Here is a 71248-nt window from a genome sequence, read left to right on the forward strand (position 1 = left end):
AAAAATCCTTTTAGGGAAGGTGTCAGCCCCATGCTCTTAATAATCTTTTGGGGTTGGGGGTCAGGTTTTTTTTTGTTTGGTTTTTTTTTTTAGAAAGGAAGGGGAAGAATAGCTTCAGGGCACAAGCTGCTTTTCCTTCACCCTGACAGTCTCCGTTTACATCCTAAAGATGGGGCAGCTGCATCCCACTCCTGCAGATCCGCTGCATCCTCCGCACGGCGCTGCGGCCGCCCCGGGCAGGGCGGGCGGCCAACAGCAATACCAGCAATGCAGCCACCTCCCTTTCGCAGGACCCCGCTGTGTCCGATGTCACTTTTGGCCTGAGCTTTGCCGTTCACCTGACCCTGTCCGCATGGCACTGCGGCTCCTCCGCAAGATCCCGTAGGAGATCCACGGAGGCCGGGAGTGATGCAGTGGCGAGGACCGCGGATGCAGCGTGCCTGCACCTCTCGCTGGGACTCTGAGCATCACCTTCTCGTGCTTGGTAATGCCAGAGGAGGAAAAGCTTTGGTCTTTGCTGCCACCTTAGCGCTTCAAGATTTGACTGCAAATACCCTGGTGTAGAAAGAGAATGGAGGACCTGAAACGTGGTGAACAGACCTTTCCTATGCGCGTAGGCAGCTGTAGCGGAGTGCGGAGGTTTCTTTCTCTCCCGTCTGTAAGCCGTGTGCGTGGAAACCAGTGAGTGCCCACCCGCTCCACACCTTCCTCCAGCACCCTTCACGGCGAGAGCCTTCCTCTGGAGATACCAGGCCACAGGAACCACCGATATTTGTCCATTTTATCTAACGAGATTTATCTGCCACTTTTTCATGGTTGAGCCGTAAGTTGAGCCTTAGTTCTAAATCAGCCATAAACACGGTGTAAATTTTCCATGTCTGTTACTGTGAATTGGGAATAACTAAAGGAATTAAGATGCATTAGTCCTTAGAAACAACGCTGGTAACTTCCACGCGACCTGCACAGGTTTGTACCGCACGAGGAGGCCGACGTTGCCTTTAGATGGTTTTAAAATTCTCTGCGTGTTGTAATTGGTTTATAAAATTATGGCAAGCACTGTGAAAGGGACTTCAGTAAATCACCTACTCTGTTCCACGGGCCCAAAGCTAATTTGATTCTCTAGCCAAAATAATGGATTTGGCTTCTATTGAAAGCTAGAGATAGTTTTCTTACATTTGCAGAAACAGCTCTAGATTTGAGGGTTAAACTGAACGCATCTTAGAAGGAGTCAAACACATGTGGCTTGGGGGGGATTTCCCCCCTCCCGCCGTGTCCCAGGGACCCTCGTGCTTTGTGCGAGTTTTTAATTTCCCATGAATGAGCACCAGCTGAAATTTTCTGGTCCTTGCTGTGGATAATAGCGTCTCTTAAGAGGAAATGCTGCAGAACTGTTCCTATGTTTTTCAGTAGCTCTTGACCTTAAGCCAGGCCTTGTTTTTGTAGCTGGCTCCTGCCTCCAAAAGCAGCTGAATACAAGGGCTAACTCAACCAGACCGGGTGAACGTACAGATCGCGGTCTGAATTCTGCCTCTTGAGTCTCTCTGTCATTTGGTTCATCGATGCTAGCTGGAAATAAGCTTGCAACGAGCTCTTCTCTGCTCACATGAAAGCGCTCCGATTTCCTGATATGTGTTGTGCATGTTAAACTTCTCGAGCAGATTCTGCTTTGGGCAGCATCTGCTTTTCCCAGTTTCAGCCCTGGTGCAGCCCTGGTATTGTTTTACACGGATCTGAAGGCCATGTGTGTTTGTCCCTTCCATGGATAATGCAGTTTCTGTTAAGAACCATCACGTGCTTTTTGTTTTGATCCTTTTCCCATGTGCTTGGGGTCATCTTTGCTGCAAGCTGCAGATCACGTACAGGGCAGTGAATATTTATTTGCTGGATTTACAAGAAAGGTGTTGACTGCAGTTGCGATCAGTAGGTATTACTCTGTGTCAGTGGATTTGACAATAAACTTGTTTTCTTTGCTAACTCTTAACTTCGCTGTGGACAAAGCAAATCCACAGCAATAGGATGTTCAGAAACAAATATAGAGCTTCTGTTTCATTTAGGCAATTCTGAAAATTGTATTTCAACAGGTTCATGGACTGGCCTTTTATTTTGGTTTTGGTTTTTTTTTCTTTCCCTTGAGTTTCAATGTCTGAAGGTTTCTCTTCGCTCATGTTTCAATACCAGCATGGATTTGAGACCCTGCATGGGATCACCAATCATGCTCCTTTCCCATACAAATTTTCTCAAAGAAAAGGTTTTAGTATATGTTCTTTGTCATTGTGCGTAGATGGGGAGGCACAGACTAAATCTACCGAGAACATTGAAGTGGGCTGGTTACAGGGAGCCGCTTTTGGGGAAATGATGCTTCTCCCTTCCCACCCACGCACGCGATCTCCGTCTCTGTCAGTGAGACTGCGTGAAAAAATCCCCAGTGGCAGGTCACAGAGGACCAGAGATTTAACTGGTGTCAGCTGATCTCTTTCAACAGAAGCCAGAAATGCTATCGGTCCATCAGAAATACCGAGATACTCGACTAAAATCTTCTTTGTCAGAGCCTGATAGGAATCGCTACAGTGACTTTCTCTGAACAAATTGCTGCGTGGGGCGGGTGGGAGGCAACCCCAGGGGCGACACGTTCAATAAGTGTTTCTGAAAACCTCCTCGGGCCCCATCCATCTTTATCAATTCCTTGGAACTCTTAAAAATCAAATTCTAGAAAACCAGCTCTCGTTGTCTGAACTCTTCTGTGCTTTTGAAAACCTTCCTGTGTATCTTGGAGCCAAATGTGTGAGTCTGTTCAGGATTTAGTTCAAAGGGGCTGGAAGGAATTCCTGGTATTGCAAAACAGGCAGTGCTGGAGGCCAATCGCTGCTCCACCGGCTCCTACGCATGCTGCACGGGACTGGCCGGAGCCCGGGGATGGCAAGTTGGTGACTCAAAGCATTGGGTTAGTCACTACTTGACAGGGAATCCAGTAAGACGTCTTGGAGGACGGCACTGGATAGGATGTTCTCCAAACATGGCAAGGAAAGAGTAGCTAAAACAACTGAGACTTCAATGCATGCCTTAATTTAAGCATGCCTTAATCTTCCTAGCAATGTATTACCATGACAACTCCATCCATATTTCGAGAACAATCACTTCCAGCCATTAAACTATCAACTATGTACTCAGTGTAACAAAATAATTCATAAACCAATGGACTAAGTGCCAGGAAAAGATGTGATCAAGCAGTCTTATGATACTCAAGAGAAATACTGTACTGCTCCAATGTGCGTTTGAGTTTATTTTTTGTTAAAAATAGATGGAGATGAACATAAACTGAACACAGTGAATGTTTGAGATAACTTACAATAAATGCTGGGGGTGTTGAAACTGCAGCACCAAAGGAAAAACATTTTAAGATCTTACAGGGTTTGATAATAAGATCTCCTTTTCTTGTGGGCTGCTGAGCTCTTGAAGGTTAAACTCAAGCACTATTCTAGGTTTTAGGAAAATGCAGATCCCCTTACTCTACATATTTCAATGACTTGTGGCCAAGTGAGAGCTGACCGTATGAGCTCTCCATCCCACTGCTCTCACGGGAGGACACTGCATGGTTTGGATACTCGCAGTTTCAGCACACTTGCAATGTTTTTGCCTTAGTAGAGCGGAATAAAGCAGCAATGTCTGTGGCCCCTTATTGAAGGATCTACAAGCAGCAAGGCGGCTTGCAGCTGGCTTCTCGAAACACACACTTTTGAACGAATATCTGACAGTCTGTGCCCAGAAAGTTTGGGACCACTGAGTCAGGGTATGCAGGTCTCTGCGATCCCTGTTTGTTGGGTTTTTTCATGATCAAAGAGGATGAATACGACATGATTTCTGAGGGATTTCCTAAATATTTCCTTGGTAGCCTTTACCCCAGCTTAATCTCCAAAGTTTTTTCAGGGCGTGCTTTTCTCCTCCTTGTTGTTCGTTCCCTGGGAGTTTGGCTGTGCAGAATGAGCCCGCTCTGTGCTCCGCACCCCTGAACAAAAGAGGTCTCGTGCAAACAGGGGGCACGCCAGGCACCCCAAAGTCCCGTCGGCCACGAGCGCCTTCGCCACGGCAGCCGGCCGAGCCCCACCTCCGCGGCCACGCATTCCTGCCTGTAATCCAGGGCGAGACTAAGCACCAGATGTCTGACCTTCTCACCCTCCTGGCAACACTAAATGTCCTTTCCTGTAAAGTTCCGCGGGGTTTTATTTTCCTTTCTTTTCCCAGTCTCCAACTGCTGGTTATTATCATTATTAAGCATAAATGGCCTCTTTCACACTCCGCAAGGCAAGTGCTCCTATGAATAAAGCCTAACTACCGTGAAAGGGTTTGCATGATGATACTGCGAGTGATTCAGAGAGCGTCTTGCAACTAAATTAGTAAGAGAAAGGAACATTATGAACCCATCTCACTTTGTAGGCGAGGGGATATTTCCATATGCTTGGATCAAGAATGTATCCTGTATTTTACTTTTGCAAAGGAAAAAAAGGAGGATCTCTCCAAGGAGGAGATCTTTCCTTAGGGTAAGGAAGCTATCAGAAACACAGCTAGGAAGGAAACTTCAAAAATTGAGCAGAAAGTATTAAGATCGTAGTTCGACTCACAGTCCAAATGAGCATTTGTTTTTCAGTGGTGAGTGCAATTGCCTAAAAAGAAATCTGGCAAAGGGCATCCATCTACAGTACCTGGCGAGGAAAAAAATAATATATATTTGACATGGAACAGACGGGTATTGCCCTCACACCGTACTTTTAATTTATCATCCAGCACATCTATGCACTAAGGGCAATCTGAATGCAAATGTTACTTCTATTTGCATGAAGGGCTGAAAATAGCTGAATGCAGGTTACAGTTACGGGCACGTAGATATCAAAAAGCCTCTAACCGCATCTTGTTTAATTAATGGTCTGCGTTCATACCACTTCATGCTGCGATGCCCTCAAATATCACAAATTAAGCAGAGTCGAGTGGGATCGTTGCGAGGAAAGGAGAGCTCTGAAGAATCCCCCTGTGTTGGCAGCACGGGTCGCTCCGAGCTGGCATTGCGCTGACTCCCAGCACAGCCGTGGGACGGGCTGCTGTACGGGGCCAAACTAGAAAATACACAACCTGAGACTGAAATACAGCAGTCTGAGCTTTTTTTTTTTTTTTTCCTTGAAGGAGGGGAGGGATTTTTGTCTGTTCCCTTAATCATGATTTGGATTTGGTGCACAGCTCCTGCATCCTGGTATTTCCCCCGAAAAGCCAGGCTGATACATTGCTACACCAAAATCGTGCGGAGTTCCTCCCTGCTGCGGAAGAGCTGCTTTGCTCCTCTCTAGAGGGAGCTCCTTCTAGGCTTAAATACATCATCTCTTCGACAGAGGTGGGAGCTGTGACACCGGCAGGCGAAGGGCAAGGAGCAGCGATGCGGTAGGAGGAAGAGAGCAATGATGTGCAACCATTTTTCCAAGAGTGAATGTAAGTCCTGTTCTGGAAAATGCATCCCATAGAAATGTCAAATACAGTATTCAATAATCAGGAGGAGGTTCAATCCAGCCTCACAGATCTTTAACACCCACAAAATCCCGATCCAGAAAGGCAAGGGGTGACCATGCCCCCAGCCTGAGCGGCTGCACGTTGCCAAGTGCAGCGATTTCCTTATGTTGCCAAAAGTCCCAGTTTCTGAGCGTGTTTTATCCATTTTAACCATTTTGCAGAGCTATCAGGACATGTCTAATACTTGAAAAAAAATGTGAACGTCGTGGTCACTTAGGAAGATTCCCCCCCTTCCCCTAACTTTTGTTAGAGCAGAATGAGGCGGGATGGACTCTTGTTTACAGTCTCTTCAGTGGGCTCTTTTACTGCCAATGCCACAAATGATGTCATTTGTTTAGCGGGAGACTGACTATTAGAAATGCCAAATGTAATTAGGATCTTTACTTTCAATCGCGTTTCACAAACACTGATGGTGAGCAATGGCTCCTACCTTTTGAACTTTCAGACTCGCGGTGGGAGCCTTCCCCTGAAAGGGCTGTTGGCAAAGGCTTCAAGCCGGGGCGAGAAGAGATTTCACACGGTATTTGCAATTCTCCTCTGAATTTGGAAAGTTCACCAGCTTTCAGCCAGGAGGGCAGTGACGTCACTGAAAACAACTCCTGGGTGAAAAAAACCATCATTAACCCCTGGAGACTGCAGAGCGGAGGCTCTGCCTGCTTCAGGTCCTCCAAGCCTGGGAGAAACGGGGCTGAGCCTGGCCAGATGCTGCCAGCTGGTGTGGAGCCAGCGTACTGGGATCCTACTCCACCCATGACACTTAGAGAGAAACAAAGGGTGTAAAGGGTGTGTTAGGGACAGGAAGAGGCGTGATGCTTGTGACTGTACTCCAGCTATTCTCCACTGTCAGAAGCCCCCTGAGGGAGGAGGTGGGAGGAGGCGAGGGGAGGAAGGCCAGTAGCAGATGGCATTAATTTAGCACAGCCCAAGGCTGCCGCGCAATATGCTGAAGCTTGGTCCTTGTTTAGAACCAGCCTTAAAACCTGCAGCCCCGTGCTTGCAGGCTGCCCTGTTCCCCATCGTGCGAGGAGAGGAAACCTGGGCATCCGAGCCAGGCCTGAAATTCACCCAGCGAAGCTCCAGCTGACAAGTCAAGATGCTGTTAGCATGCAGCGAAGCTCTGGGGGCCCACCCCAGCGCTTGCTGACGTCAATGGAAACCTTTCTGTTGACTTCAATAGAGTCTGGATCAGGCCCCCAGTTCATAATTGCAAGCATACATGGTTTCTCTCCTTCCTTCTTCTGACCAGAGATGGTAAAAAAGTGTACGAGACATCTGCTCTTCAACAGCTCTGGCTATGCAAGCACCTTTCTTACCCTGACGAAGGGAGCGTGCAACCAGAGTAACACGTATGCGACACTACTTACGGCATCTGTTTTATTGTGATTTAGTTTCAACATATTTGGCATTAAGAACGCCACTCTTCACGGCAGCTGGCACTGCTGCGCACTGTGGTGTCCAGCCCTGCCTCTCCTCTCCCCTCCTTCAGCAAGGGTCCGCTTCTCAACCTGATGTTGAATTATTAGCTGTAGAATTCACGGCCAAGAAAACCCAAAGGGTGTATTTTCTTTATTCCCTATTCACAAACCACCATGAAACTCACAAGCCCTATCTGTTCCTTCTGAGAAAATAAACGCAGGTCGCCCACCAGAGATCTCAGCCCGTGACCTGGCAGCTTTGTATTGATGTGAAGAGGTTTAACCAGAACCTTCCCACTGCCTCTGATCCTCCGGCACCAGCCCCATGTCCTCCTCAGACTGTTCCCTTCATCCTCCGGAGTCCTCCCACCACCACCTCTTCCAGGGATTTTTGTGCAGGTTATTTGAGGTTACGGATACTCAAGTGAAAATATGATGCTGAAGCACCTGTGTTTTGTCTATACACTATATTTTGCTGCTGGTTTTAATGTTCTGTACATTCCCGTGTGATTACTTTTTCTGTGTTGCCTCTCTTTCATCGAGCTTGTGAATGCAAATCAGTGCTGGGATGTTATTAATTTTCTTCCAGCTGATAAAATGTCTGTGAGGCAGGAGGGAGCACAAAGTCTGGTCCATGTCCTTTGAGCAAAACTGCATGGACCCAGCAATTTTACCCTGCGGTTCACAGTTATTCCCATAATAAATGGATCAGTAAAAGAGTTGCTGATTTTATTTTCAAAAAGTGGAAAAAAGGTTTTCTCAAAATTCTCAGAAAATTGAAACAAAGGAAAGGGGTTTGTTATCAAAACCATGGAACTGATGAAAAACCAAGTGACTGTTACCTTCGTGCTGCTAAATTTACTGAATCACTTTTGCAAACCCCAGCCACTACATGGTACTCCTTAAAAGGGCAGTCTAGATTCACGCTGCAGAGCTTCCCAAAATTTTCTCCCTATTTTGTATAAATTTGCCATCATGTTGTAGAAACCTTGTTATTGTTCCCTATGGGTTTTGAGGCTACAGCTTCCTTTCAACTCTTCCCATTATAGGACATCAACGAAAAATCAGCTCAAAGATAGATCCAAAATATTCTTCTGCTTATTTAAAGCTTCTTGGCATAATTTTATTGCAAGCACTTTAGTTTACACACTTATGCCACTGAATCCATATAGCTACCTATTTTAATCAGTCCTGAATCTTTTTTTCTGCTGGGTCAATAGGAAAATATTGTGTTCCCATTCTGAGGATATATTCTTAGCCAATAGAGGGGAAAAAAATTCCTACCCAAGTCAAGTTGTAAGGGGAATATTGTTAATGAACTTTGTCTTTAGGGCTTGTAAATCAGCACAGAACTACAGAGATTTAGAGGGGGGTTCTCACGTTTCCCATCACTGTGAAGGCTGCGTAAGTCCAGTTCACTGCCATCTTTCTAGAAGAGTAATGGACTTATTTAAATATTTCCCCCCCCCGCTTTTCACTGTAGGGGCAGAAGACAGGATGTGAAGCTTGTCATTGCTAACTAACTTGGCATCCTTCCTGCAGGCCGGACTGCCGCTGATACGGCGCGTGGGCTGGGAAGCAGAGCTTTGGTTCCAGCGTGGGGGCAGGAGACCGCAGACTTCTGGAGGTGCATCACGCGAGGGGCACAGCCCGTGACTTCTGGCAAGGCACAAGCCAGCACACGGCCACGGTCGCCGTCCTTCATGACCCCGCTTTTTACAGCTGCTGGGTACCGGCATCCTGGTACTGTGGATGCTGAATGAAATGAAGGATCTCGCACAGAGTGCTCGAACCTGGCCAGGTCTAGATTTGCTAACCCTGGACAGGCTGTTCATGGCCTGATTCTCCTGATACTCCTACCAGGAGCAGCATCAAAGTGAGCGGTCTCAGCAGGGCAGCTCTGTCCCTTCCCTGGATGTCAGCAGGAACCGATGGGACTGCGTGTGCAGTCAACTCCTTTCCTTTGCAAGAGGTTAGCCCGCGGTGGGGCCAGCCTTTGTTCCAGGCAGAAAGCTGGTGTAGGACCCGCGTCCTGGAGGAAGGGAGGAAGGAAACTCTAAGGAAGGAAGATTAGCAACACTGAGTCATGACCGAAGTCTCAGCCTGCCTCCGGGCAGCACTTGTCGTGCTCACCGTGAGTGGGGTTTAGGGCAAAGTGACAACAGACGATTGGGTCTTTTTAAGTATCGTGACGAAATTGCACTTAGGTTTTCAACTTAACATTCTAGAGTTTAGTGTCTAGGCTGTTTTTAAAAGTGGACATGTGGGGGAACATATAATGTCGTGGCCTATTTAAGAATTTTTAGTGATACAGGTCAGCGTATAAGGTAAGCTAACGAAGGCTGTACTGATGCTGATGCATTGTCCCGGTTTGATGCACCATCAGAGTTGGTGGCTTTGGCCAACCCCTGAGAGATTTCAAAAGTAAACCCAAAATGGCGTTGGGGTAAATCAGAAGGACACTATCAGACTGAGAAGACATTGCAGAGTTTCTGTGACTCGACTTCAGCTTGTGAGTATACAAAATCCTTCCGTGGCTGACATACTTCTTTTAAATAGCTGAGGAAGAGTCAGGAATACTCAGTAACTTCTGGCTTGAACTGCACTGTGAGGAGTTTTGAGAGGAGGAAAATGCCCTTTCCTCTTCTCCCTTGCTGATGTTCCACCCTCGACCTGTGTCACAGTCCCTTCCAGGCAGGGCCGACTGCCTCGGCTAAACGACCTTCACATATTTGATATTGTAAAAGGAGGTTTGGGTGTTTCACGAAAATGAACTCATCGGAGATGTCCATTAACCAAAGGCTCGGTGCAGTTATTTAAGTGAATGTGGTAATGAGATGAGTTCTATTAACACAGTAAAAATGGCAAACCTGACATTTTCTGTGTAGGAAACGTAGGAGATGTTGACAAGAATTTGAAGATTATCAGTAAAAGGGTGCCAATGGGGAACACAGACGTCGTGCGGTTTGACACTGGTTTGCCCTTTGCTCTGCTCCTGTTAATTCTGACACATCCAGTCTTCAAAGAAATCGCAGAAGAGACAGTTTGCGATGAAATCAATACCCAGGTGAATGGGTATTGCACATTTCTCAAAACAAAGGCAGCAAAACACTGAATGAAGGCAAAAACTCGTTGCTAACATTTGGCTCTCCAGCCTCAGATCCCTGGAAGAAGTTTGATAACTTAATACAGAGATGTTCTTGTTTGTTGCTTCTCTCCAATCTTTCATGGTCATTTGAAAGTTAAAACAGATCCTCCTCTTCCAGACAGTCCAGTACAGTGAAAGCAGCTTGTTACAAAACACGGTTAAGAATGTTTAAATAAAAATATGTAGAATAAAGAAGGAACTATTCATGATGCATCACTCCTCTGACAGGCTGTGAAGTTATTTCACCCTTCAACGCAAGTGCTAAAACATAATGGAATCCCTACTGAGTGTTTTCATGCCTACCAGAACATAAAAAAAAGCATAACAAAATGCCCAGTGTGCCCCTAACTATTAGCTTGGATGAGTAAGGAGGCCAAGAGAAAACAGTGGCACTGTGGGAAATATTTGTGGCGAGGGAAGGAAACAATAACTGAAAGTGATAAAAATGGATGATTCTCGCGCAACCATGCATCGGCCGGGGAAGCGCATTGTGCCCCTTGCTACGGAGGACAATCTGCAAGCAAAGCATCACTATAGTCTATGGTTTTTTCCCTCTCTGCTACCATAAAGAATTTTAAAAGCCAGATTTAAAAAAGACCTCCAGTTGGGACAGGAGGCCGTTTCTGGTCTTTTTGGTGACAAAAAGGGCCATTCAGCTTACGAGCAAAACTACGTGAGGGATACTTGGAATGCGCCATTCCAATCTATTCTTTTTTGCTTCTAATTTAACTGAGAACATGAAATGGGCACAGATGTAGCATTGCAGCCTGCAAAAGTGGGGCACTAAATGGTGCATTAACGTGGAGCTGAATTCTGCTGTCGTTAATCAGGCCCTATTCACACAGAAAGCAGCAAGGCTTCTGCCTGCATAAAAAACCCATATGACTTGGCCTTTAATATACAACAATCTCATTTAAATTTTACTGAATTCACTGAACTTTATGAACTCGGAGTGGTTGCTCAGGTACACATTAATGGTGAACCGGCTGTAAATGATAATTTGCTCCAAAGAAGCTATTAACTCTTACTGCTGTTTTTTTTCTGATTTCCAGGGCAGATAGAAAGCACTTCTGAAGCCTTGCATCGTATTTGATGTTTAAATGCAAAGAACCTAGGAAGAATTGTCCTGAATTATTGTCATTTACAACAAGGAAGTGAACGTTTATGGAGGTCCAAAATGTTTTCTGTACTCAGAAGTTGGATGGTTTAACTTTGTTCTCCTTTCACATTGATGTAGCTTCATAACCACCCAAAGGGAAGTGATGGTTATAGTGTTGTAAAACTGGTGGAAATAACAGGATTATCCTTGACTAACCACAGGGTTTTCCGTGTCAGGAATTTGAACAGCCTGAAATCATTCTGCCCCCGGACATTTTTTTTCCTTTTAGAAGAAAGGACTAAATAATATATTTAGGGCTTATACATGGCATTACGCCCTTCTCAGTGCAAAGCCTGCAAAAGTAAGTGGAAAGGACAAAAGGCAGGCAGGGGAAGCGATCGGCCAGAGACAGACCTCTGCAAACCAAACCCGGTATTTCTTCAAGTTAGAAAAAGGCATTTGTCAGTCAGGTGAAGGGTAGGACCTGGGAAAGCCGTCCTCCTCGGCATTTTTGTTGTCCGTAAATTTTGGAGCCATCAGCAGCATTACCAATATTTGGTAATTAGAGAGAAAACCCTGAGTGCTCATCGAAGCTTCTCACAGTCTCAATTCACTACCATTCACCTTGGTTTCCTGCGGCACTGCTGGCCTGCAGGAGGGAAGGTCCACTCTCCTTCCGCCTCTCCGGGCTGGACCAGCAACCTGGGGTGCGTGACGGTGCGAGCGATGGCCCTGCCTTCTGCTGGGGACGTCCTCAAAGGCGCGTGCGGCGGTGCAGCGTTGAACCCCAGCGCCCTGCTTGCACCCGCTGCCCCCGCCCGTTCTTGCAGAGATGAGCAGCCGGTGGCAGTTTCTCAGCTCTCTAAACTGGTCGTGAATCACTCAGAACTTTTCAAAACTCTTGGTTTTGAAGGTACCAGGTTTCCTGTCTGAAGTTCTCCCAATATCCGTTCAGCATTGTTGTTCTTCCGCTAGGGATATTTTTTCCTGTATATGAAAATAATTGCAGTAATGTTCACAAGATAAAAATGGAAGTTTGCTACATGCATTCAATGTATTTTTTTAGACCAAGCCTTCGTTAATATCATAGAAGTGCTATACATGGAAGTGATTGTATGGAAAAACAGAAATTCCAATTTTGCTGGGTTTGCTTTCGGTCTGGTTCCATAAACACTAACAGTGTTAGAAAATTCTGCAAATCTTTTATTTCACGTTAATTGAAGTAACTATGACAACATAACAGAATTTACTTCCTTTAAAATTGAATGGTGGTAAAATTGGCATTATGTCAGTTCTCAATTTGCATCAGAAATATTCTAGCCAGTGGTATAAGCTGGTTTATGTTCAAGTTTTTTAATTATTCTTTTACTTCTTTTCAAAACAGTCACTTCTCTGGTGAACGGATCAAATGTTAATGACGTCTGAAAGGGTTTTTTTGAGCCAGGTAAGATTTAATAAAACAATAATTTTGCATTTTACTGCTTCGGTGGGGAAAAGCTGTTAATTAGGAGTACCATGGTAAAGAAAACTGCTTTTTGGCTCTGCCTACCAACTGGTTTATTCTTCTTTTAAACAATTGGTCCCACTTAATGACCAGACCATACTGTATTTACTAGCTACCGTCAAGCATTCCCAGACCTCATAGTTTTATGTCTGTGAAACACTTGCACATTATGATCTCACCTCATGATACAGAATCTCTCTATTCAAGTTTATACATGACGTGGAAAGTCTCCGAGATGTACTCTGAGGTGTAAAATTAGTGTAATTCCCCTGGAATGAAAGAGACGTGCCAATTTATATCAAGTGAAGCTATGGCCCACAATGTCTCAAAGACATTTGCTTTTGTCTAGCAAACAAGCAAACAAACGTTCTTCATTTCAATGGAAAATAACGCTTATGTCTCTCCTTGCTCATGCACAGAAGGAGATCAAAGATGGCACAATCTCTTCTTGCAAGGCAGCGTTTCACTACCAGACAATTAATATGATAGTATCAGGGAAATGAAAATCTATTCCTTGCCTAGGTGCTTCCCCTCATGGACTGGAAAACTACTTGGTTTATCATTTTCTGTCTTTAGGCAAAAAGGTAACTCTTATTTGCATGTTTGTCAGTTTGTGCTTGAGAGTACGAGATTTACTTAAAAACAAGCTCAGCCAGCTAAATGAAATGCCACTGGTCTTATTATCCTGAGAGAGCAAAGCACTTAAGCCCGTGATTAAAATGAAGTTAATTGAATTTAAGCATGTGCTTAAAGTAAAGCATAGCCATAAATACTTCACTGAATAGACGGGAGGTTGTTCTCATGCTTAAATGTAAGCACTAATCAGTATTTTCCTAAAACTGGGTTTTATAGCCTTCTATCAGCAGTTCCAACTATCCCGCTCATAAAAACTGGCACCAAAATCAGAGTTTTTCTAAGAAATTTGTTCGACACAATGAAGATCAAGGTGGTGCCTATATAATAAATTGGCAGAGTAGGTTTGAAAGAAGAACACAAATATTAAAATCTGGGTGTGATGAGTTATGTATAAGAAAGGCAGGAAAGAGCTTATTTCAAGTTGAACTGTGTGGCTTTCTCAGAAACACATCCTTGGTAATCTGGAATGGAAACAACTCCTTATCCTACAAAACCCCCAAACGTCAGTATTTAGGGGGTAGTGGGAACTGCAGTGCAACTACAATTGCTCTGTGTTTTTACATCTGAGATCCTCTGTATCAGGCTAGTCTTTGGAACTCAAAAGTGGGGGTTGAATTAAAATTTCTGCTCTGAAGTTGCCACTGATATAGCTGACTGATTTTGGACACATGGCATTTTCTAGCAGAACTTATTTTTCTTTGTATTTCTAATAGGAATGAAAATGTCTCTCTCTTAGAAAGTGTAAGAATTAAATATTCAAGTATTTTGCCGTCCTTTTGAGCTGGACCAAAGAAACTCTGGCCTAAACCTGTCCCATTGGCATATATAAATTTGTTAAAATACCTTGTGAAATAGGTTGCATTTTACTGCTAGTTTAGGGAAGGAAGAGAATGGACAAATGGAAAAGTTCAGCTGCAATCCCATCTCATCACTGCCAAAACACAAGTTTTGGAAATGATTTTTCCATTAGATGTTCCTCATTTGCATTGCTGTTTTAAAAGGAAATTTTTTCTCTATCAAAACACAACTTTTCAAATGCCAAATGATCGTTCTCCCTGCTACCATTTTCCCTTCACAGAAGAAGTAAAAAAGCCTTTTTTTTCCCCTGTTTGGCATGAAAGGAAGTTTCCTATTATTGCATAGCTCTGGTATCACTGGAAGAGACCAGAAGCACGTTTCAAAACATAATGTTTGTTGTTGTACGTAATGATATAAAAATGGGGATGAAAAGGTGTTACGGTTAGTTCAGTCAGTATCTGTGTCGGGCTGTAAGTTCTGCATAGTTGTGCTCTACCATACTGAAGCTTCACTAAACTGAAGCTTCTATTTAAATTACCTTTAATATGGAGTTCTTAATAATAGTTTCTTAATGTAGATTAGAATAATTAATGCATTTTTGAGTTACATAGTGTAAACTCATTACTGACTTTTTGGAAGCTTTGCTCCTGAACATATTAAGAAAGCCAGAGCGGTACACCAAACAAAAATGATTTCACCGTTTTTGACCAGAAGAGTTTTATTCCTATTAACAGATGCATTTATATGTGTAATTGGTAAATCTGTAACGATATTTGTAGAATGGGTGAGAGGTAGAACGGGGGTATCACAAAATTTGGCAAAAATGCAGACCAGAATTTGTGATGGTTCAGACAACAAAATATGACTGCAGCGCGATATGAGCTTCAGGATGAAAAGGGGTTCACCTAACAGCACGTGAAGAACACGGGTATGACCCCACCGGGTGGGATCAAAGCTCTGTCTAGCTCAGAGTCCCGTCCACCCGCCAGCAGCAGAGGATGCCCCGAGGAAGAAGGTAAGTACAGGGCAGACAGTGATGGCACAGAACAGTCGCCCAGCAATCTGCAACCGAGGGAATTCCGGAGCCAGAGGTCGGTGTCTTTACATGTAGTGACCTTTAATGGGTTTTTCTTTTGTAAATTTGCTCCGTCACTCGTTTTGGTTTTTGAACTCATGTAAACTTTTGGTACCCACAATGTTCGGTGGCAGAGATTTGAACCCCTTATTACACTTTGTGTGAAGAACTACCTTTTTCTTCTCAAAAGCCTGCAGCTAAGCTTCCTTTCACCTCCTCCAGAACTGGAAGCCAAAGTCGTCTTTCACCTTCCCTGTTCCACTTGGGCTTTTTGCAATGTCTGTAACTCCCTTCTCAGCTGTTTCTTTTCCAGATGGAAGAGGCTATTTAGACGTTCCCTGCATGGGGCCCATCTGATGCTTCAATCACTCTTTTCGGCCTTGTCTGTACCTCTGCCAGATGTAGCATTTTTTTTTGAGATGGAGAACCGGCCCTCTGCATGGAACCTGAGATGCAGGTGCACCAGGAATTCACAGCCTCCAAGTGATCTCCTTTGCTTTGCCATTCCTTTTGCAGCAATTCCTGACATTCAGTGCACTTGTTGGTGATCAAAATGCATTCAACGCCTGCATCAAACTACTATAAAATACCGTTCCTGAGAAATAATATGTTAGAGCACGTCACCTTGGATGTGACTTCACTCCCACGCGTGCAACTTTACATTTATATTTACACCATATTTCATCTGCCTTTTGTTTCCCACTCAGTATGGCGAACTCCTTTCTTTAGTTCTTCACACCCATCTTCACTTTCCTAGACAACTTTGTTACCCACAGATCATCCTACTGCCTTCTCCAGCTCACTCAGCAATACGTTGAGCAGCACCAATGTGCACACGATTGCCTGCGAAATTCCGCTTCCCTTTGCTGTGAAAAGTAACCAGATATTGCCACTCTTTGCTGCCTTTCTTTTGAGTAGTTACACCTTCTTAGGAGACCATCACCTCCTTTCCCCTGGGGGATTATCTTCCCTGAGAAAGGTGGGAGACATTGCCAAGAGTCTTTTAGAAATCCAGGTAGAATACATCAAGAAGAATGTTATCTTCCTCGCAGTCTGGCTGAATCCTTCAAAAAAATCCAGTAGTGATCTGCAAAGTCTGACTTTCCTCACCCGTCCCCACTGTATGTCGTATGGGGGGTGTCTGAACCTTCCTTTCCACCGTTGGCTCCAATCTTGCCAGATAACTGGAGCTCTGGCAAGGGAACTCAAGCCTGCAGTGTGAGGGAGACGCAAGGTTTCTCACGAACCAGGGTCTGAGAGGGTTGAGCTGATCACTTAGACAGAACCCTAGTCATCTTCATGAAGACTGACGGCTAATCATTAGACATCATAATCACAATAATCTCATTATTTCCGTAAGAAATGCTTTGATTCTGCAAGCATCTAATCACACGAATTTTATTTTCTGTTTTAAGTGGTCCTTCTAGGGTGTGCAGCTGTTCCTATTAACTGGACTTTGAAACCTCTAAGAGCTCTGTTGTCAACAAGACTAATTAGCTTTTATTGTAGTAGCTCAGTAGATTCACAGAGAACGATCTGTCTTTTGCAGACTTACACTCTCATTTACAAATGTTACTCTCTGCTTTTGCCATCTTTGTATATACACACAGAGTGGTAAAGTGCAAACAAAGAAGGCCTGGTATGAAGATCATTCACACTTTATAATTGTATTTTTTACATGAAAAGCACCATTATCCTAATTAAACTGGCCCATTTTGAGGGGTGTGTGTGCATGTGTGCATAGACATACCATCTGAATGCCTTAAATGCGTGTACATATATTTATATGTGTATATATATCTATTTATATGTATTATACATGTATATACACATTTATATCCATTAAATGCAATCAGATTGCGAGTATTCTTTTTGTGCAGAGAGACTTAATGCAAAGAATCAATACACTGCGACTGTAGTTGTTCCCATTTTGCAAACTAGATAAATTATTCACTGAAAGAGATCAGCCAGCTCTGGCAAAGCCAGGATTTACACCGGCAAAGCGCTTTTGATCTACAGATTGTACGAAAGACACAGGACAAAAGATGGCTGCGTTGCATCGGACCGAAGAGCATTATTACAGGATGAAGGAAGGAAGCAAAAATAGACCTGACACACAAGTATTGCAGAAAGTTTCTAAAGTGGGAATTTGAATTCTCTGCAGCCAGCCCGGGGTGTGCTGCTGGGCGTGTTACCCGACCCGGCCCCCGCTCCCCGGCAGGCTGGGGACCCTCGGCGCGGGCTCCTCCCCAGCCGCCCTGCCGCCAGCATGAGAGAGAGAGAAATAGAAATCGCTTGGAAGGGAGCTAGCGAAAAAATAGAGGGTCAGAAAATGGAGCTGCAGTAATTTTCTGGAAGGTAAAGCTGTGTTCGTTTGTTATTGTGGTTTTTTTTTTTTTACAAGAGCCTGCCTGCCGCTTAATTTGTTAAGCTTTGAAGTACGTTTTGCAGCAGGGGGAAGGAGATTCACGGAGATGGCGTCACTTTATAAAAGTTTCCAGATTTTACTGCGCTTCTTGTTTGTTTTCTTTTTTTTAAGGGGGGGTGTTTGTACTATTCGCAATGCAAGTGGGCGATGTGGCCGAGATCTAAATATACGCCTGTGAAAACAGAACCCCTGAGATAGCAACACCGATAGCAGAGGCTATTGTTAACTTTCGGGATTCCAATTAAATCCTGCAATGTTAAATATTTATTTAATTACTGGAGAGAGAGCAGGAATTCTCTCTGACTACACTAATGGAGTCAGAATGCTGCAGTAAGGGAGAGGTTTTTTCTCCTAGCCACCCTTCCAAATCTAAATGGCTATAGGCAAGCACAGGCTGGAATATGAATGCTAAAGGCCAAAAAGTTTCAGCTTTGTTTTAGGAGTTATATTTCAGTCGGGTAAGCAAACTATATTGCATGTATTTTTCCGTATCTTCAGCTCAATCCAAACATAACATTCCAAAGGATAAAATCTGTTACAAAATAAAACCTAGTTCGTGACAGCTGAGCTTCTACGCAGAGTCTAAAAATTATCTAAAAGCGCCTCGAGAATCCTAAATGTCATTCCCAAGATGTGGTGAATTGTAATTAGGGTTGTGAACTATTTTAGTGACAGTGCCTTACATGGGGCCCATCTAAGCAGCTGGAGCAGAAAAGTTTATGAACTTTTTGTATTTCCTTTACTGTGTGAAATATGAAGGTGTTTAGACAATAACAATAATCCTAATTTATTTCAGATTTGCAAAAATGTAACCGAAATTGAAAATGTGTTGTTTGCCTTTTGATTTTCCTCCCTGTATTTCCTTTTAAAACACGTCATAGGGCAGTGCTTAGAGAGTGGAAGAAATCTCATCAACGATAAAATAGTGAATGAAAAATAACATTTATTGTTGTTGTTGTTATTATGAGAAAAGCCTATTTTGTGATTCTGTCATCTCACTGGCTTCTCCAAAAAGTTTTAATATTTGTTTTAGAAAATGATCCAGTTCCCTGTTTTCCTAACAAAAAGAAAAGAAAGGAAAATAAAATTTCTGTGGAAATTTTGCGAAGAGAAGCAAATAGCTTGCAACGTGCTGTCCAAAACCTGCATGACACTATGCCCAAAAGCACTTTAATTTTATAATAGCCATTATTACGCTTGTATATGCAGATCTTGATACTGCAGAGGAAATTATTAAACCCAGCTATTTGGTCATGAGGGTGGAAAAAAAAGTTGTGTCCCTAAGTGTGCCACAAAATTTAAATACAAGTTGTAAAGGCCCAGCGTCCTGCAACTTGGATCTCCGGCAGAAATACAGCCAGAAGGAGAAAGTCAGGTCCCGTCGGTTCCTACCTAAGAAAGCTGGAGTACTCTGCCTTGCCATCACTAATTGTTTTGTGTTGTGAAATCCTGAGGTGATAAACTGCTGTTAGGAAGTTGGCTTGTGAGTAATTAAGTGTAGGTCTAGCTATTAAAACCTGATTTGTTACTCATAGGCTACACTCATCTGCTGCGTCTTCTCTCAAGATAAACTCGGCGTCCTTTTCACTGGTCTAAGCCAGAAGTATCTGCATAATGAATGGAGCGAGGTTTTAGCTATAAGTATTGTTCAGGCATATATAGTGGGATGAATTACCTTTATCGTAATAGCTACAATTATTGTAATAGATCACTTCCATTTCAAACTGTTTCTTTTTCCTTTCCTTTTATTTATTTCCAGAGGGAAATGCTGGAGGATGTGTACCTTTCTTCATTTACAGTTTAAAATATTGATTTTACTCATAAGCAAAAGTTTCCCTTTTTTTTTTTTTTAATTTCTGTTTATTATATTCAAGCTTCTCCATAGAGTGGGTGTAACCAGGAGAAGAATTTGGCCCATGATGTGAGCTAAATTTTCAGTGCTTCCACTATTTAGAGCTCCCTTGCGCCAAAAATAGTTTTCCTGTGGTTTTGGCCATGGAGCCACAAATACAAGTTTTCAGTGCACAGTTATTGTGGATGTTGGTCCCAACTATTGCTACAAGAAATGGAATTCCAGCTCATGACTGTGTCAACAGATGATTATGTTGAGTGTGAGGCTCTGTGTTAGATCTCCTCGCCGTCCCAAAGCGAGAACGCGTCCCACCCAAACGCCAGTCACTTCCAAAAGGGAGCATCAGAAGGCAGCGCTTGGGCTGGGGAGTGAAGAGCCCTAGGAAAAACTGCGTCTATGCAGGTGATAACGTTGAAGAATACACCCAGGACGCTCCGAGTTTGGCTAATGGTGTAGCATGTAAAACAAGTGGTAGGAAGGGAGTAAATCTTTAAGAAAATAAGACACAATTTTGTTCATGGCTAATTCTGAGCAGAGTTTTCATAAAAGAAAAAAGCTCACAGTGATCACGTGTCATGGTAAGAGAAGGAAGTTAATCGTGATGTTGGATTCATTCCCTTTCTGTACTACCTCTTCCATCCCATTCTATGGTCCAGCTTCTCTGCTGTCCACAGGTATTTGGTCTGGTTGTTGCAGACAGCTTTCAGGAGGCAGGGGCTATCTTTCTTCCGAGTTTAGCAGTGGGTGTCAGACTCCAGAAGGTGTTCTTATAATGTGAGGTCATGTTCTGGAAATAGTTGAAAATAATGGATTTAGAAGAATGAGAGTACTACATGTTTCTGTACTGCTGATGCAATGGTGAGGGCAAGCTGGGGGATGGTCTAGAGAAATAGCAACACTGGGGGAATAGTCAAAGGAATTGTGCCATTTAAAATTCTTTTCTTTATCATTTCCTCTGTGAGAGCAGTGTATTACTTGGTGTTAATCAGCTGGGACATTTTTTCCATTCCTCCAGGAAGGTTTCCACCCCCCGTTCCAAGAAGCAGATCCAATTCAGCAGTACTTTGCCCTGACCAGACTCTATCCACAGGTGCCAATGGAAGAGGGTTCTCACTCTGATGTGGACTTTGCGATGGTCTCAGGCAAAGGCTTCTCTTACTCATTACTTCTTATACGTTTTACTCTTCCCACAGTGTCCTTTTCCCTTTTTTAGGAAACATGCTTTTTTGTATGTTTTTTAGAAATTTATTTTTTGAATTGCATGTTCGGTTTTGCACCCTTAGCTGACTCTCAGATCTGTCAAACTGGATATACCATCCCAAATATATTCACATTTTTATTCTGTAGTGTGAAAAGACAGCGTTGAGCTGAACTTACAAAACCTTTACATAATGTCTTCGTTTCTAACATCTCCATAGATGTACCAGTATTCAGTTACATGTCTCATCTCATTTACTCTTCCAGTCTAGGAAGAAAAGTTTGCAGCTTTAAACTTGCTGGGAAGTATACCTTTGGTTTGCCTTTCCCTCCCCGGTCTACAATTTCATGTTAATGTCTTATATCTGTAGCTTCAGGAAACAAGACTAATTCTTCTCTCCCTTTCTCTGTACTGCTGTGTGAGTTGAGTCACGCAAGGTGCCCAGAAGTGTGGCTGTAACAATAACAAGGTACATAATTTAGTCTCCTAGAATTCAAAGATTGTGAGCCAGAAACTTCACAGGAGCCCACACCACCAAGGGCCTTGTAGATAAATACTTTTAATGCATTTCCTCCAGACACAAAACATTTTTTTTTCATTTTCTTACATATGTGATGCGACATACACAACGTTTGTATTGCCTTCTCGTTGTGAGGCAGCCACTTACCATCTATTGTGCTTGTTCTCAGCATGCTGTAAATTGCGGGGTTATTTAAGAGGACCAAATGGCCAGAGCGAACGCCACCTCCCTTTCCACTTGCTGAACTCTGCTCAAACATAACACTGGTTTTCTGCCTCAAAAATATACGTAAAGGTATGTATAGTATGTTAGCCCCTCCTTAGCCTTTCCCACCCTGAAACTTTTCAAACGGGGATGGCATGTTCCTCTCTTCACTGCCAAAAAAAAAAAATTCCTTTCTCAGCATTTCCCCCTTCCCCCATTTCTTCTCAGCTGACAGCTGTGAGAGTGGAACCTTCTTGAGCTATCCTATCCATTTCCCCCAATTCTGTTTTTAAGCTAGATTTGGTTTAAATATCCAAGCCATCTTTCACACTACAGGAATTTTTTAAAAATAGTGGCTTTGCAAATGTTTAATATGGGTAGAGACGTGGTAACTGCTTTTTTTTAATTTTTTTTTTTTTTATTTCCCCCTTCCCCGCTCCCAGCAATTTAGAAAGTTGATAGGGAATTAAGTCAAACAATGCAGTCATTTTAGAAGTCACAGGAAGGCCAAAGTTTCATAATAAAGCAACTTTTTTCAAGACTATTTCCTTATAATTCAAACAATCTATTTGATTTTCAGACTATTCATTTCTAACCAAACAAAAATCTCATTAAGAAATGTAGGGATCATATTCAAAATCTGGAGAGAAAATCAAAATAATGTCATTTAAGATACTTGTTGAACTTCACGGTTGCTTCTCAACCATGCAAGGCCTGATACAAACCGGTGGTAGTTTTTCTGTTGATTGTTTTGTACTTTGATGAGACTGTAAGGTTCTAGCTAGCTCCAACATAAACATCTACAGTAGCACAGGTTTACGAGAAGGCAGTTTTCTCTCTTCACTGCCATTAGACTGTGCGCAAAGGAATGTAAGACAGGTACTTGTACTTTAGTTGACTTTACAAGGCAGCATCAAATGTATAAACGTGCACTTGACTCTGTACAATCTGAACACACAATCAAATAATTAAAATATTCAGGTAAGTAGAAGGTTAGCTAGTCATTTTTCCTTGGATTATCACAGCTGCATGTCTATATGTTGGAAAATCTTGGTTTGCCAATGCTAAAAGAGGATTGATGGTTCCATGAGTTGTGAAATGCATAAATTTGTGAAATCATACGATTTCTGGAAACTGTGTTCATGATGCCTTGACTCTACTTGTTGCAAGCCTTTTACTGAGCTCGATAGAGTGGATCCACTGGAGTGTGGCACTAGAGATTTAAGTGATGGAAACCATGTATGAAGTAGACAGTGGTGTAAGTGGTGTTAATTTTATTGTGACCTTAAGGCTATACAGACTTGAATCATTAGATAGCAAATGTCGTTTACTTTGTCCATTACTCTGTTCCATTGACTAGAAGGAGATAACTTGACTTTAGACATTTGGTCTTTAGCCATTCAACATTAGTCTGTGACACAATCGCAAAAAAAAGAGGAAAACTGTTTTTCAGCCGGTAGATCATATTCATTGTTACCATACTCCAAAATAGTCTGTATATTGTGCTTAAGAATCACTGCTTTCTGAGGAGTGGTGTGCTGCAAGCAGACATGCCAAACTTGCCTGTAGTTTTAAACTGAGAACGTTTTGGAAAACTTACAGTTTTCCTTGTACCCTCCCATACGCTTGCATGCACACCTTCACCTTCCCTCATCACCGGAACTCTAAAACCTCCGCAGGAGGAAGCACATCGGAGCTCTGTGTTGTAGCTTCATCTGACAACATACAACTGTTTTGTAACTTCTCAATAAGAGAACATTTTGTTTCGTAGAGACATGATGGCTGGCACATGAACAACACCTAAAATGCCTGCTGCCAATTTGTTGTTTGTTACTTGGTTTATTAATTAAGTTACACAAAAGATTTGGAAAAAGACCAACAGTTTTTTTTGTCCCATATTTTGGACTGCCTGGCCAAAGTAGAACAATTGCTGGTGCAGAGATACATAGGAGTCCCCAAAGGTTAGCTCTGTTCTTTGACTAAATTACACCAAAGCCTTGTTCCTTCACCGCTGCCCTGAACTTTAGTGGAGATATCCTGTTGGGCTATTAATTGACCTCTGTATAGGTCTGATCAGAGTACACTGGTGCTAAAGACTTCTGTTTACATAAAAATAATCAAGAGCCACCTAGTTTTGAACCAGAAGAAAATTCCTTCAAAGCTGAGGTATATTTGAAATTGAAACTTCCATTTGGCTCACTGGATATTTTTCGCTATTTCTATAAACTTTACATTGCTTTTTCTTCTTTTTCTTTTTGGGGGGGGTAGATGTTTTATCCTTAATTTACACAAATAAAACATGGGGTTTCATGTGGTTTCTTTTCTAGCTTAATTATATATGTATTTGTATATATACATATATATATGTATATATAAAATCACTTTTCATTACATTTTGCTTGTTTCTAATATTTTTTTCCAAAAGGAATTTGTTTGATAGCAAGATTCACTTGGCATGCCAGATGCAATTGGTATGCCAGATTTTTAACTGCTGCAAGATGGTGCAGTTCCATGTCCTACAACACATTGATCCTACAACACAAGAAATACAAATTCATGTACAAATAATGATTTTGCCCCGTATATTTGTTCCTACATGATATTTTTGCCAGAGGAGGAAACTCTTCCGTAGGAATTTCTGTAGTGGATCGGATTCAGTTCAGTTCAGTAGCGTGTCTGAAACAGGCTCCGATCGGCCTCCTCTGGGGAAGGCAGCCTTTGGGTTATGAAGTAACCTTCCTGTAGGAAAAGCTTCCTCTTAAAATCACTTTGCGGGCTGAAGCATGGAATACTTTCCCCTATTTGTGGGTGTTCCCGTTGCCCATATAACGCTAAATTTCTCAATGCCATCAGGGTTCGGGCCGCAGCAGTTCCACCTGCTCGAGAGCCGAGTGAAGAAGAGCAGAGCTGAAGGCGGTTCAGCCTCCCACGCGTTGCTGTCAGGTATCTCCTCTTGTGAGGGAAACAAGACTTCGCCAGCCCTTCCCTACGATGAGCGGCCTTTGAATGGCCAACTGCTTTTTATTATCGATTTCAGTGGAAGTAAGCACATTCCTAGGATCTAGGGGAAATTTAGGTGTCTGGAGTTCCAAAAGTCAGTTGTATATTGAAGGCAATTTAAAAAATGAAAACATTCTGACATCAAGTCATGTCGTGGAACCCAATTCTTCTTCAATTTACCTTCGTATCAATCAATTTACTTAGTCAAAAAGTATAAGAAACAAACAATTATGCCTGCAGCATGCTTAGTGAAGGTCAGGTGGTGGTGTAGCACGTTGGAGGTGTTTTGGCCTGGTAGCTCTCTAAAACTTTCTTCTGTGCTGCTCAAAAATTAGCTTTGAGGAAACAGTGGTCATTTCCATTTCACGCAATGACGACAATTGTGAGGAAAGTAGGAGTTTGTCCCATACCGGCATTATACACAGTACGACAATCCTCATCCATACAGTCCTTTCCAGGGTCCTTCCTAACACTGCTAACGTCGCCTCGACGCTTTACCATGTGGTTTTAGGAACTGACTACGCGACGCAGCCATCTGAAGGACCTCGGCTGTCCCTCAGCACTACGGATAAAACCCAACCAGTTCTGCAAAACTAGCCCCAAGCGCAGGGGCCGAGGCCGGCGTCAGCCGCCGGGAAGGCAGCACACGGCAGCGGGGCCTTCGCCCACGGCCGCCATTAGGCCCCTCGTGAGGGGGTCAGGGTGGGCCTCCGCTGAGCTTGAGGGAAGTTTTTTATTCCTCCATCTTGGGGCAAATTACTTTTTCGACAACAAACCCCGAACAATTCACTTTTTTATTTATTTCGCTTTTTTTTGCGGGTACAGGGTTTGACTCCCGCTGGGCCCTTCCCGCACCATCCCCTCAGCCCGCCCAGCGCGGCCCGGCCCGGCCCGGCCCGGCCCTTCCCGCCGCGTCCGCTTCCTCCCGGCGGCGGTGCGCATGCGCGGCGCGCAGGATCCCGCCCGCGCGCTCCCCCGCCCCCCCCGCCCCTCGCGCACATCCGGGTCCCGGCGCTGGCCCCGCCGGCGCCGCCGCGCCGCTGTCCCCTCCGCGGGCTCCCAATAAAGTTTTGTTGCGAGCGGGCGGCCGCGGCCCAGCCGGCGCCTCCAGCCTGACGGAGACCCGCTCCGTGCCGCCGCCGCGGGGAGGCCGCCTCGCTCCGTGCCGGGTGGGTCGGGGCGGCCCGGGGGGGCGGGGGGCGGCAGGGCGGGGGGAGCGGCGTCTCCTCAGCGGCGGCGGGGCGCAGCGGCTCGGGTTCCCGGGGGCGGGGGGTGTGTGGAACGGGCCCTTTCGGACACTTAGCGGGGCCGAGGCCTCCCCCGGCCGCGCGGGCCCGGCGGTGACAGGCTTTGGGTCGTCCCGGGCCGGGCCGGGGGCTGCCGGGGGGGCGGGCGGCGGTGGGAGGGGGAGGAGGTCGGTGAGCGGCGTGTGGGGGAAGGAGCAGCCCCGGGAGGGGAAGGGGAGCGCAGGACCGCGCTGCTGGGCTGTTAAAACACGCTTCGTTCCGATAAAAATAAGTCTGTGCACGTAACTGTAGGAGCAAACTGTTGCAATGCTAATAAGAGGCTCGGTGTTTTTTGTGTCTTTTTTTTTTTTTAAGACGAGGAACTCCGCTTTTAAATGGTGTCAGGCCTGACCAAACGAAAGGGGAGAGTAACAAATCCACCACGTTTCAGACCCGCTGGTGAAGAGGCGCTTTCCCGCGGAGGCGATGGTAGGGCACCCACACTTGTCCACCTTGGCCTGTCTTCGTGCATCCAGTACTGACAGCTGCCTGACAACAGATGGACCGCTGAAGTGATTTAGAATGGCAATTTTTGCTTTCTGCGGGTTGTAAACTTAATAGAGGAAATATGGTCTTGTGGTTAAAAGCACAAGACTGGAAATCAAGTGATCTGTGCTCTGTTCTAGTTGTGCAGTTTCTGATGTGACTTTAAGCTAATTAAATGGAGGTATTTCTCAGTAAAATGAGGTAGGGAAGAGCTGATTCAGGAGTAGGTGTTTCAGTATATTATTGAATAGGTTCAATAATAGTTGTGGAATCCGTAGGGATTTAGAGATTTTACTTTGGGCTCTCTGCTTTAACAAAATCTCCAAGGAATAACTGTCAAAATTTGCATCAGCCTGGAAGTTTTGTCTTGTCATGGGAAATTAGATCGTCAGTGTGTGATGGTTTTAGATGAAATCTCTTGCTGGTTTGCATTCCTTTGTTAATTTCAGATAATTTACCTTCCATGGGTGGCTTTAAAATACTGAAAACTGAAATAAGCATTGTTTGTTGCAAATCTGGGTTATGGAGGTTCTGCACAGAATATCCTTCTGATATTCTCAGGAATCACAGAATTTGATTGAAGGGAAGAAAAAGAAGGTGCAAACACACTATTGCAGTCATGTGCTCATGCTCATCAAAAGCTGTAATACTTTGAAGTTGGCAACTGGTGGTAGTGGAAGTTAATAGAAGCAGCAAATAACTTAATTGAAGATGTTTCTTAATTAGTGTGTTGTAACTCTTGAGAGTGCTCTGTCTGTGTAGGGTGCTGTTGGATTTAATGTCTTAATCCCTACCGTTTGATAGTGGTTTACTCTTACCTCTGATATTAAAATTGTGTTCACTTGGCCTTGAAATTGCTGCTAAGTGCTTAATGGCGCTTATTTTTGCAAAACAAAACAAAATCCCGACAAACCGTGTGCTTATTGGGGTACTTGCCTTTGTCAAACCTTTCTTTTCCTTTCAAATGTGGAGAAAATACACTTGAGGGAGGAATTTTCTTTTTTTCTAAAGAAAACTTTCCTAGTGGAAGCCCAAGATGGACAGTCATGATGGGGATGAGAAATGGGAAAGGCGGGAGAGGGGCTTCCTCTGCATTTCTTTCTCTTGATGACAAAAGATCACAACAAAAGGGCATGCTGCTGTGATGCTGCATACAGCTGTGGTGGGTGTTTCTTGTTTGAGTTTTGGAGTTTTAACCTCTGATGGAACCTGAAGGAACTGTAACTGTGGACCCTGTACTACTTGATTCTTGTTATGAAGTCAGGTTTTTAATCTTGCACCTTGAGTGGGTGATCTGTGCAGAGTTTTCATGGTGGTGGAATATTACCTGAGCTGGAAGAAATTCTGTGTCTCAAGATGGAGTGCTCGTGCTCTATTAAGTGTAGTGTATGTTTTTGGGTTTATTCGAATGGTCTTTGCAAACTATGTTGTGATCTTTAATATTCCAGAGGACACTTTTAATTTCAGAAAAATGTCCTCTGTATTTTCTTTATAGTTCTCTAAAGAAAACTCTAAAAACTCTTTTGTTGCTCTTGGCTGAATTATATACCTGCAGAAATACAGCTGTGGCAATTCTATGCAAGTCCTTATTTCTTCCTTCCCTGCCAGTAAAATTTTTCATGTTGATTAAAATGCAAGTTTCTTCTAAAGTCTTGATAGATTTGCTGAAATTAATTTTAATGTGTTAATATTTCTTCTTTAAAGATCTTTAGATGATTTTTTTGTAGCAACAGGTAAGGAGAGCAGCTCGTGCTCAGAATTAAAAGACTTGCTCTCGTGTGAGCTGACAACACTTTAGATATTTCATGGCTAAAGTTGATAACTCATTAAAAGCCAGTTGAACAGTAATTTAAGACTTCTGCAGTTATCATTAGTCGCAGCGCAAGTTCCTGCATGGTTTTCTGGAAGCTTTTTTAGCCGTGTTCCTGTGACCACGTAGAAAAGTTTGGCTGGCACTTCAGCGTGCTTGACCAGTGTGGGTTGGCAAGGTGCAGAACGCCGCCTGCCAAGTCTGTATCCCTGCTGACCTACCACCAAGGTTGAGCCTGCCAGGACTGTCATCCTTGACAGAGGATCTTTGTCAGAATCGCTGCTACTGATCCACCAACTATGAGGTAGTGTCTCTGAATTCTGGGTCAGTGCATGTCACAAACTGACAAATTTAGAATACTTTGCCATTCATTCATTCTGTGGAAGGGGGAAAAAAGCTTGCTGAATTACTATTGTCAGTGTTCCCTCCAAATCCTGTAGCTTTTGTAAACTTGTCACAGTCTTAATGCAGTTCAGTTGGAGTGGAAGTGTATACACACACACACATATACATCTTTATTTTTCTTCCCCTCTTTTAGAGCTTTATGAAAGTCTGTTCAGTCCCTGCTTTCGGGTTACACTTTTTGTTGCCAATTCACATTTTTAGAGGCAATATTTAGGATCTTATTCTTTAATGAAGGTCTTGCATATAAGCATCTAAATTTCTGGAAGGCTTTGTCTAGCTTGTTTATATTTTAACACACTTTAGGGTTTGTGAAAAGTATAACATGTCCTTTATTTTCCCTTTTTTTTCCTCCAGGTGTAGTACTGAGGTCATTCCTAATCTCCCACTTGCCTGTCCATGTCCACCAACCTACCAGCAGAGGCACAGGCTTTTGTTTTCATGTTTAGTGAAATTTAGTGATGCTTTTGTATGCAATCTTAACTGCAAGTTAGCATACATTTCTTAATTATCTGCTGTGGTTAGAGTAGATCTTAAATAACCTTAAAAACATGAGGCAGTTTCAGGGCTGACTTTCAGATGTGCTGACTACTGTTGATGATGGCATTTTTCAGCATAATGCTTCTGTTGGAAAGTGCCAATTAGCTGAAATAGAAGTGTGAGAAAATGCAGGGTTCTGACAAAACACTTAAGGGAGAGAGATTTTGGTTCTAAGATGGAATTTGTAGTTTTTCAGAACTTCTACAAAAGCTAATTGCTCAGTAATTAGAGTAGTTGCGGAGACAGGGCCATGTGAGCGTTGGATTTTTGTGTTCCAAGTGAATGCCTTAAGAAATAGATACTAACTTTTTAGGCTTGGGAAGTTTTAGTTTCTTCTCCCTCCCTCTCCCCTCCCCTGTATCACAGTTAAATTCAAGTTTTGCCATGATGCAGAACAAATTCAAAACTTTATGATCTTTGGTTACACTTTTTCTGAGGTTTTCTTGGCATCAGTTGGAAGTGAGGGTGCTTTTGAAATGCAGTGGAGCTCTATTAGCGAACTCTTTCTGACTGGACCTCTTCTGTGATATAAATCATTATCACTTGTATTATTTTTTTTAACAGTGATTTTTGAGAAGACTTCAAGAAAAAACAGAAGCATCACTTTTGCAGTCTGAGCTATGTGGCTTTTATGATACCAGTTCTTCCATGTACAATGCATTACTTGCTGCTTGTGCTTGGCCTCAGAGATTTTTTTATTATGTTTCTTTTAAGAGAGTGCTAGTTAAATACTTCTCAGCTGACAGTGTTATATGCTTCAGGTTTTTTTTAAGCTGCGTTAGATGATGTACAGATGTGGAAATGAAGAGAACAAGTATTGTGTAAGAAAGCCATGTCTGAAGTTGTCAATACATTTTTTTGTTTGGAGAGCAGTCATGGTTAGTAAAACTTTTGAAGATACTAGACAATTCTTCTCTGTTCTTGTTTACATGTATTATTAGTTAGAATATATTGCCTTACAAGGCATGTTTGCAGCAAAGAAATCTAGTGCTAGTATAAAAGCATTTATCATAGATTTTGGTCAACTGGATGTGCATTTGGATATGCAAGCTCAGTTCTGATGAAAATACCACAAGTTCCTTTTTGATATCGTTCATAAAATCTCCTTTACTTACCCTTAAGGGGAGGAGGGGAGAAAAAGATGAGTTAAAGCATTGACCATATTCTTTGAGTAAGATGTTGCACAGGATAATTGAAAGAAATTTTTTTTGTTGAAAGGCTATGGCAATGGTAGGGAATATGTAGGCCCTTCAAGTTTATTGCCCAAATTCTTTAACCACTGTGTAACTTTAGGATTTATTTTATCCTTGATGTGCATGGAAAAACTATGGAGCCAATGTTTCTTCTATATTTGTCCTCAAGAAAAGGCTATAATGAATGCTGTTGCATGGGACCCTGTGCTAGGCTACAATGTGAGATGTAGACTTGGGAAAACGATAATAAAAGCCATGCACAATCCTGCACAATTCCTGTCAGGAAGTTTATAAGGAAGGAAGGACCTTAATAAAACCAGGTGAAATTGATGTGTGAGGTGTTGTAGTTTTAGGTAGTTTTAAAAGAAAATATTGATAACTGAATATAGCATAATATACTGTGAGTTTCTGAGCTTTCTGTATGAATGCGTAATGTGTTAACGTGTGTGGAGTCAAAATATTTGAGTATTTCTAAGTTTGAAGGGGCAATAAAGTTAGGCACAAGAGCTGACTAAGAACAGTTTTAACTGCAAGTCTGAAGCAGCTCTAATGAACTACCAATTGTGTAGCTAGTTATAAGTGGTGGTTTGTTTATATTATGAAATTGAGTCTCAAAGCAGCTTCTAATCATGAGCAGTGAAGTTCCTTGTTTCAGATTGGGTATGATGTTACAGGAAGCTTTCTTAATTTGCAAACAAGTAAATTAAGCAGGAAAAGCATAGTGTTTGTACATTTGCAATACAAGCTTAGTATTGGCAGTAGGAAGGGATGAGGACCATGTAGTTGTTACCTATTTTATTCTTACGCTTGTGAAAAGCGTCATTCATTGCCATGCTGCTTGGGATGACGGGTTGCTTGGTTAATGGTGCTTTAAATTTAGATTTTGCAGGTGGGAAATTAGTTTGGAATTGATGGCAGGATGTAAAAAGTGCATCTCATTAAAATAAATACACCGTATGTAATTTTATATTAGTCTGTTCTGCTGTGAGTCCCGCTCAGGCCCTTTTAGCCAGAAGAAGATTCCTTGATAGCGAATCAAATTAATCTGCTAAACTTGCCAGTTTAATATAGTAGGCTAAGAAAATCTCAGAAGAGGAACCAAAAGGTAGTTGAGTTGCTTAGTATTTGTGGTGGTAGATGAAAGAGAGTCTATTTCTCCCATCTTCACAAATGAAATGTAATTTGTAAGTTCTGCTGTTAATGAACTTTGTTTATGTCTAGCTTGCTTGATGAGGTATTAAGAAGGGGTTCAAACAATGGACATGTTCACACAACTAGTTTCCTTCCATTTGCTGTAGTCATTAACAAGAACTTTAGACATAAATAATGCATGCCCCAAAGTCTAATTCTGATACAGCGATTACTTCCTTTTATATTCACCCATTAAAAGCCCCCTCATGCTACCCCATGCAATGCATTACACTCATGCCTTAAAGAGTGTTTGTAACTGGTTTTTTTAAATGTAATAACATGTTTGTCAGCCAATGTTTTCTTGTAGCTTGGTTGAAAAGTTATTTAATAAAAGAAGGTACTGCATAATAGACCCTCCTGCCTCTTAAGGAAATCTAAGAAAGCTTTTTTCTCTGTGAAAGGTGTTGCCAGCTGCCTCTAGAGGTGCAACAATATGAGTAATTTGTGTAACACTATGAATGAAAATGCAACTTTCTTAAAGTATTTGTTTCTGTGCTCAGATCTTACAGTGATGCACTGTTGTACTGCAATTGCAGCTCATAACATGCACTTTTAAAGCCTTGGAAGAAATTGATTGTAAATATAGATGATCTGTGAAGCTGTTCCTAGCAGATGTCACGATTACTTAGAAATCTTTCAAAAATTAGATGCTGAAATTACATCAAATGCAAGTAAATGTTCTAAATGCGGTTTGTGCCGTTCATTCAGAAATTTTAAAACCCTACAGGAGTTGCAGTTTTTACATGAAAGTATTTAGTTTCTACATAAACACCTGAACCTCCTGCTTTTAGTCTACAAATAATTTGTGAAGCTTTTTAATACTACCTTGTTTTCTTAAGAAAAAGCAAAAGCTGTAAACCTTCAGTATTTTTGCCTTCCAGAACGAACTTCCGAAAGGCCTATAATGAGATAAATTTGGTGTCATTTGTACCTCTCAAAGCCTATCCGTTTGTTGCAGGGTTTCTTTTTTGCCCTTGCTGTTCTTGAACAGGTAGAAATATACTTCAGCAGAAGAGTCTTGAAAGCCTCATGGGTGGCCAGAATGGATTTACAGTAAATGCTGTTAAAGTTTTGAACTTCAACAGTCTCGTTTTTCAGCGGTTATACAAGCATGTATGTGGAAACTTTTTTTAAGAAGTTGAAACTTTTGATCAAATTTGTTATGATGCTTCAGGAATACTTGTTCTACTAGGTTTTGCTTTTGTTCATAGGTATTCAGACTACTGTAAAGTTTTTAGAGCTAATTATGTAACTTACTCCAAGCAGATTATTTCTAAAATCATAGTTTATAGGACAGAGTAATTTATCAAAATTCTCTTGACACTTGCCCTATAAATACTAGTTACTGCAAAGCATCATTTTCGTAGAACTGTTCCAGCTTTCTTTGCTTTTAGTTAGCTTGTTTATTCCATGAGCATACTTATGGGTATATGATGTTGAAATGATATACAACCAGTAAAATTTCATTCCTAGTTGCTGCATGTTACTGTGTTCGAAATGCTAAAAAAAAAAAAAAGATTATACATGATCAGAGAATAGAATCGTAGATTTGTAAACTTGATTGCATAATATAGATGGGACAGCTCTAATGGAATAGATCAGAGTGGCAACAGCCAAGAGGCATTTCTTGAGAATTCTTCTAAGCTCGACTTAACTATTAGGAATTTCTAGTGTATGTTCTGCCTTGATTCGTAAGATTCTTTGAAAGCATAGCTGAGAAACAGAAATAGAACTTTTTAATTATCTTCTTGCTGGTCTGAGATTCTAGGTGGGTTCATTTCCTTTTTTTAGGGGTGTGAGCAACTGCTGATATCTTACAGCTATTGAATGTACACAAGGCTTGGAAGTAATTTAATTGTGACTGTAAACAGCTTTTACTTTTTAGAACACTAAACTTTTATCCTCAGTAAAAGAATAAATTTAGTCTGTGTCCTTGGCCAAGTTTATCTCCCTTTATGTATTTCCTGTTACTTTGAAGGGTGCAAAGGTTCTCATGTGTAATAGTTCTAGGGAATTAAGTTTATACTTAAAGTGCAAACATGTCCTTATTTCTGAAGAAATAAGGTGATACGTAATTGGTTTTTTTCTTTTCTTTTTGTAATACCCTCTTCTAAGTACTTATTGAAGCAGTGAAGACTCTTGTTCTTTTAATTTCTTTTGTTCATTTTGTTTTTTATGAAAGCTTAGGAAGAAAGATCTTCAAATGTTTTTTCTGTTTGTTTTGCTTTTCCCTGTTTTTTTCATATTATTGAAACAAAGCTGAATAGTCAAAGAAGTACCAATGGGATTAAACTACTGTGTGAAATAAATGGACTTTTTCCTGTAAAGGGTGTTTATAAGTTTTTAAACTTACACTCTTCATCGTAGCCAAGTGTCCCTGGGTCTGTTCCCTACTTTCCTCACCTTCCACCTCCCCAGTAGAAAATCTAGGATGCTTACATGTGGGACATTATAAATGCTTTGTCTAGGGATGTTTGCTGTATGTTTGGCTGATGATGCTTAATACATGGTTCTGTTATAGGAAAGCACCCATCCATGTGTCTGAGCTTGAAAATGTGCCTAGACACTTAGAAAAGCCTTATCAGATGACTTTTAGTTAATCAAAGATGGGAGGAGAAAAAAGATCCCCTTGATTAAAGGTAGCAATCTAAGAGAAGCAGCACAGAGGTACTTAAATCTTGCCCCCCCCCTTTCGTGCGGATTTGGTATCTCGGGGTATGTTAGGTGTTCTAATTCACCGTGGTTTATCAAAAGTTGAGAGACAATGTTGTTTGGCAGTCTCTGTAGCAAGAAAGGAAGCATCTTTTGTTATTGACATCCTTTCTCTTAGCTCTGCTCTTGCTTTTTGCCAGCTGCTCATTGTCTATACTTGCTTATTTAGTATTCACAAGGGATTTTACAAGTTCTTATCAGTTCGTTGCCACAGCACATCATTTCCTCTTGTCATCGTTACTCCTTAAATTGGAGGGGGGAGGATTTGCATTACAGCTGGTGAGTGGTAGAAAACACCACCATTCATGAGCGCAGTTTGAGTTGCACAGTGTTGTTTGCTCCTCTCCTGTGAGGCAGTTTGTAGTAAAGGTCACATTTCTAGTACTTACTCCACCATATCTTTTTCCCCCCCTCTTTTTCTGGGGAAAAGAAAACAATATTTTTTTTTTTTTGCCAAAGGCTAAAAATATCCAGTGCTTCAAATATTCTTCTTAAAAGATACAAGGAAGTGCAGTATAAAAATAGCTTCGGCTGAAAAGGTTGACCACCTTTCTAAATGGCTGGGGAGGGGTTGGTCTGAGGTTCTTACTGGGTTTTTCTTTTAATTGTTTTTCTTTCAGTTATCCACAGTTTCTTCCTCATTTTTTTAATACTCTTCAAAAAACATGGGGTACCTAATTAGAGCTTAAGAACAAGTAGATGCTTTAGTATTTTCCCTTTTCGGGAAATAAAGATCCATTTGAGAAGCTGAGTACTGTTATGCAGTACTGGCTGTGGAACTGCTGGTTCCACTGTGCCTCTTCCCTGTTTCTTCATAGCAAGTTTAAGTCTTCTAGTGAAGCACTGTGACAGGGATATAATACCAGTTTTAAAGCATATTCCCCAAGCCTGTCTTCTGAAGGAAACTTACGGATTTAAGGAATGTTGTTGACAGAAACCATGCTGTCCTTTTGGTCCCTTGACTGTCCTTTTTCCCACTAATCAGTAATGCAAGAACTGGGGATTCTGATCATGTTTTACTTTATTTATCTTTGGGGTAAGGTCCTAGTACTTCTGGGATTTTGTTTTGAAACAAAATCAGGTGCAATGGCTAGGGTTGAAACAGGCATTCTTTTAATAACTGCCTTTTTGTTTTACCACATTCTTTACTTGTTTACTAATTACTTGTTAACTTATCTTTTTAATAGAACTAAATTGGAGGAATCGATCATTATTTTTGATGTGAAGACCTCATCACTGACATCTATATGTTCATTTGTCAGCCTCCAAGAAATAATACAGCTCATCAGTGGCAATAACTGCTTTTGGTATACACTGACATTTATTTGAAAAAACAATTAAACAAAAAAACCCCAACAGACAAAACCCAACAAACCTTTTGAAGACTTGTGTCAAATGACGTCAATGGCCAGTTTGTTCTCCTTTACTAGCCCAGCTGTAAAGCGTCTGTTGGGCTGGAAACAAGGAGATGAAGAGGAAAAATGGGCAGAAAAAGCTGTTGATGCTTTGGTAAAAAAGCTGAAAAAGAAAAAAGGTGCTATGGAAGAACTGGAGAAAGCCTTGAGCAGTCCAGGACAGCCCAGCAAGTGTGTTACTATCCCCCGCTCTTTAGATGGACGACTTCAGGTTTCTCACAGAAAAGGCCTTCCCCATGTAATTTACTGTCGTGTTTGGCGTTGGCCTGATCTACAAAGCCATCACGAGCTGAAGCCATTGGATATTTGTGAATTTCCTTTTGGATCTAAACAGAAGGAAGTCTGCATCAATCCGTACCACTATAAGAGGGTGGAGAGCCCAGGTATGTTCGAACATGGCTGTCTAAAAACTGAACAAAATCTCCAGGAACCACCCTTGTTCACTCTCTCCTCCTCCTCCAGTACTGTATACAAGTTAATGTGGTGTATGGGGGAGTTTGGAAGAGGAATGTTCAAAGTGTACTTTTCTGGTGGGGTTTTGGGGAGGTGTGTTGTCCATTCTGTACTAGCTGTTTTTCTTTGTGGCAAACCACACTTTTCCCACAGATCTCTTAAGCTTGCTATCCTTAAAGTTAGTGGCAAAGTCCTCATTTATAAGAAAATAGGAAAGTAATAATCAAAAGACTTCTGTTTCTTTGAGAAACTTGTTTAAAGACCTCAGTCCTTGGAAGGAGGTTGGTAGCCTTCTTTCAGGGGCTTAATATTTCATCAGTGACTGACATGAATTGAGGAGATTTAAAAAAAAAAAATCTCGGGTGCGGTGTTCCCCACTTGATTTCCCATTAGCAGGCAGCAGAGCTGAACAGAACCAAGAGTGATGATCAGTTAGAGCAAGGTACGTACCAAATTTGCGTCAGGTAGCAAGTCTGCCGTTAAGGCATGTTGCGATGGGAGAAGGTGAGGAGGATTGTGGTTACGAGTGGGAGAGATGAATTATGTTGCTCTGGAAAGTATAGTGAAAAGTTCCTTCCGTTTTTCCACAAAATGGTTGTAACTCTACTGCAACCAGCTGTAGTGCTCAAGTGCTCTACTGTAGCACTTGAATTCCAGACTCCAGCACTCTTGAATTTAAAAGTTAAAACTCCAGCTTAGCAATAGTTGTATATTGTAGTATAGATTTTGTTTGTCTTCAGTGAAAAGGACTGTATGTAACTATGTAGTCCGACTATAGTAATATAGACTGTATTTCCATTTTTACTGATTTGATAATGTACATGTACAGCGAGTTTTGCACTTCTAAATCAGTACTTTGGTATGTGCTACATGTGGACTGTTTTTTTAAAAAAAAGGTCTGTTTCCAGTTGCATGAAATATAAGTGTGTTTCTGCTCTGATTTTTGTGAGAGTAAAGTTTGAGTCTTCCATGAAGTGTAATATAAAAAAAAAAAAGGAGAGAGGATGGGGCAAAGGCATGACAGATAAATCCCCTACTCTTCTTTCCACTCCAGCTATTGTTGAAATTTTCACGATGAGCCTATTATTTGTATCTCCTTCTATCTCAGTTTTTAATCTAAGTTTCCCTGCTTTTTGTTCGTTTTTTTTTTTTCAGTTCTACCTCCAGTGTTAGTGCCTAGACATAGTGAATTCAATCCACAGCACAGTCTACTAGTTCAGTTCAGGAACCTAAGCCACAATGAACCACATATGCCACACAACGCGACATTTCCAGATTCTTTCCAGCAACCCAACAGCACTCCATTTTCCATTTCGCCAAACAGTCCCTATCCACCTTCTCCAGCCAGCAGCACTTACCCAAGCTCCCCAGCTAGCTCTGGGCCATCTAGTCCGTTTCAGCTACCGGGTAAGTACAGCCTAAATGTCAACTTAATAAAAATAATTGAAATGTCACATGCTGTTGTGACTTATTACCTCAGGAATTTGTGATACCCGCAATAAATTGCATTTCTATTTGCATTTTAGAGGGTTTTCTTCCTAGTTTTGTCACTGGTCAGAGTTAATTGTTATAGCTTTATTTTTCCAAATGTTTTTTGTCACGGATACTATAGTGGTGAGTTATTTTGCACAGCTTCAGTGTAGAATAACTGATACATACTTTGGAACAATATCTAGCAATGAGAAGAAAGCAGATGTAAGAGGCTGAGCAAGAAGTTTATTGATGTCTTTCTCTGAATAAAGACACTTAATGTGGTATTTAACTGGAAAAAATAGAGCAAATTTTTGATAGGAACTTAACCAATTTGGGTGAAAATAGGGAAAAAACAACAATTGATTGGGGCAAAGGAAAGAAGCCTTATTGAGGCTGTGTGGTTATTGGTGTGGTTTATAAAGCGAAGAAGTTAACAGATTAAGGAACTTCTTTTTCCAGTAGCTCAGTGGCCTCATCTTTGTTCTTTCTGGCTACCCAGTGCTGCAAAAAGAGTGCCCATTTAGTGGGGTATCCCTCTTGGATAAGGACTGCGATCACTGGGACGGATGCATTAATGGTATCTGGAGGGAATTTCTGAAACGGGATAATAGCGTGTTGGTACAGTGACCACTGTGCTGAGTGGAAGAATGCAGAGATCCACGCTTTTATAATGAACTCAGCCTACAGAAGCAGCAAAAAAATAACTGGTTTAGGCCTTTGTTATGCTACGGCAAATACAGTTATTTCTTCTATTTCTTTTTGAACACGGAGAAGAGCGTAGGCAAGAAAGCTAATGTTTGTGTGGGGAAAAAAAAAAAGTGGGAACTAGAGTCATCTTGCCCAGCTGCAGGAGTGCAGTTGTTGAAAAAAGAAGGCAAAAAGAAAAAAGTCCATCTCTTCATTTTCCTCAACTGTCCAATCTTGTTATTAGTCCCATAGGTAAGAATCCAACTATTAAAGGAGGTTACTGTAAAGACAGCTGGCTGAGTTGTCTTCAGGTTACTTTGAAAACGGGTCCAAATGTTTTAACGTTTTTTGTTCAAGAGTATTTTTGTGTGTTTACAACTGTAGAATGAATAAATAAATATTCTAAATTGTTGAGGTTTATTCTGGCTTATTCTTATTTTTTCATGTTTGTAGCTGATACTCCACCTCCTGCATATATGCCCCCTGATGATCAAATGGGGCAGGATAATTCTCAGTCTATGGACACAAGCAATACAATGATCCCTCAAATCATGCCAAATATATCTACCAGAGGTAAGTTGTATAGTATGGTGTAAAATTAACATAGTTTGGCTTCTTACAACTCATGACCAAATTGAACAAATAACTTCAAATGGCGCAGTAAACATGTTGGTAAGTGGAAGCAGTCCTCCAAGGCAAACTGGGGCTGTAACAGAGAATTGAGAAGTAAAACTTGCCTTGCTTATTTGCATCTCTTGCTTTTAAAGCCTCAGGTGCCTAGTATGGCTTACAACAAGTTGCACTTTTTTCATTTCTCAGAATTACTCTTTACTGCTACCTTTGCCTGCTGTTCGAATTGTATATGCACAAAGGCTCTGAACATTGAGTCCCAAAATATCAATTAAAACAATTTTTTTGAAAGTGGACAGAAGAATCATATTTCATCTGAGATCACATAGTCATCTATAGTTTTTTGTGTAGGGTTTTTTGTGTTTAGTATCAGGCTTAAAAGAGGAAAATAATTATAAAATCAATGGACTAGCTAAAATGCATGAAAGTAAAAATCATTAAGATCTTAATCGGGACTGTTCTTGCCCATCATAACTGTTGACTAAGCTTTTAGTTATCTGTTGATATTTTGGAAGGCCTGCTTTACAGTTTTAGATTTAATATTTTAACATTTATGTAAACTGGTATTTCCATTTTGCTTATTTTCAGATGTTCAGCCTGTTGCCTATGAAGAACCCAAACACTGGTGTTCGATTGTGTATTACGAATTAAATAATCGTGTTGGGGAGGCTTTCCATGCGTCTTCTACAAGTGTCTTAGTCGATGGGTTTACAGATCCCTCCAATAATAAAAACAGGTTCTGCTTAGGTTTGCTCTCAAACGTTAATCGCAACTCAACAATTGAGAACACTAGACGACATATTGGAAAAGGTAAAGTTTAGGTGTGTTACGCATGATTAAGAAGCCAAATCCTTGTTTTTATTTCAACTTCTGTATACTGCAGCAATTATTAGTCTCAGATAAGAATAGTAGAAGTAACCTGTGATATATTATCTACCTCTCCAGTATCTGAAGACAACTTACTTAGGCATAGTTAGATTCTAATTAGTCTAGGAATTGCATACATTTTTCTTTGGCACTAATTTAAAAGAATAAATATTAACTTCTTCCTTACCAAACTATATTGTCATAGGGGCTTGTTTGTTACGGTTAATGATAGTCTGTATGTAGAATTTTGTGTTTCAGCACCAAGAAATGGGTTGCAGGACTTCTGATACTCTGTGTTATATCTGCTTCTTAAATCAAGTTCTTCATACCACTTTACAGTATATCAAAGATTTTTTTTTTTATTTTGTTGTTCATGCAAGGTATTATGCTGCTGTCTACAGTATGTTCAAATACTTGCATGAGTTGGCAGCAGGACTTTGAAGTGCTAATGCAAAACTGCAAGGGCTCCTTTGTCTGAGTGAATCCATGGGGTGTGTATGTGTGTGGGAGGGATTCCTGGAGACAGCAGGTTTTGCAAGATCTTCTAGTTTTCCCGTACTGTTTGGCTGATAGCACATATAGATGCACGATTTTCATCTTTGATGGAATGTGCTTGGATTATCTTAAAATGTAGTACTCCTTTTCTGAATATCTCCTTTTTTTCAACTAAGTCAGTCCTGAGAAGAGGACCCTGTTTCTATTGCACATATCTAGAGGACTTTTTAACACCTAAGATCGTTTGGTACAGTTGGTCTTGAGTTTTGTTTGATGTCACTGTCGCTTGTAACATATCTTCAAGACCCATCCTGTCCCTTAACAGTCTTTTAATTAGAAACTACTGTAAATACGGCAACATTTTTCAGATAATCTGGAGACCACGAGTTATATTAGTATCTGTTGGAAACTGGGCTCTGCAATGCTGTTGTCCGAGAAAATTTAATGTTATAAAGGGGGAACAACCAATTTCCTGGGTGCAGGTGGTTTGTCAGGTTCTTTTGTTTTGGCTTATCCCTTTCGATGGTATTGGCAGAGAAATCTTGCGTGTCTGACCTTGCCTAAGGTCAGAAATGTAACAAGGGTCCAACATCATGTTGTAGAATATTATTGGCTGCAATGAGCTTTAAAATGTCTACATGTCTAATACTAATTATTGAACTAAAACTTTGCTTTATGGTAGCAGTTCTGAGAACAATTAAGATTGTTTTGGGATAAAATACTATTTATTCATGGCTTTTGTTTGGAAGGTCTTGGTTTTTTGCTTTCTTAAAACTACCCAATCCTATTTGCTAAGCTTTCTTCTGTAGAAGTGTTGCATTGCAAGCATAAGTGACTTCTAATCGTGCATTGGATTATTTTTGAAGTATCTGTGTTCTTCTTAGACTGTTATGTTACCCAGCTCCCCTCTTGAGAGATCTCTCAGAAGGTCTTTACCCAAAAGAACTTAGCTAGCAAGTGGTGGTCTCTGCCTTTTTAAATGAATAGGATTGTGTTGTGAAAATGCATTCTTTCCGCCCCCAGATTTTCTGATAGCTGCTTATAGTTGATGAAGCCAATGGTTCCTCTGTGTAACCTTCCTCCTACCTTAGTCCCAAGTGGCTCTAGCAATGCTCACAACAGTTGCTGCTGTCTGCAAGATTAACTTGCATCTGTTGACTTGCTGCAGCCTCATCTGGCAAACCACGGGCTAGTCTGCAGTGGATTCTCAGGGTGTTGCAGGGAAGACTTAAACTGAACTGTATCCCAACCATATAACAGTGGTGGGTGGGGGAAAGGGAGAAGATCTGGGAGAAGGCAGGCAAGTATCTCAACTAAAGTAGCAGTGACAAGCTGTGTTTCGATGCTGAAAGGATTAGCAGCTTTTATATATTAATTCTCAGCCAGTAAGTGTTGTATAGGCTTCAGAACATAAAGGGAGGGAAGCACTTACGTACATAGCTGAATCCAGGCAGATGTATTAAATCTAGGGGCTTTGTTGATTTTTAAGGTCTGTAAAGCCTGATGATATTTAAGTTGTGCAACTAATTGGACTTACCTCTCCTTTTGCTTGATAAAATACATTGAAAATCAGAGCAGACTATGAATATACTTTCTCATTCATGTCTATCACTGCCCCTTCTCCCAGGACACTTTTATTTCTGTTGGAATTGCCATAGGTAGAAGCTACCAGTTTTATAGAACTGGAGTTTTAAAATCCACATAAGTTCTCTAGGAAAATAGCTTGAAATAACTGTTGACGTGTGGAAGTAGTTTTTTCATTCTATTCTGTAATTGATGAGAGAAGGACATCTAGTGGCTGATGTATAATGAAGGTTACTGTATTTTGAAATGAGAAAATATGTTATAGTTGTGGGCAAAAGAGCTTTTCTGAAAAGCTCCTCAAACAGAAAATTTACTTCGCTGCCTTTGATTTCAAGGGGGTTGTGTTAAGTACTATACTTTTGGGGAAAAAAAAGTAATTTGAAACATTTTTATCTTTGTTTTCAAGGAGTTCATCTCTACTATGTTGGTGGGGAAGTCTATGCTGAGTGTTTAAGTGATAGCAGCATATTTGTACAGAGCAGGAACTGCAACTACCACCATGGCTTTCATCCGACAACTGTATGCAAGATTCCTAGTGGATGCAGTCTGAAAATTTTTAACAATCAGGAGTTTGCTCAGCTTTTAGCTCAGTCTGTCAACCATGGATTTGAAGCAGTATATGAGCTCACCAAAATGTGCACCATTCGAATGAGTTTTGTAAAGGTAAACAAATTTTGGGGGCATTTAAATTTATTGTGGATTTGGGTATTCAGCAGTAATTACATTAGCACTGTAACAATGTCGCAAAGCTATTCTGACCTGATGTAGTTCTTCTCAATGATAAGTGTGTTGAAAATGGTTAATTTGGGGAGAGGGAGATCGATGCAGGAAAGGAAGAGCATAGGTTGCTGTATTGAATGTTGGCTATGTATTTAGTTACTTAAGTGTTCAGGACGGGGATTTAATCATTGTGGTTGCTATAATTTTATTAAAGAAGATTTGAGCTCATGCTCTAAATTTGAAGGAACAAAGTGAACTACAAAAGAATGTGAGTAGAGAGGAGCATAAGTGATTGCAGAAAAAATTGCAGCTCCTTCAAAGATATTAATATTTTTTTAAAAATGCTGGTTATGGAAAAAAGACATGATTTGAATTTATGAAGTCAAACTGTGCTGTTATTCTCACAGTACTGTTTTCTCAACACTGTTTAATCAAGGTGCTGTCCATTTCGGATGTAGCATGGAGTCTAAACTTGGACCTTCCAGGGTTTTTTTACATCTTGTCCAAAAGATGTCTTGTTTGTTTTGTCAGTTATGATAAATACTGCTCAGTTTGAGAGTGTGGAGGATAGGGAGCAGGAGGGAGAAACAGAAGGGAGATGTGGCCATAGCCAGGAGTCATTCTCAGGCAGCAGTGCACTCCACAAGGAGCTCCTGTAGTCGCTCCAAGTCCGTAGCAGACAAGACTTGATTCAGGCTTCCCGGTGCAGCCTCCCTGCTCTTCCTTCCCAACCTCAGTTTTTTTCCTTTAGATAAGAACTGTTGCTAGACTGTGAGTTATCTTCAGATAAGTATCTTAAAACATGATTTGCTGCTTCTTGTTAGTGCAGTTATTTTGAAAGACAAGCATGTTCTCAACTTGATGGATAACATTTTGTTCCTTTTTACAGGGCTGGGGAGCTGAATATCACCGACAAGATGTCACGAGCACCCCGTGCTGGATAGAAATTCATCTTCATGGGCCCCTCCAGTGGCTGGATAAAGTACTTACACAAATGGGTTCTCCTCTTAATCCCATCTCATCTGTTTCATAGTGCTGAAATTCAATCTTCAGCCTTATTTTTAGCGAACTTATTCTAATTCTAGAGAAACTTCCAGTGTGGATACTGTGAGCTATATGGAGAATGGATCTTACAGTTTAACTTTTTTTTTTAAAATCCCTTTGTGACCAATTCCATTGTGTATAGCTAATCAGTTTTACATTTCAATTTGTTCTTGTGATGCTTAAGTGACAGTTGAGCCCTAAGGGAAAAAAAGTCTATTGAAAAATTCAGAACACTTTTCCCCTCCTTCGAGTAGAACTTAAACAGGCGTATGTCTTAACTGGAAAATTTTTTTCTTTTTGTCCTGTAGGGACAAGAATTATGAAGACTGACTTCAGAAAATAAACACATATCATAGTTTGGGATTTTTTTTTTAATGTTTATGAAACTGTTTGAACATGTGCAGCTCCAGCTTGCAAGCTGTATTTTTAGCATAGTTGTTTAACATCTAAAGGTTGACATCTGTCATAAGCAAAATTAGACTTTATTACGGCTAATTTGCCTCAGATTGAACAATGTGATTTTTTTTAAGTGTACACATGAAATATACTTTTTACAATATCGGAGTGGTGTAAAAACACTTGTCTATTGGAAAATGCTGTCATAAACACACTGTATATTAATGCAGAATAGCAGTTCTTAGCCTTTTCCCACTTCAGTTTTGTAATAGCTCTTTTACCCACCGTTTTAAATAGTAATTGATACAAGGTAAACATCTTGCACGTTTCTGGAGTAGTAATTCTTGTTTTGCTTTGATTTACACTCATACCGTTTGGATTTGGTTGCCAAGGCTATTTCTTTTTAGGTACCCTTCTCTATTTTAACATAAACACTACTATTTGTAAATGGCAGTGCTTACTACTTTTTGGAAGGAATAAGTTTTTTGTTTTCTTTTTGGTGTTCTAGCTGTTTATTTTACCTGTCTGGAATTGATCTGTGTTAGGCCTTTTAATCTCTCAGTAGACATTATGCAGTATTAGTGATTACACTGTATTTAATTCACTTTCAGTATGAGTTTGAGTCTCTTTGAAGACTATGAGTGGCTTAGCAAGTTAGTAACTGAATGCAGAAGCTTTTACTGCCAGATCATGTAATTTAATACAGACCTGTTGGTAATGACCAAAAGTAATCACTTCTTTGTAGCCTACATGAAACAGTGGTCTTGATCCTGTCCCTGATGGCAGGTGTTCAATCAGAAGACTCGTAACTGTAGTTGGCAGCTTTATGGGATTGAAGGACTGCATTAATATGATGATGAAATCTCTCTCTCACATGTAAAGAATCCTGTTGCCTGTGCTGTTGTATTACTCAGTAGAGAATTTAAACACTGTATTAAACACTAAAAGAAATCAGTTAAATAATGTATGCATATTTTTCCCCTTTAAATAAATAATAAAAAAGGAGGCTGAAAGAAACATTCTAAGAGAATTAGAAGTGAATTATATACAAAATTTCTTTGCATGCAGAAAAAGCCCTATTGTATTTTTTAACTTCTCGCCCTCCTTTTTCTCTTTCCCGAACACCTCTTCAGAAAAGGGTTCAGTGTTTGGAGGAGAGGCTGAAAACTCTAAAATGCAAATACTTATTAAAAGATGTGTTGCAGTTAATTACTGCAATCCTGAGACATTGATTGCTTACACAAGTTCTTGTGTCTTCTCTTGAATGACAGTTTCTGCTCAAATGTGGAAATCGTGCATCATATGGTACCTAAGTAACAAATGATCTTAAAGGAATAAAATTGTTTACGTGTCGTTAAAATGTTTCTTATGAAATGCCTTAAAGGAATAAACTGTAACACTTCTGCAGAACCCTAATGTTCTCTTGTACAGGAATTTCTATGTTACTTGGTGTTCTGGGTTTTTTTTGGTTTTTTGGGGTTTTTTTTTAAGCAGTTTCTCAAATGTGTTTAAAAACAAACAAGTGAATCTTCAGGAGAAGGGGAATAACATTATTTGCCACTCACCTTTGGGGTCTTCTCTTTCATTCTTTGCAACTGCAACCCACAGATGGCTCTTTTGATCAAATAAGATGAGAAGTCAGTTGGCCACAGGATCAGGCTTCTATTTTTCTTCTCCCTGGGCCTGACTTTTGTCGAGTTGCTGAGTATGTATATTTGACACTACAGGATATTTTTTTTTTCTTGACTGGCTTTCATAATAAATGTCATGGCACATTGGACTAAGGAAAGATCTCGGTTGTAGGTACAAGATTTTACTTTATCCAAAATGTTTTTAACCTGGCTTCATCTCTGTTCACTTGTATGTTTAGATGTGGCCAACTAGATGACTCAAGAATGGGTGCTGAAGTGGGTGTTCATGAGCCAGAGCTGGTGCTTAGTGCTAGTATTGTGGTTAGATTGGCTTACCCGTGCACTGAACCATAATTTCTGCAATAATATCCAGTTAACCCACTTCTGATGCTGTCATTAAGTACTAAAGTACTCTGGCATTTTTCTGCTTGTGTACGTATTCTTGAACTGTAACATATGCAGTGCTGGGGATATCTTTGTGAACGCTGATTTTGCCAGGGTAGGCTTGCAGGAGCAGACCCAGTAGGGTTTGTCTATGTTCTACTTTTCTGTTCCTTTTAAGTAGGACTTTTTGAGAGCTTTCTAGTTAGCAAAATTTGTGTGCTACTGGTTCATGGTGTTTCTAATCATGTTTAGTTTATCTGTGTTGCTGATACAAAATTCAGGTATCAATGCACAGAGGGATTGGATGAGAACTGTTTGACCCTAATGATGTTTTAAGTATAGCAGTAGCAGAGAGGGCTGCTTCTGTTGCAGCATACTTGTGTATAAGTCACTTCTTGATCTAGATGGAGGGATGGAGAAATTGAATCAGCCAGTAGGGTGGTAGTGGAAGATGGAGCCTTTCCAGTATAGCCCAGCTTAGACTGAATGTTACTCTTCAGTGAAAACTGTTTTGGCTTTTGTAGTGTATTTTCTTCTTTTTGGGCATCTTTCTACTTTGCACTCACCACAGCGTTAACTAACAGCTTTGGCAATACCAGCAAAGAGCCTAGAATGGGCATATGCTGAAGTTCTTTCTGGGTTTGCTTTTATAGTCACTAAGATAAGATAGTAGCTTGGATATTCCTCCTTAGAGGACTTCAGTCTTGCTGGCAGTCAATCCAGTGCCTTGCGTAAGTATTACGTTCATTTAATTGCATTAGGCATGAAGTAGTTGTACATGAAGGGATGACATTAGGTTATAGTATCTATAGGACCAAAATAAAACTTTCTAGTATGACGGACTGATGAGAGACAAACCTAACAGAAGAGCCCATTAGTCAAAAGAATGATGAAACAGCCCATGTGTTATGATTCGGTATAGAATTGTTTAAAATATTGGAATTCTTTTGGTTTTTGCTTGAAGCTATGATTTCCCCCCGGCCCCCCACAGTATTACAGTGTGAAAGTTGTCAGTTCTTGGACAGATTCTCTTGCAGTGTAAGTCTAGAGAACATTAAAATGTGCGTGGCTTTCTCCCTAGTTTGAAATAATAATTTTTTTCAGGATATTGTTTTATTGCCCGAAGTGTTGCTAGTGATGGTTTTCAGAAAGAAGAAGAAAAAAAAAAAAACAAACACCACCAAACCAAAACATTTTCTAAATGTTTTGCTTCAGAAGACAAACATGTGGCTAACTTCTTTTTGTAGTTGTGAAGTTTCTGTTTAGGAAGGTAACCCATTCTGAATTCAAATCAATAGACCAAACCACCAGATTACAACATAGTGTTGCTTTATTGTGCTGCTCCATAAACCTGCTTCTGTGTTTGTTGCAAGCATAACCTTTATGCTTTTGTTTACATTGTAGAAAACACAGTTCTAGCAATGAGTTTTTTCATTTAACTCTAAACATCTTTTTATTTTGTTAATTTTAAAATTATTAGGTTTTGCTATGTTATGTTTTTAAAGATATTTTTTGCATACTGCTGCTCATATTTCAATAAACAAAACAAAAAACCCCACAGATTTTTCTGATTTCCTTTATCTGTAACTCAGTATGTGTCAAGTACTTGTTTACAAGGGTTGATTTATGAGTTCTTGTAACTCTCAATGCTGATGCCTCACCATGTACGTATTCCTCCTCATACAAATGTGATCTTGTAATTTTAAAAATACTTTTCTGTAGCTTTTTTGGTAATGCAAAAGCTGCAGTGCTCTCAAAGCAGAGATTGAATTACTTCATTAATTTATTTAAGAGTCCTTTTTTGGGGGACTTGTAGAATGCAGCCAGCCAAAAACTCTAATTGCAGTAATGGTATCAATTTGCTTGTATTTATAAAAATATTTAAATCAGTAGTACAAAAAATGTGTATCTGTAAGACTTCAGCAACACTCTGATTACTGTGTTTCGGGTGTGGTTGGGTTTTTTTTAGCATTGTGGCTGACCATAACGTTTTTAAAAGCTGACATGTCTGAATCTATAGAGCTTTAACCTGATGACCAATAGCTTTTTCATTGAAATGAAGGCTGTTCGAATATCTCCTGAAACTCAAGTACTGTTCCAATAAAATGGAAATTTAGGAGCATTTTAGTAAGCTGTTCTTTTACTGTCTATTAGCCTTATTTTTTAAGGCTGAGGGGAAGAGAACTTTTCTCTTGTTTACCAAGATACTACAGAAATAGAGGTTGAAATAGTAATTGGTGGTGTGCACTAATTAAATCCCTTTTTTTGTCAGGATGAGTACAAAAATGCTGAATCCCCATTTCACAGGGATATGCATTTAAGAACTACAGAAAGGACAAATTATTTGATTAGTACCACACAAAACAAAAGTGTGGATACAGCTTGATCTCTGTGCTTCCTGCTGTGGGATTTAATTTGGCTAGCAGACTGCCACCTTGCAGTAATACTCCATCAAGTTCTCTCATCTTCTCAATAATAATAGGTTTTTTCCCTCTGAATGTACAACTGCACTATACTAAGGAGGATCCAATCACTCAGGTAGTAATTTTTTTTTAAATCCCTGAAACCTGATGTTTTTGCTTCCAAAGCAATGATTGCCACGTAAAGTTCCCAGAAGATTTATTATGATAGTATTACCTAGATAATACACTCTAATTTGCAAATGAGTAACATCTCAAGGTAAGTGTTGCAGTGGCTTGTTGGCTTTCAAGAAACTTTAAATGAACTTGTATTAATAGCTTTCTATATAAGTAAAAAAGAAAACAAAACAAAAACAAAACAAAACCAAAACAAAAAAAAAAACACAAAGAAAAAAATCTTCGTTATTAAAAGCTATAAAATACTCTTCTATAGAACTGAAGAGTTTTTGTTAATCTTGCTAGTCTTTCTCTCTGGGGAGCTAGGGCTATGGTAACAGTTGATAATTACATCTCTGAGTAGCTAGCCAAAGTAACCTGTGAAATTGTTTATTTATGGTTTTTTCAGAAGAAAAAAAGCTTTGGGCAAAAGCCACCTCTCCCACTCCACTCCAGCCTGCATTGTGTGCTAAATGAGTCAGAGGCTACTTCTGTTCACTGCTGCATAAAAAGCAAGTATCTCACTGGCATTTAAAGTGATTAAACATTGGGTGTCCTATATACTGTGCCAAGAGAAATCTGCCTTGCTTGTCCTGGAGTGCACCCTGCCCTGCTGTAGCCAAGGACCATGCCTTCTCTGACGCCATCCCAAGAAATCCTACTCATCTCGAAAAACTGTTTGATAGAAGTTAGGAAAACTGGGCAAATTACTTTTACTATAGATACTCTGGTCAGAGGACATTGGTGATTGGAGCGTCAAGTCAGTGCTCTAAATCGGGCTTTTCCAAATAGCTTTCCTGAAGTAAGCACTTGGTATCATGGAAATGCTGATTCCATTTAGCTTGCCAAATTCAGTATTTTGGCCTATATGATTTAGAAAGTGTGTTTGCCAGACACTGCTAGCATAAAAAAAATCATTGGACTACACTCCGTGATGATACTGGCTCTAGCATCCCTTGAAATCTTCAGCACCGTTAATCTTCTGACTTAGGATGCAGAGCAAGCGATCTCCTGTGTGCACTGAGGCATCTGTAAAAAGTCCCGAAGTACCTGTGAATTGTCAGCCACTCAGGTAAATGCAAATGTTTTTAGATTCTGCATCATCTTAATGCTCAATTAGTATTGGCGAGAGAATTGGCTTATGCTGATGAGCGTTTTGTAGTTGGCCAGCGTTAGCACTCTGGGTTGGTGCCATTCAACACAAACAATCATTGCCCTCGGTTTTGGAAGTCTGTGTGTAAACTTTGAAGTAAAAAAGTGGTCATCTTGTGCATTTTTATCATACAGGCGCAGCAAAGCTGGTTGTCTGTAGCTTTCTAGTGTGAATTCTCACTCCAACCACTTGCAGATTTAATAGTGCATGAGAAGAAAGCTGCGTGCTGGAAAGTAACTTACCTGGACTGAAAAACGAAGCCTATGTAAGCTATAGAGTGGAGGTACGAGACTTGCGCAAGCTGTCTAGCGTCTGTCCCCGGACTTCCTGTTGTGCTGTGGGAACATAGAAGTTAAAATAGAAACTAAGTTTTGGGGGGGGGAAAGACCCAACCCTACAGCATATAACCATCTCCAAAGCCACTGAAAGGACAATACTCTTTGAGTCCTGATACCTGGGAGAAGCTGCAGGACGTTTAGTTGTTCTTTTTCATCTTTTTCCAGCTCCTGCAAGTTGGAACAAGGGTCCTTGAGTCTCATAAGAAACATTATTTTGAAGCATCTGTTCCTTTTGCCTCCTATTACGCATGTGGTCCCCTACCCAGGTGAAGGGGACTGTGTGCGTGCGTAGCCATGGCCACGTAACTGTTCAGGGGCGCGTGCAGGACGCCCATTCTCGGCAGAATATTTGTGTTGCTGAACTGCTTGCCCAGGTTTTCAGATGCGCCGGGGAAAGAGGCACGTCATGCCTTGAGTATGTGCCAGCCATTTGTTGCAGGTGGACTAAAACATGTAGTCTGGCTTTTTCTTTGTCCGGTGTTCCTAAATTTAGCAATATTTTCCTCTAAAACCATCCTGAGAGGTCTCCAAAGTCCAGCACAGTCAAAGGACTAGACCTCAAGATACCGAGTAAGAAACCTTTAGCTAATAGAGTTCTAGTGGTACATTCACGTTTAAAGAGGGAGCAAACCTTAATAAAAGACAACACAAACACGTACAATAGCTGTGTGATAGGTACTTCAGTGTTTTACAATTTCCAGGCAGTTTGCATCAAATTCTTCTTGAATATACTGTTCTTGTTAACTGCCTTATAGGGCCACATGTTGAAATGTGCTGTACAAATATTTCTGTAAGCAATGTTTTTTAGTTGAGTGCAAGCCCAAGGGAAGGTCTGGCTTGCAATTCTCTTAATCCTCCTGTTCTGCGCTTCTAAAGGTAGGTCTGAGGCTGCGGTTTCATCCGCTGGTAAATGTGGTTGTAGGGCATGTGGGGGTCCGGTTAAAAACAGATGTTGTAGCCACCGGCAACCTATAACATTGAAATGACAAAAAAAAAAATTCATTCCAAAAATCTGGAGGCGGTAAATCTATCCCAGCAGAGATACCTTGCCAGGCAAGATACACTTATTTTCAGTACTACCTTAAGTTTGCGCTGCAGTGATAATCATCTGCTCTCCTAAGGATGGCGAGAAGCCAGCATCACAGCAGTGTCCTGTTTTCTGAGTGCGATGGTCACACCTGAGCTAGAACAAGCAGTTGCTGTTGGGCAATCCCGCAGCCAAGGTCTCCGTTGGAGGAGCTCTGCTCTAGAAGAACACTACAAGTATTCACTTTAGTGCAAGAAATGAAGACACAGATCTATAGAAAATCATATGAGAAGCATGTTGTTAAATTCTCTTTTATACAGAATTTTTACGGTGCTAGCCACAATGTTCCCCGTAAATGTACGTGGCTGGGGAAACTCCTAACAAGGCAGCCCAGCTATAGCTGCGGAGTAGGCTTATGCCAGGTCAGTCAGTTCTGCATTTAATTGATGAACTCTCTCTATTGCTGTTTGAATGGTGCTTGCTGGTGCTACGCTGGAGGGAAGAGAAGCAGGACGAAAGCAGCACGGCAACACATCCAGAGGGGGTCACGGGGCAGCTGCGTTGCCGTACGGCACCTGGAGCCCACCTGCCTCCTGCTCAAGGTACGAGCTGGTGTGGGACGGCAAAGCTGTCGTCCCAGGAGTGCCCGGAGTTACCAGGGACTCGCTCCGGGGTGGGGTGGTGGTCCAGAAACAGGGACAGTTGTGGAAATGCCTTAGGCGCCCGTACCTGCTATAGGCGATGTAGGACAACTAAGGCGAGGTAAAAGTCTAATAAAGACAAAATGATAGGTAGTTTTCATACACATCAGCAAATTAATGTGAAATCTCATTTTTTTCAGTCTTAAGTCTTGTGAAAGAAAATAAAATTAAAACTCATGTTCAGAACTAAGCCTACTTAGTTATCAAATCCGCCCCCGCAAAGACAAACCCGCTAAAACCACTTCATTCCCGGGGAGATGGGAGATGAGGGGGTTGGGGGGGTGAGGTTCTGGGGGGTGGAAGGTGTTGGGTTGTCTCCAGCCTTTCTGTGTTCCTGCTCCTTGCAGGACTCCTCCTTTTTTCCCTAAGACATTTAAAAAAAAAAAAAAAGCTTTTTAAATTAACAGCTCTTTTGTTCTAAGACCAGTTTTATTTTGTTCTTTATAAATACCTTTTTTCCATTCTCTTTTTGAAGTTGTACACCTGCTATTGCAAATAACCCGGTTATTTCCAGGACTAAATAAGAAGTGCTGTGTAATCCACTGTGAATCTCATTTTCTGAAGTCTTAGATATAGAAATTGCTGTCAGCAAACTCATGAGCCTCTCGAAAGCTGTGTGGGTGATTTCGACTTTAGAGCTGGATGGAGGAATTTGAGAGACCATGCACAACAGACAAAATAGGCTCTTTTCTGTACGAGCCCAATGGAGCCTAGCTTTCCTGAGACCTCTGAGATTTCAGGTCTCTGGTGAACAGTCTCACTCTAAAAGATCTTTATGGAAGGAATTCTCCTTAAGTTTCCCATAAGAAATCAGAGGTGAATATAGTATGTTGAACCTGGGAGTGCAAGTTTAGGAGTGAACTGGTTGCATCCATGGGGATGGCTCACCGGTGGTGCTACAGGCACTGCCTGGGCAAACGCTCAGCCCTGCAGGGAGGGATTTCGTCTTGCCGGGGCGGTAGAAGTGAGGGAGAGAGGAGGAAAAACACTTGCAAAGATGTGACCGTGTGTGTAACTTGCTGCCCAGGAGACTTTCCATATGGATTAATGGATTTAAACCAAACTTCTTTGCTTATACCTGTAGTTTCTGTATTTGCTCAGGGTCCTGTGAGTTAAGGCTCGGAAGAAACAACCTCCTAAAGCCAATGTGCTGTGAACAGAGTCCAACGGTATCTTCCTTTCATCTTCTCAGTCTGATGTATCTGCTGGTGTTTTAAATGTTCCGACTGCCAGGTAGACAAACCTCCTGGCTCTCAAAAGGTTTAGGAGAACAAGGACCATGGTCAGAGCAGCGTTCGGGGAGGGACACTGGGCATTGGCAGAGCAGAACCAAACCTCTTGCCCAACACGTCTGCTGGGATCGGGTCTCTGAAATGACTCTTTGTAAGTTTGGAAGGACAGAAAGAACTCGGGAGGAGTATAACTAAACCCTCGCTCTTGTTAGCACTCGCTAACGGCTTTGCGTAAGCCCTCAGCCTTTTCTTTCTTTTCTTAATGGAAGCTGAGTTGTGGAGGAGCCTTTGTCCTGGTGATTCCTGTTTTGAAGTGGTGCCCTGGGATAAGGGCTTTTCATTTCTTTTGAAGATGCTACTAGAAGAAAACTCATTAGAGCAAGTGCAGTTACAAATTGATGCTGCTCTTGTGGTTTGACACCGGTTTGGAGAGTGTGATCATGCAATGCAGCTTTGCTTTCTGCTTTGACAGGCGGCACCAGGGCATTTACCAGCCTGAGGCATCCCAAATAGTGTGAAATACTTAGCTTTTGGGATTTATTCTTTGCCTTTTGCCTTGCTGTGTAGTTTGACAGACTTGCAAGTCTTACAGATGAGTCCTCTCCAGGCATCAGTTGTGATGGCCACGTGGCCATCACGTAGAAAACGCTCAGCTCCTGGATTTTGCTTGGGGGAAAGGGAAATGCGGGAGGGTGAATGCCCATAGAAAAGCCCTCCACCCTGTAGGTGCAGGTGGGAAATGTGAGAAGAAAGATGGGTCCTGCTGGGTCCCCAAAATATTAACAAACCTGGTGTTCAGGCAGAGCAACAGGATGAGTGAGCTCCCAGTTTTGGGGTGCTCTTGCAGAGCTGGCGGCTCCTCCTCGGTCACTCGGTGCCAGCACGGCAGCAAAATCCCCGCGGGCAGCGTCTGTGCCAACAGCTCGGGCAGCTGGGTTCAAACCCAGCCATGAACTAAGAGATTAAAGCCAACAGACTGAAATATAACAATAATAATCATCATCTGTTGGCATCAGATGCGAAAAGTCTCGCTGCTTCCAGGCGGAAGTGATGAGTTGTTTCCCTGGCCCAGAGGAAGAGGAGTTAAAACCTTATTTAACACGCGGGTCCTGATTCAGCAGAGCACATAGCCGGGTATTTTAAGTGTATGGATGCTCTCCAAAGTGTTATGGGAGCTACTCATCCTTCGAAAGCAAAGCGTATAATTAAGAGTCTCTCTGAACTGGGGCCACCCCTCTTCTCACAGCATCGTGTCCCGGATTTCTGGTGTTTCACTCGTCCTTCGTGTTTTGGCATTTCGACCTCCAGCCTGCCTGCAGAGGAGCCGTCAGGCAGGAGGCTGCGGCGGGGCTGCGGGTGTCAGGAGGCTTTTTCGAAAGGCACCTTGAGAAGGCGGGGTTTGCTGTAAAGACACAGTGAATGGTGTAGTTGTGTCAGGGCAGGCGTGTGACTGGCATGGGGGGGTGGAGTGTACATTTGGGACCCCGCGTGTGCCATGCACCTAATAAACCAGTTATGAGTCCCTCTCCTGGCACGCCTGGGGTCGGGAAGTGGATTTTATGGTCAACTTGAATTTTGGGGCTGGTGGAAGAGAATATATTTGATGTTTTCTATACATACATTTCATACATTGTTAAAACATCATTATTAGAACCTTCTTCTGCAATAGAAGTGATTCTGAGTAGTGATGAGAGCAACACAGGGCGTGCATAAAAGCTTTCCCAGTAAATCAGCTAGCACGCTGAGCATACAGGTTCTTCTGGGGTATTACTCCAACTATCGGGCTGTGGGGAAAAATAGGATTGTTCCAGGGTTATTCTTGAACATTTAAATAAAGTACAGTAAGGTGCAATGCAACATGTGCTTTTTCAGGTCCTGAAGATTTTGCTAGCAGAAATTCTTAGACCAAACTCATCATGGCTGATAGCTGAAAACAAGCTGTTGTTACTTAAAAATAAAGAAGAAATGCCTGATTTGATAAAACTTGATTTATTCAGAAAGGGCTGAGATAAACACACTTGAATTTATTCTCGCTTTCTACATTAGAGTAATTACTTGGAATTACATCGGTTAAATTTGGTTCAGAAGAGATAAAAATTGGCCATCTATTGAGGAATAAAATATTTAAGCATGTTATATAGTAGTTTAACTTACTTGAGCATAATAAAACATGGTAACCAAGACAATGACATGGAAGTGTTACCAACTGTGCAATTCCTGTGTAAAAAAAGCTTACAAACAGGCTCCCACGTATACACACTTTATCTGTGTGTTTGAATGCGAGCCTGTATGTGTGTAATTGCATTGTAAAATCTTTTCGTTTGGATTAAATAAGTTACGTACATATACACACCCAGCACTTCTGCTGTACTCTGCGCGTTAAGAACAGATTTAGGGGCACAGCATCTGACACCACTTGAACCCCGTTCTTCTGATAGATGATCCACTAGCAAAAACTGGAGCAAAAATAGGGGTTAGGACTCTGTGTTTCTGGGTAGCTGCAATTCAGTTGTATGTTGAGCTACTGGGATTAAAAAAAAAAAAGCCCTTTGCCCACTGTTTGTGGGAAATAGAAATACTGTTCTGGGGTTCATGCAGTTGGATCTGGAATTGTGCTTAACTGCAAGTCTGTTAAAAATCAGCATCTATAAAACAGCATGTCAGCTAACGAGGTTCAGCAGAGGCTTTTAGAACAAAATCAGGTAGCTAGTAATTTAAACTGGTGTTTTTTGCCAGTGACCAATGTTGAATCAAACCGTTGCCATATTGATAAAGCATGCTTCTAATTGTTCTAGATTTATATAAAGAGCAAGGAGTGGGGATATTGTGCATTAAAGCAACTACCCCTATAAAACTGTGTCTTATGGCTTTCAGAAGTTACCTACTTTTTTACTGAACTCGGAGCACTCTGCTCTCCCCTTTCATTAGTTTACATGCTATCAATGATATTTATTTTTTCTCCTTCTTTCTCCCCATCCTGATTATTTTGGTATCATGCCGTGGTGAATAATTTCCTTTGTAGCCAAAGAAAGTTGAAAACAAATTGCTTAGGTATTTAGTGTTTCACATAACTGGTAACTTAAAACCTGCTCGATGATGCAGTAAAACATCAAAACCATCTTTAACAGAATCACAATCAAAAGCCTAAATAAACATTTTCAGCTTTCTCCTCCTGCCTGGCAGGACTCCCGCTGCATTACCACGCAGTTTCCCCAGCAGTTGAGAGAAACGGGTCTGGAAAGTAAACTCATCCTCGCCGTGGAGCTGTTAGGTAAATATACTGTGTTTTTTGCATTTGATGCTATGGTTTCATAAACATGGGTAACAAGCTCCACCAGATGCCCAAATCAGAGATTGTTGTTAATGCAAATATCCTTGTATGGACACTGAATGGGTGGATGATGACATTTGCATACATACAGAGCTTAATCTGGAATCAGGGGGCAATTTTTTGCACAGAACTGTATAAATTTGCTAAAGCATTCTCTCCAGTTCATAACAGAGCTTTTTATTTACAGCTATTCTGACTTGCGTACAGCATATTTTTCAGCAATCTCTTCCTGCGATGCAGCCTATTACTTTCAAGAGGGTCAAATCCATTCACTGACATATGGAAATAACGCCTTATTGCACAGGGCTTCTGGTGCCTGCTACTGTTGTAAGACATAGTTCCTCTAGTGTCAGACAGCTTGTGTCCTCCACGGGCTCCTCGCTTCTCTGAGCGATCTGTCGTAAGGAAGAGTAGCAAAAAAAGAATTTTTCAGCTGGCAGTTTATGAAGAGCACAATGAGTGTCACAGTCAAGAGCAGAAAGAAAAACAGAATGATGTAAGTCACCAGGTCTGGCTTATTTATTTCCCCTTCTTTTAGCACCCTGGCTGTCGACATGTAAAAAGCGGAGGAGCTCACGGGTCTCGGTGTGCCGCTCAGGTAGGGCGTGTTGGTCTGAATGATTAGGTGAGCTTCAGTGGCACTGGTTGAATTTAGCAATTCGCTATACATGTTCTTGCTTAAATTTCCTCCACGGTAGAAGTAAAGCAGGAGAGCAAACGCAGTCAGTCTTTGGTATAGGAAAGGAATAATGTTCCTGCTTGCAAAAGGCTGAAAACCAGCCGCATTTTGTCTAAAAGCAAATTAATTCACTTGCATGGCTCAGTGACTTTCTTTTAAATCTTCTTGGCTCATATTTACAGCATTCATCCACAAATATTAATCAAAAATGATACCGGTACCTCGTGTCCTGGCCCCCGTTCCCCCAGCACACCTCTTTTGGGGAAATGCGCTGGATCATCTGCTGGTCAGCCGGGCCGGGCTGGGAGCTCCGGGAATCTGCTGGGAGCCCCGTGCCGCCGCTCCACCTGCATGGGAGAGGGCTCTCCCGGATCCAGCGCCGGTGCCGGGCAGAGGGAGCCAAGGCTCTGGCTGGCAGTGCTCACTGTCCGTGACGGGGAGGCACGGTGGATTTCCAGCTGAGTTTCAGAGGTGGGATGCACACAAATCCGGGGTTAAATGGCATCTGCGGGGAGAGGCAGCTGCTGCTTTGAGATCCTGCTGAATGTGCCGTCGCGGTTCTTTGCCTCGGGAGGCTCCGTGCTGTTGAAATCCCGGTGCTGTGAAGCATTAGTTGACTTTCTTAATCCCAGTTAACGGTGCGCTGTGGAGCCAATGTTAAGAGGCTGAGGTCTCTGCTTGAGCTTTCCAGGTACTCCTTTCGAGTGCTTTGAGAAAAATAAATGAAAAAAAAAATTAAAATTAACCAGTGTCCCTTTGTTTAACAAAGAAACACCAGAAAAGCCTCCCTGTAAATGGGAGGGGGGTTAGTTCTTCGGAAACCTCCTCTCTGTGCTTGGCTCAGCCGGGCTGCGAGGTGGGACTGTGCAGGGTTCTGTCAAATGTGACTTTTTCCCCCCGACAGAAGCTCCACCGCAGCGTCACTTGGTACCGTGGGAAGGGGAGAACCGCGTGGCGGTGCCGACCGGCTCTGCAGCCCGTGGTGCATCTGGCAGTGACACGATGCTAAAAAGGAAGAGATCTTCCGATAAATCCCTGTGAGTGCCTGAGGCTCTGGCTAGAGGTTTTTGAGCTGGGGGAGGGTAGCAGAGAATGGGACAAAAAGAAGAAAATTGCATCAAAACCTTTCTTTCTTCCTCAGACCTTTATTGTTAAAATTTAGAGGGATCAGAAAATGTCTTTTTCCGCGCCCCCCCCCCCCCCATGGTCCCTAGCACCTTCTCCAGCCTGACAATTAGCATGTTAATTTTTTTTTCATCAAATTGCTTTTATGCCATTAGTTGCTGGCTGCTTGCCAGCTCGCGCTCGCAATCTCTCGCTCCCGTGCATCAGATAAGCACCATTAATACTTTTATTTTAACGCACTGCCACTTGAAAAAGAGCAGGGGGCAGGGCCGGGGGCGAGAGGAGTGCGTGGTAACTGGGCAGGGGGAAGGGGGGAACAGGTTCTCCAGTCCCAGGGTGCTGATCCCAGCAAACGTTAAAGCTGCTTTAACGTGATGAGACGTTGCAGCCAACAGTCCGGGTGATTAAACGTTTCAGTTAGCATAACTAATGTTTCTGGTGGGAGAGGGGGAATGAAGAGAGGAGAAATATTCCAGTCAGTTAGATTTAAATAAAATAAAGTCTCTGCTAGAGGGCAATGCCCTCTGAGGCCCTGGTCGGCGTGTTCCTCATCTCCTGCCAGGCTCCAGGTAAACCCCTCGTGCCTCCAGCAAGTCTGCTGGGGCGGTTGGCGGCTGTCACATCCCTGCGTTTACCTCCAAGTCTTGGGGACCTTTTGAATTCACAAGGAGATCTTCCTCTAAGGCTTTGCTGATTTTTTTTCTTTCTTTTTTTTTTTTTTTTTCCCCTTCCCCCTTTTTCAGCGGACATGAGCGGCTCTTCCTCGCGCTGCTCCCCGGGGAGGCTGGGGGTCTTTCCCTGCCTTACCTAACGCTGCTCCTGGGGACGCGTCTCCTGCCCGCAGCGCCGCAGCAGTTACACCTATTTACTCTGTGTGGGTTCAAAGAACAGGACACTGAGGCAGGCAGCCAGCACGGGGGTTGGAAAAATCAACAGAGCCATAAAAAAGCTAATATAGTTTGCAACTGTTTTACCTATCATGTCTCCTTGAAATAGGAGAGTTTGTGGGCAGCAGCATGGCATGGATGTCTGGAAGGCTGGATGTCTTCCCAGGACCATCCCGTCTTCAGCTCTCTCCTCCCTGAACTCTTTTTGAGTTTAACCAAACTTCGCATCCTTTTTTATTTATTTACTGTATTGTTTTTATTAGTCTGTAGGAAAAGCAGGAAGGCATCTGGGGGCTGAGTCCTATAAATAGCGCGGACAGTCTTAATGTTTCACATACTTTAACAAAAAGTTTGTTATAAACAGCTTCTCTGCAAATGTTACCAACATTCTAAGAGGGGGAAAAAATACCACAAAAGATGCACATGAATGTCATGGGTGGCTCCTTGGTGGCCGTGTGCTCATCCTCTCCTCCCTCCCTCCCTCCAGCCTGTGGGGAGCGTGCCCCTGAGCCATCAGAGGGGTCCCCGGGGGTGGATGGGACCGTCACATCAATGGGACGGTCACCTCACTGCTGGGAGGGGACAAGCGGGCTGTCTGCTCTGCCAGGTCAATGCCTCTGCACAGCCTGGTGTGGCTGCGTGTCCCTTCCCTGCAAACACGGGGTGCCCCTCTCAGCCTCCTCCTTCCACCCCTTTTCACATGCAGGTTGCATGCGGACACAGAGCCGGAATCTTTCTTTATTTTTTCCCTTTTGCTCCCACAAAAATGTTATCTCTCATTCTTGCAAGATTTGTTTTCTGCCCGGAAGATACAATAGTTCAGCTCCAGTGCTAGCGGTTTGGGTTGAGAACCATTGCTAATGGTCACGGTCGAACCGCCCGGCGCTGGGATAAATCCTCCGGGTGTTTTACAAGCAGCCTGTGAGCACGCGGGCTCGGGAGTGCACAGAACTCCTCCTGCTTTTTGGCTGGCTGGCTGAGGCTGATACGGAAACTGGTGAGAAGCCCTGGGAGTAAATCAGATGTGTTTTCTGCAGCACTGTATCCAGGCTTAATCTTAAAAAAGCTAAATTGCCATAAATAATACCTTAGTCACAAAAAGAAGAGCTGATCCTTTCCCCTTGTTCTCCTTCATTTGGATGAACATTTGAAGTCTTCAGTTTCTTGCAATTTTTCCTCATTAATGTATTTCTTATTTAGTAGCTTTGTTGTTATTGTTGCTTGTTTTCTTTTTCTTTTTTTTTTTTTTTTAAGGTTTCCAGCATTTAATGACTTGTTTTGTTGGTTTTTTAATGTACGCTGGCAATGGTGCTGCAAGGCAAACACAGAGCCTCTGACACTGCCTGGACTTAAACAATAATAAATTTCTCGGTGTTGCAACTTCTTGGTGCGTTTGGAAGCTGGGTCAGCACCGCTGGCCCTGGTGGCATCACGGGGACCATCCCGGGGCTGGACAGGCTCTCCACCTCTCCTACCTCACCCTCCCGTATGGGCATGTCTTCCCCCAGCTACATTCAAGAGCAAGAAATTTCATCTCAGAGATGTTGGAGCCTCCTGGAGCCCCAGCTGACCCCAAGGAATTTATTGACGGTCGTGGTGACTTGGTGGCAGTTCTGGCCTGAGCTCAGTCCGGTCTTGCCATAGTATGAAATAGTGACATAAACGGTCCAGAGCAGAAAGAAGGGAAAACAGAGCCTGTGACCCTCAGCACCACTCAGCTGCTGCTCTCCTGGCTGGCAGGGCGATAGCATTTGCTTTAACAATCCTTCAGCCAAGCTACCACCAAACTCGATGCAAATCAGGTGGGAACTGCTCGGGGTTCAGCCGCGCTGGGAAAGGCTGGAGCCTTTCCCTATTTCTGGACTGGTAAATAATGCATGATCTCTTCTATGCTTACGCAACCCTTACCACGATAAATATCAACCGAGGGAAATGAAAGTGGAAAGAAACATTATCTTTCTCAGTAATGCAACCATTTACAATCTGTGTTACGATCCTTCTGCTCTTAGGAGTGAGCGGCAGTCCGGGGATGTTTCTATTAGCAGCCTAGAATGCAACAAATCACGGGCTGTAACTTTCCAGTGCTGCATAAAAGCAACCTTAAAACCATATAAAGGAAAGAAAATAAGAATAATATACAGAGATTATTTCCTTTTTTAATCACTCCAAAGGAAAATACGTATTTCCAGGTGCCTGAGAATCAGATATTGAGGACATTATTGTCAAATGCGAGGGCATAAAACTAAGCACTAGACATCTAATCTGGGGATCTTGCCTTCGGTGCTTAAATATGGGGCTGGATGCCTGAAGAAATTGGCCCAAGTGCAGAGACGTCTTGAAAATATTTTGTTTCAAATGAGCTCGTGCGTGCTATTTAAAACGAACTTCTAACATTAGGTTTCTTGGGGCATGTTTGCACCAGCTGAAGCAGAAGCATTTAGAAAGGTTCCAGAGAAGTCTGTGAAAAAGGGAGTTTGTGTGCATTTTATCAGGGCTGCGTCCGAATTCCTCGTTCCCCTCTGGGTCGTGAGGAGCATCATGATTCACCAAGGCATGCTCCATAGGAGGAGAGGGATTAACTGTTCCGCACCTCCTGCTGTCCAGGTAAGCTTTGCCCCTGCTCAGGGGGACGTAGGGAGATAACTCTGGTGAAGAGTGGCAGCGTCCCAGCCTCCCTGCCCTCCCATCGCCGCTCCAGCATGCTGCAGCAGCTCGACAGAGCTTCAGTGGGGTTTTGCAGTGCCAGGAGCTTCACCCATAGCGAAAGGTTTTGTATCCTTGTGTGGTAGGTATGTGGGTTCCCTGTCTCCTGAAAAAACCCCTCATTTTCTCTTTGCAATAGCTTGCTTGGCGTATATAAAAGGGAAAGCCCAACTGAGTTTCGTGCAGCCAGGAGCGCATGGGTGGGCGTCCAGTGATGCTCCGGGGGATGCAGCATCAGTATGTCCTCGCGTGTAGCACATGAGCAGGAGGGTGTTCTGGAGGTAAAAGCAAAAGGTGTAATTGTAGGGAAAGGTTGTCTTTGGTACCTCCTTTACTCTTAGAGAGCTGATTTCTAGTCATGAGGCACTGGTTTGTGAGCTGAGCTGGGTGCGAAAGGGAACACCGACGCAACAGCCCAGCTCTGGGCAGGAGCAAGGCTGCGCCCAGGTCCCCAGGCGTGTGTCAGCTCGGCCCTCGGGCACGGGCTGCTGCTTTGCGGGCTGCCTGCACGCGTTAGCTTGTGGCCGTGTTAGTCCTGTCTCGGCAGCACGACGGTGCTCCCCGGGGCTGGTTCCTGGTCCAGCTTGTCGCTGCCCAGGGAGATACGTCCAAGAACAGGTATGTGCATTAACAGGGCTACGTGCTGGGGGGCAGTGTCTGGATTGCCAGCGTTTAACCCCAATTATTGGGGGTTGAATTTTGGTTAAGAAAAGAAGGGACAAAGTGTTACAACTCGCTGTGAGGTTTTAGTTTTGAATACGTTTTGCTTTTGGTCTAGCATTCCCTTACCCACCTGCAATGTGAATAGAAGGCAATGTCTGTCCCGTCCTGAATATACTCTCTGGGGATCAGAAGCAGATTTGGGGAGGCTGTGGGAATAGTGCTTTTCATCTCTCTCCTATTCATGTCTCTTCTCAAAGGCAATAGAATGAGTCCCTCTGCTGCACAAAACACATCCCACCTGTATGTGTAACCCTCCTCCTCCTGTTCCACTGGTATGCTGTAAAACTTCATGTTTAACCATAATATTAGCTTCATTGTAGGGAATTCGGATCAGGAGGGGCTGGGGTGTCCCCATCTTCTTTTGAGAAAGAGTTGGACTCTCAGCTAGGAATCCTCTTCCTCTGGCATTGCTCTGCTTCTCCCTACCTTAATTTTGCCAGTGTTAGGTGTTTGGGATGAGACAAGGATTGTTTGGGAAGCTTCACAGATCATCACAGGATTCTTTTATTAGCGGATCCTGTCTTTATTCAGGGCTTCTTGCTTGTACAACCCACCTGTCTGGTGTCAGAAATTTTTCCTCCTTTCTTGCAGGTGTCTGGGCATGGCCTGTCAGCGATGGGAAGCTGTGGCTGTCAGACAGCAGATGACAGCTTGGGTAGACAGGGTTCCTCTTTCTTCTCTGGTTATTGATTTTTGCTTTGTTTTTTTAATGTCCGTATTGATTGTAAATTTTGAGGGGAGTCAACAGCAAGTAATGAGGGTGAGTTATTAAACCTAGGTGATCCCCTAGACATACATATGGAAGTTTCTTTTACCCTGCAGGGGTCTGGAGGATTAATTACTGAAGGTGGCAAGGTGCTCTGATGTGGTAAAAAAGACTAAAGAACCATCTAAAACAGGGTGGAAGAGGGAGCTGAACCCTGGGAATGATGGAGCTGAAATCTTAATAGGTGTCGACACTCTCAGGGAGGTTGAACGTTCATCCCGTTGCTCTAACACCGCGCCTCTGCCCAGCCCGGCAATCCTCGCCTCGAGCAGCATCAGGGTTTGCTGCGCGTGTGCCTCCCTGCTTACGTGAGTTAATAAAGCAAATGTGTTGCTCAAGGTTGGTTATTTATTATTGGTCTCAGTGTGAGCTCGGCCTGCCTACAGCATTAGCTCAGAGAATCAGCGATCATATAAACGGGGCTGACTTGCAGGTCCGTGGGTGCCCCTCGGCGATGGGAACAGCAGATCAAATTAGAGAGCAGCACATCGCCCTTCTCAGCCTGGGCATAAACTTCAGAGTTTTAGATAAACTTTATTTTGGGAATTACCAGACTCCCAGTGTGGCTGGCTACCACTTTAAGGCATATTTCCACCTATGACTGCAAAAAAATTAAAGGAAAATGGAACAGAGCGTTCCTCAGCAGGCCAGGGAATTGGGGAGTTTAATTGTTTGTGTGCTGCGTGATAAAGAAAAACAGTGTTATAATTTCTAATTTGTCACTCGTAACAGTCTGACTCAACAAATCACATTGCTCGTTGTTTTTAACTCAACGGTCTTTTTGGTGTTAAGGTAGAAACCTTCCGTAAAACAGGCGGAGCAGCCCTGGAGGCAGGTGCCTTCCCGCGGCGGGGGACGGGCTCCCTGGCCGCTGTCGGTCCCCAGCAGAGCCAAGGCTTCCGTCAGCTGAGCTCTTCTCTCCCAGACTGAAATCCGTCACCTGTAGGATGGCAGAACAGAAGGATTTGTTTCAATTTTTTTGGATTAAATCCTTCATTGAGACAAACAGCCTCTTCCCTTTTTTCTGCTCTCCAAAACCACCTGCGGATGCACAAGGAAAGGGCAAAGCTGTACTTTTGATTCCTACAGCAGAGCTGATCTGAAAGGTTTGCACTGCTCTCCGAACGTATTCGCCTAAAAAGGGGGAAGAAAGGCTGATAGGTCTGTACGTCAGGTTTCTGTGTCTGTTTATTCCTTCTTCTGTGGTGGAGTCTGAATCCTGGAGAAGGACTTGATATGTATTATCAGCACTCTATATTTAGGCTCCATTTAATTACGTAAGTGACTATGCAATGTCCCTGCCCGGAGCAGGCCCAGCCTTCAATCAGACGGAATCGGTCAATTTTTCTCATGTTTCAGATTTCTAAGGCTCCCCATAAGCCTAGGAGCACCCCCTCCTTGTTTCTATGGGAGGTCACTGGTCAGGCCTTTATGGAGAAGCAAGGTTTGCTTTTATTTGTGTGTTTGTATAAGCCAGAAGAAAGAGGAAAGCCCAGCTGCCAGGCAGAGGTGGGAAAAGAGATCTGTGTGCGGCAAGCCCGGCCCGCAACGTCTGCTGGAGGGGAAACCACTCTTGCTCATCTTCTCGGTTCTCCTGTTGGCATGGCTTAACCTTGTAAGTCCTCTTCACCCTCTTCATTAACTCTGATGGCTCGGTGTCTTTGGCTCTCATTGCCTAAGACTGTAATTATTATTAGTCAAGGCAATTTGCCCACGGTTGCCAAATGGGATGGGACTGCACTGTGCTGGAACAACCCTTGCTTTGGGAAGCCTTGGAGGGGTGCTCCATCGTAGGGTGGTGGCTCCTCTGTGAGTGTGCAGCATCCTGGTGTTCCCTGGCCACCACCCGGGGAAGCTGTCAAATGCCCTCCGCAAAGATGGTCTGAAACTTATGCTTATTGAATAGATTAAGAAAGAAAATCTATCAGCATGTGACAAGGGTTATTTTAATAATCTAAAATCTTATTGCTTCTGGAACATCTGCTCTTTCATGGAGCAAACAAATTGGTTTTAATTTCATTGCCATAACTTCATGGAAATAAATTTGAAAAACTCAAAAACCAGTATCAGTTAGGATAACAATATTATCTTTTTCACATCTATGGCAGTGCTTGTAAAAGGGAAACTGCATGAAATATAAAGCAAATAGGAATACCTCAAATCTCAGCCCCTTGAAATATTTGCAAATAATGCCCGTGCTTAGTAAGATAAAACTTCACCTGACTTTTGACTTTGCAGAGGAAAGCAGTGTTATCCAGTGCTGTTTCTTTTTGAGACAATGCAGGAAGATGTTGTTACTCAGTAATGTTCCTTGCCTAGGTAGAGGCAAATACATTCCCATTGTATTTTAATTAGTTCTGAACCTATGCTGGTGAGAAATAGAGTACGGTGTTGTTATTAAAATTCATGCTTTAGAATCAGAACAGTTAGTACGGTCCCCGAGAACTGCAAGCTAAAGAACTTTTAACTTTGATTAATAGTGGAATTATCTATCTTGCTATCATTTAACCCATTGCTAAATTTTTAAGTAGAGAGAAAGGTTATGATTGTGAAGAGAAATTACTACGTTGAGATCTTAAAGAGAAAGGTTGTGATCCTTCTCAGAGGTTACATCAGGCCAGCTGTTAATTATGAGTGTTCATTAATTATAACAGATTGTCTGCCATAAAATCTCTTTAACTGAACTTGTGAACTGAACTTCAGTAGGGCAATTTTAACAAATATAAGAAGGACTGCCCCTTTTAAAATGCTGGGGTTTTATCTCTTGTGGCATCCATATTTAAAATTAAGCAAAATGACTAATGAAGTTAAGAAACTCATCCTTTAGAAGACCAAAGTCATAAAATTCTGTCAAATCCCTTTGAGACAAAACTATGAATTATAGCTAAGAGATTTTTTCCCTGTAAGTTTTTATTGCATTTTAAAACTCTCTAATTGTTCCCCAAGACAGTCTTCCTTTGTATTTTGCTGTAAACTAATTTGCTGAAGTGTCAGGAACCTAAAAATATCTCTAGGACAAAACCTATCATATATTCTTCTTAACATATATTCTTCTTAAGAACCAAAGTAACACCCTATTCCTCCTTAATAAAACCCAGCCCAGGCTGTTTGGTTTAACAGAGAGCTCTGCTGGCATTAGAGTACACAAAATCCATGTTCATAGAAAGAGGGGGATAAATCTTGGTATTTTTGTTTAGCGTTTATACTTCTGGTCGTCTCCACTCTGAGCTGCCTCAGTCTTTTCTTTTTGCGGTTTGAGACTCTTTGCTGAGTGTTTATAGGATAAATTTCAGCTGAATTTCTTAAAATCAGCCTTCCCAAGTGTATTTTTGTGTCCCCATCCATTTTTTGGGGAATCCTGGAGAGTAGAGAGGGCCGGAGACGTTTGGCTGTTGAACCTCGGGAGCGCAGGTGCCTTGTGTGCACAGCCAGTGATAACAGCACGGCTGCGATACAAAGAAATTTGGCTGTAGTTTTTTATCTAGCTTTAACTGGAGTTTTTAACTCTCCCAGTGCCAGGTTATTCCTAGAGCCGTTGTCATTGCTTTGCCCTTTCTAGTATTGCATTTGGCTGCAATATCACGACCGATGTGGTACCCACTCTGTAGCCTGGAGGCGCGCATCTTTTCAATTACTGACAAATTTCCATAGAAGTATTTTTCCCTTCGATATTTTAGAAAAATCTCATAGGATGAAAACATTGCATCAATATTTTTAATGGTTATTTAGAGAGTGAAGTGTTTGGACATGCTTGAAAATACTGCTGGGCACCTATTTGCATGTGTAGGTGCCTAAATATCTGAGAAAAACAACCATCTGGTATCCCCGGACTTAGATTCTCGGAAAATATGTAGACTACTGAAATGAAGGGAATTTGGGCACATACATTTCTTTGATAATTTGTTCAGCTCTTGATGACTCTCTCTCTAATGTACGGAGGAAGAATATAGAAAGACTTTGAAAGCATCTGATACCTTTGTACTGTCTGGATGTGTTTTACAGATAACACTATGGAAGATCAGCAGGAAAAAACCCATATATTTTGTACAAGTATTCTGCCCTCCACTTTTAACATACCTTTGAGCTCTTACTTTATAAAATAAATAATTGCTTACCTGGTGCCTAAGTAGTATTGCCAATTACTTCTAAGTCAATTAACTTCTGAAGTAATTTTGAGCTACCTCAAGCTGCTTCTCCTCCTTAAAAGTTTTTTTCCTTCCATCCTTTTCTAATAGAATTTCAGTTTTAGTCTTTTAATTTACGTGAAACTCCTGGGTTGGCCTCAGCGTGCTGGAATACAAACCATTCTGATGTTAGAAACCTGAAATCAACCCTGCTTTAGGCATGCCTTTACTTGGTGCAGAAGACAGAAGCGTTAGTACCCCGACGCAGAACACCTTCTGGTCTGTGCATGGTGTCACTGCTGCAAAGCAACACGAAATCCTGTAATTCAGAGCTAAAGACCGTATTTTGCCAGATTTGGGAGGAAGTTCTCCCAAAAGAGATCTGGGTAACTCCCAGTGGGTGACTGCCAGCATTTTGGGGTTTTTTATGTTTGGTCACTAGATTAAGTGAACCCTGAGAAACACTGGAAAATAGCCACTCCTAAACCCAGAAGTTGTTCCAGCTTCTACAGGGGGAAGCCTGGGACAGGGAATTAGTAAAATTATTATTCATTTCAGTGGTGGCCCTTTAAATATAGGACAATGTGTTGATTCTGAACCTGTTACATGACCATTTTCCTGCAGTGTTGGCAGTATTTACTGCCAAAATTTATTAGATACTCATTGATGCTGGGCCAATTCCCTGACTTGCACATTGTCAGTCAGGTAGAAATCCAAATGTTCGCCCACTCTCTAAACCATTTTCTTTCTCTCTGACACCGTCAGAAGCACATGACACATCTTGTGGATCAGTAGAAGAAAATCAGATATTCTCTCCTTTTCACTCTGATGGAAAAAAAAGCCCCATGATTCTCAACTGTATAATCGTTTCCTATAAAATAAATTACTTTATCTGTCTTAATACTGTCACACTTCTGTTCTCCAGTGATCTACTTCTTCCATCTGTGTGCATAACTGTAATCTTTTCTACACCTACTCTATGTACTCTCAAGTGTCAAAATCTAGCCTCAATCATTCCTGTCATTAGTCTCCCGTTCCTGATGGGATAGCGGGCAAAACATCACATTCCTCAGACCTCTTTGGATAATTTCTGGGCTCACTTTGCAGAGTTTACATGAGCTATCAGAAATATGATGTGACTGAGGTTTGGTTTGGTTTGTTTTTTGTCACCTGAAATTTTCTACTTATTACTCTTGAAACGACTGGGTATTTTTATTGCTCTGTGTGTCTGGTCTCCATCATGACCGCTGCTGCAGCTAGGCGTAACTTCAGGAGATATCCACATTACCCAAATCCTATGAAAGTTGACTTGCTGTTTCTTATTGAGTAATTCTGTGTGACTCATGCTTTGTTCTCTGATACAATTTTTTACATTCATTTGCAGAATATTGTTCAGACAATTGGGCTTACTTACCCAAATCACCATCTTTTGTAGCAAGACAGTGCAATCACTTTCCTCTTTCACAAAGCCGTTGCAATAACAATGGGGTGACCCATAAATTACGACCATCCTGGTTTCCTTAAAATACGGATTATACTTGGCTAAGTGAAATAACTGCAGGAAAAAAGAAACCCTCTTGGAAGCTATGCTTCTTCATAGTTTAATGTGGCAACGTGCCTCTCCTGCTGAGCTGTGACCTACTTTGCTCATAAAATGCTCTCATTACCTTCCCCCAAACATGAGGCTGTCGGAGCCTCAGGAATTCTGTCTTCACCTCGGGATCCGAAGTGTCAATCACTAACGCACGGTCCTGCAGTGGTTTCCCTGTGAATCACTCTGTCAGGCGCTGCGCTGCTTATCACGTCTCATGTAAATACCCCCTCTTCTCCTGCGGTTGCTGTTTGTATAATTTCTTGTCTCTGCTCCAGATTCCAGCCTGCCCTCAAATTCAGAGCTGGATAAATTTTGCCATCTCGTGAGAGATTTTGATACTTTTTTGGGCTGATTTTTTTTTTATCATCAGCTCAATTAAAATGTTTTGCTCTGCTAGTTCAAAACATTTCTCTCTCTTTTTTTTTTTCTTCCCCCTTTCCTTTTTTGCTGTTGAAAGGAATCCTTTTCCTCTACCCAATATATTATGTGCATCAAAACTTGGCAGGATGCCTGCTCATGGCGAAACAGGAGACAAGAGATTAAGCATCCACAGCCGTGGGAATGACCTACAACATATGGGACATTTGGTAATTATCCAGTCTATATTATGTAAGACACAAAATCATTCAGCTCTGCTAAAACACATAAGTAGAGAGAAGGAAAACGATGGCAAATGACTGCTCCCAAAGATAAAGGTCCTTAACTGTATGTTCATATCTTTTGGCTCTTCAACAAATGCCTAAAATCTGCTTGTTGACTTCAAGTTTGTTACATAGCAAAGGCTTGGCTTTGAAAGGTGTTTATTGATAAAAGAAGATATGTTTGCAGCATAAATATCCACAGTTAAGAGTGATTTGCAAATGTGTGACTGCAGGGACTGGCTGTAAAAGGAAGCCTGTGTTGGTCTAACTCTGCTCTCATTGGAGTCAGGGGAAAATTTCTGATGTGTCTCAGAAGACAAAAAGGTAAGCTGTGGGCTTTCAAAAATCCTCCCACTCTCAGTGTGTGGTATTTTATGTCCCAATGAGGCAGGCACTTATACTTCCAGAGGGGTGAAGTCATCAGAGTAGAGCAAACTTACAGCAGGAGACCTGTAAAGTTACATGCAGAATAGACCTTTTAGTAATGAAAAATTAGGACATTCTGTCCTACCAACAATGGATGTTGGGTTGGACTACCGCAATACAGTGAACGGGATGGGACAAATCTGCAGAAGACCCAACATGTAGCTGTTTCCACTGTCACAATGTTGGTCAGAATTTTTTTTTAAAGAACCTGATGGTTGCTGACCCGTCTTGAAAATCAAGTTTTCAAACACATATTCAAATTCTTGTCTTAGTTAAGCATCACAGCACTCACGTGTAAAGACTTGAGTTTGCCCATTAGACTTTGCGTTTGCAACTCACCACCAAAGGTACTGATCACAGCACAAAGACATACCATTATCGCTCACTGGGACAATGTTCAGGCTTATTATTTGTTGCAGATTATTAGATTTTAATGCCACAAAGGATCATTATAGTCAAAAGCTATAGAAATGTTTTGTAAGCTGGAAAAATGTCTCAGAGCTCGATCTGGTTCATTTAGCAAAAAGAAGTTTGCGAGGTGATTCTACACAACCTACGTACACCTTCATGGGAGATGTACTGCACACTGAAGGGCTTCTCCATCTAACAGAAGAACAACCAGCAAGAGCTAATGGCCCTGTCCACATTGCTAACCTGATGCAAACCTCTAAAAGCTGGGGAATTAGCAACTGGAAGAAACTACTAAGAAAATGGTTGATTCCTTAGGTCTTGCTTTCTTTTATTTACAAGTGGGTGTCTCTCAGGATGATACACTTGCATCAAACACGTCTTGTGTTGTATGTAAGGCTGGGTGTAGTCACCTGTGACACTCAGAAGATTGGATCATAGATAGTTCCCTCTGTCAGGGAAAGTCTGTGAACTCTGATCTGATCCCGTGCCTAGCATTTGCTAATATCATGTAATTGGGTATTTACTCTATCCACTTTACGTGTCTGACTGAATTCATTATCGATGCTGTCTCTCTCATCCACATCCAAGGAAAGTGGGCTGCTCGAGAGCAGAGGTGTGAGGAACCTCTTCCCTGGTTAGATGGGGAGTCTCGGCACCTGCCTTGGTGCTAGGGGAAATGCCTGAAGTCGGTGTAAAGACTATCCCCTCCTACAGGGAAGTGTTTTCCCCAAATTCCTTTGTGTTATTGAACCTAGTAATGCATTGGAAAACCAACTGTGTTTAACAATACAGCCCAAAAGATCAGTCCTGGAGTATTCTGTTACAGTAAGGTATAGCCTTCCATGTTTTAAATGATTGGAAGAAACCCTTTGCAATAATTCTCAAACTCTTTGCTTAGTACTTAGGAATTCATTTTGTATTATGCTTTGCCTGCTTATGTTTTTGCTTTACTTGCATTTACAGAACTCATCCTTGCATATTGAAA

The 71248-nt window shown here is 42.1% G+C and overlaps 2 protein-coding genes across 2 annotated transcripts; one reads left to right on the plus strand and one right to left on the minus strand.

Moving 5' to 3' along the window:
• The first annotated feature begins 25437 nt into the window (after positions 1 to 25437).
• On the plus strand, positions 25438 to 45227 carry SMAD5 (SMAD family member 5). The gene is made up of 8 exons (XM_075164636.1): positions 25438 to 25596; positions 26029 to 26142; positions 35235 to 35845; positions 37071 to 37322; positions 38529 to 38648; positions 39294 to 39515; positions 42058 to 42314; positions 43261 to 45227. Exons 3-8 carry the CDS (start codon positions 35443 to 35445, stop codon positions 43402 to 43404), a joined length of 1398 nt encoding a protein of 465 aa, XP_075020737.1. The 5' UTR covers positions 25438 to 25596; positions 26029 to 26142; positions 35235 to 35442; the 3' UTR covers positions 43405 to 45227.
• Positions 45228 to 56533: 11306 nt separating this feature from the next.
• SMIM32 (small integral membrane protein 32) lies at positions 56534 to 57143 on the minus strand. Its single transcript, XM_075163918.1, has 2 exons — positions 57085 to 57143; positions 56534 to 56912 (listed from the first exon to the last, which is right to left on the minus strand). The coding sequence occupies exons 1-2, from the start codon at positions 57141 to 57143 to the stop codon at positions 56534 to 56536; spliced, it is 438 nt and encodes a 145-aa protein (XP_075020019.1).
• Between the last annotated feature and the right edge of the window lie 14105 nt (positions 57144 to 71248).

Source organism: Calonectris borealis, chromosome 15, assembly GCF_964195595.1.
Source record: "Calonectris borealis chromosome 15, bCalBor7.hap1.2, whole genome shotgun sequence".
Taxonomy (NCBI): domain Eukaryota; kingdom Metazoa; phylum Chordata; class Aves; order Procellariiformes; family Procellariidae; genus Calonectris; species Calonectris borealis.

What these genes read in the sequence shown, in the direction of transcription:
- SMIM32 (XM_075163918.1), bottom strand. Translation starts at nt 57,143, where the DNA reads ATGATCCAGCGCATTTCCCCAAAAGAGGTGTGCTGGGGGAACGGGGGC. An exon ending in AACGGGGGCCAGGACACGAG is followed by an intron (nt 56,913 to 57,084) that starts GTACCGGTATCA and finishes CCTATACCAAAG; the next exon opens with ACTGACTGCGTTTGCTCTCC.
- SMAD5 (XM_075164636.1), top strand. Translation starts at nt 35,443, where the DNA reads ATGACGTCAATGGCCAGTTTGTTCTCCTTTACTAGCCCAGCTGTAAAG. An exon ending in TAGTCCGTTTCAGCTACCGG is followed by an intron (nt 37,323 to 38,528) that starts GTAAGTACAGCC and finishes TCATGTTTGTAG; the next exon opens with CTGATACTCCACCTCCTGCA. An exon ending in TAGACGACATATTGGAAAAG is followed by an intron (nt 39,516 to 42,057) that starts GTAAAGTTTAGG and finishes TTTGTTTTCAAG; the next exon opens with GAGTTCATCTCTACTATGTT.